This window comes from Emys orbicularis, chromosome 15 (genome assembly GCF_028017835.1).
Source record: "Emys orbicularis isolate rEmyOrb1 chromosome 15, rEmyOrb1.hap1, whole genome shotgun sequence".
Taxonomy (NCBI): domain Eukaryota; kingdom Metazoa; phylum Chordata; order Testudines; family Emydidae; genus Emys; species Emys orbicularis.
The window spans coordinates 3,186,119-3,255,284 of NC_088697.1; the positions used below are offsets into that span (position 1 = coordinate 3,186,119).

Genomic DNA, 69,166 nt, shown 5'->3' on the forward strand with positions numbered 1-69,166 from the left:
TAAGCATTCGGATTCAATTCACTCCTTCACTTATAGTGAAAAACATCTCGCCTGCATAACCAACGCCGACCGTCAGCAGCTCTCCTCACAGAACTGCAAAGGTTTTCATCTTGCACAATGCAAATCACCCAGTATGTTATTTTGGGTCTTGTTAAAACCTCTACTGGTTCCCGCCGCCCAGACAGCAGCGGGATTTGTACAAGGTGGGGATAACAGAATTCAGCCCAGGTCAAGCAGAGCCGGCGGGGGGTGTGTGTGGAATAGAGAGGGGTTGTGGTTTTTTTAAAATACCCTTCAGATCAGGGATAGGCAACCTATGGTACGCGTGCCAAAGGCGGCACGCGAGCTGATTTTCAGTGGCACTCACACTGCCCGGGTCCTGGCCACCGGTCCGGGGTCTCTGCATTTTAATTTAATTTTAAATGAAGCTTCTTAAACATTTTTAAAAACCTTATTTACTTTACATACAACAATAGTTTAGTTCTATATTATAGACTTATAGAAAGAGACCTTCTAAAAACTTTAAAATGTATTACTGGCACGCGAAACCTTAAATTAGGGTAAACAAATGAAGACTCGGCACACCACTTCTGAAAGGCTGCCGACTCCTGCTTCAGATTTTCCAAAAAATTTGCATCGACGACTCTACCAGAAAGGTTAAGTTCTCTCTGGCTTATTAGAATCACTGAAACGGATTGATGAAACAGCTGGAAACCCACAGGAATGGACTAGGTTTCTGCTTAACTCAATGACACCCAGTAATACCCTGCAGTGAACAACCCCCCTGCTCTTCCTCAAAGCCTGCTCCAACCTCGGGGGGAAGGAAAAACAGGGTCCCCGGCCTGGGGGGAAGGGGGTACCCGGCCCCTGGCATGGTGTGGAGAATGGAGATACTTATGGGGAGAGCTGCAGGGAGTCCCTGAAATAGGGGGGGGGGTGCAGGTAATGGAGGGACAGGAGCTTGGCTGACATGCTCTGAAGGGCGCCACCTTAGTTACAGGTATTACGACAGTGCTTGGAGATCCCAGCTAAGATCAGGGCCCCATTGTGCTGGCTATACAGGGCCTGCCCTGGGAAGTATCATCTGAACAGACAGAGGGCAAGAGAGGAAACTGAGGCACGGGAGTGTGGGGGGAAGAGTTGTCAAAGAGCCGGGAATAGATCCCCAGCATCCTGACCACCTCCTGCATAATCTCCTAGCCACTAGCCCATGCTGGCACGGCCCCAGGGCACTGCGCTCCCCTGCTGGCTTAGATACCACAGGGAGCAAAGAAGGGCTGGAAACCCGTCTGTCCAGTCCCCTGACTCCTGCCCCCCCAGAGCTCCCTGCCCCTGTCACAATCAGGGTCCAGACCCCCCAAGGCAAGAACAGGGTCTGGACCCCACGGAGTAAACAACTGAGCCACCTAGTACGTCAAGCAACATCCTAGCAAGAGCTGGGCATGGACGGGGGGGGGGGGGGCAGGAGCGGATGTATTTGGATCACTAGAAAGCTGAGTTCAATTTGTGCAGCCCACCCCCCAGCGGGGCCAAGGGGCTGCCCCCCAGCCGGACGAGGGGCACTCCAACCACCCCAGGAAAAGCCAAGCGATGGCCCCACGCCTGGGGGTCCTGTCCAGTTGCAAGTTGTCTCAGTGTTTCCCCATTAACAGCCCAGTCACTAGTTAGTTCACTTGCTTACTCTGTGGGGTACCACGGGGCTCAACTGTCACAGCCCCCAAGCCCACCCCTCATCACCCCCCAACTCCCAGAGAACCCCCCACCCCAACCCCAAGCACTCCCACTCAGCCCACCTGCACCCCACACATCCCACCCTAGCCAATAACCCCCATGCCAGGCTGCCTCAGAGCCCCCCAACCCCACGCTAACCCAACCCATCAGCCACCTGAGCCCAGCGCAGCGACCCAATACCCCAGCCCCCTCCCTGGGTCCCCCACTGCCCCCCAACCCTAGCACCAGAGCCCCCTGCTCCCGAACCCACCCACCCTCACCCCTAGGATCTGCTCCCTAGAACTCATCCCAGCCCCCCCTCCAAATCCCCAGCCCCAACTCACCCATCCCAGATCCCAGCCCTCCACGTACCAGTTAACCCTGAGCCGCCCATCCTACCCACACTCCACCTGGCTCAAAGACCCCCTCCCATGCCAAAGCCCCCCCCCAAACTCACATCCCTGCTCCTCCAGCCCCCCATAACCCCTGCTCCTCATCCCCATAACACCCCCCCCCCACTCCACAGTCCAAGGCAGTCTGCAGCATGGGACCAGCAGAGGGGGAGCCCAGGCCACGCTGCGGCGTGGGACCAGAGGACGGGGAGCCCGGGCCACGCTGAAGCATGGGACCGGCAGAGGGGGAGGCCAGGGCATCTGGGCCAGGACTCCCCAAGATGGACTTGGCTGAAAGTCATTGATTTCTGTGCTAACAAATTCTGTTCTCCGCTGTGTTCCTCACGACTAATAAACCTTCTGTTTTACCGGCGGGCTGGGAGTCACGTCTGACTGCGGAGTTGGGGTGCGCGGACTCGCTGTGGGAAGCGCACAGTGTGGAAGGGGAAGCTGGATGCTCCGAGGTCAGACCCAGGAAGGTGGAAGCTGTGGAAGCTTCTTGCCCTGGAGACAGTCTGCTCAGAGAGAGGCGGCTCCCCCAGAGTCCCGACTGGCTTCGTAGGGAGCAGTGCCAGAGCATCGCCCAGGGACTCCGTGACAGCCCCCCAATTCCCTCATAACCCACTGATCCTCCAGCCCCCATAATCCTGCCACTCCCCCACAATCCCACGCTCCCCCAGCCCCCATAAGCCCCTTCTCCCCTAACCCCCACATTCCATAACCCCATACACCCCCACAACCCCCCGCTCCTCCAGCCCCCCATCCCCATAACCCCCCAGCTCCTCCAGCCCCACACATCCCCATTACCCCCCAGCTCTGCATCTCCATAACCCCCCAGCTCCTCCAGCCCCCCCACATCCCCATAACCCCCCAGCTCCTCCAGCCCCCCACATCCCCATAACCCCCCAGCTCTGCATCTCCATAACCCCCAGCTCCTCCAGCCCCCCACATCCCCATAACCCCCAGCTCTGCAACTCCATAACCCCCCAGCTCCTCCAGCCCCCCCACATCCCAATAGCCCCCCAGCTCCTCCAGCCCCCCACATCCCCATAACCCCCAACTCTGCATCTCCATAACCCCCCAGCTCCTCATCCCCATAACCCCCCAGCTCCTCCAGCCCCCCACATCCCCATAACCCCCCAGCTCCTCATCTCCATAACTCCCCAGCTCCTCCAGCCCCCCACATCTCCATAACCCCCCAGCTCTGCATCTCCATAACCCCCAGCTTCTCCAGCCCCCCACATCCCCATAACCCCCCAGCTCCTCCAGCCCCCCCACATCCCCATAACCCCCCAGCTCTGCATCTCCATAACCCCCCAGCTCCTCCAGCCCCCCACATCCCCATAACCCCCAGCTCTGCATCTCCATAACGCCCAGCTCCTCCAGCCCCCCACGTCCCCATAACCCCCCAGCTCCTCCAGCACCCCACATCCCCATAACCCCCCAGCTCTGCATCTCCATAACCCCCCAGCTCCTCCAGCCCCCCACATCCCCATAACCCCCCAGCTCCTCCAGCCCCCCACATCCCCATAACCCCCCAGCTCTGCATCTCCATAACCCCCCAGCTCCTCCAGCCCCCCACATCCCCATAACCCCCAGCTCCTCCAGGCCCCCACATCCCCATAACCCCCCAGCTCTGCATCTCCATAACCCCCAGCTCCTCCAGCCCCCCACATCCCCATAACCCCCCAGCTCTACAACTCCATAACCCCCCAGCTCCTCCAGCCCCCCCACATCCCCATAGCCCCCCAGCTCCTCCAGCCCCCCACATCCCCATAACCCCCCAGCTCTGCATCTCCATAACCCCCCAGCTCCTCCAGCCCCCCCACATCCCCATAACTCCCCAGCTCCTCCAGCCCCCCCACATCCCCATAGCCCCCCAGCTCTGCATCTCCATAACCCCCAGCTCCTCCAGCCCCCCCACATCCCCATAACTCCCAGCTCTGCAACTCCATAACCCCCCAGCTCCTCCAGCCCCCCCACATCCCAATAGCCCCCCGGCTCCTCCAGCCCCCCACATCCCCATAACCCCCAACTCTGCATCTCCATAACCCCCCAGCTCCTCATCCCCATAACCCCCCAGCTCCTCCAGTCCTCCCACATCCCCATAACCCCCCAGCTCCTCCAGCCCCCCACATCCCCATAACCCCCCAGCTCCTCATCTCCATAACTCCCCAGCTCCTCCAGCCCCCCACATCTCCATAACCCCCCAGCTCTGCATCTCCATAACCCCCAGCTTCTCCAGCCCCCCACATCCCCATAACCCCCCAGCTCCTCCAGCCCCCCCACATCCCCATAAACCCCCAGCTCTGCATCTCCATAACCCCCCAGCTCCTCCAGCCCCCCACATCCCCATAACCCCCAGCTCTGCATCTCCATAACCCCCCAGCTCCTCCAGCCCCCCACATCCCCATAACCCCCAGCTCTGCATCTCCATAACGCCCAGCTCCTCCAGCCCCCCACGTCCCCATAACCCCCCAGCTCCTCCAGCACCCCACATCCCCATAACCCCCCAGCTCTGCATCTCCATAACCCCCCAGCTCCTCCAGCCCCCCACATCCCCATAACCCCCCAGCTCCTCCAGCCCCCCACATCCCCATAACCCCCCAGCTCTGCATCTCCATAACCCCCCAGCTCCTCCAGCCCCCCACATCCCCATAACCCCCAGCTCCTCCAGCCCCCCACATCCCCATAACCCCCCAGCTCTGCATCTCCATAACCCCCAGCTCCTCCAGCCCCCCACATCCCCATAACCCCCCAGCTCTACAACTCCATAACCCCCCAGCTCCTCCAGCCCCCCCACATCCCCATAGCCCCCCAGCTCCTCCAGCCCCCCACATCCCCATAACCCCCCAGCTCTGCATCTCCATAACCCCCCAGCTCCTCCAGCCCCCCCACATCCCCATAACTCCCCAGCTCCTCCAGCCCCCCCACATCCCCATAACTCCCCACCACCCCATAACCCCCCCAGCCCGTCACATCCCCATAACTCCCCACCCCCAGCTCCCCCGCACTCTCACACCCCCCTTAACCCCCTAGACCGCGACGGTACCTACCCGGGGCTCGCGCGCTCCGCTCGCTCTCCCGAGCCGGCCTCCCACGGGCGCTGACAGGCCGCGCGCTCTGAGGGCACCAGCCAATCGCGGAGACCGGCGGCGCCCATCCGGGTGCGGTCCGGCCAATCAGTGGCCCCGGCTCGCGGTTCAAAAACGCTCCCGGCAGCTCATTGGGCAGTCAGGCAAACGGAGGGCGGGGCTAGAGTCTACCGGTCACGCCTCTCCTGCTCAGCCATTGACCGCCGGATCCAGAAGACACCGCCCCCGCCCTACTATTGGCCACTGGTCCCGACAGACCCCCGCCCCCCAGCAGTAGCCTCTCCCTCTAGGTCCCCGCCCTCTGCCCTGCCATTGGATGCCGACCCAGCCGGCCCCTCCCCGTCAGACTTCCCATTGGCGACCGAGCCCGCTCCTCCAACCATCCCATTGGCCGCCGCGCCATTCTCCCCTCCCTACTGCGCCCTCTCATTGGTTGGCACTGCACGCCCTTCTCCTCCCGTTCGTTCGCTATTGACTGTCCGGGCTTGGCCGTCCCCTCATTGGCTCTGCCAGGCCCCGTGTCCTCTCCTCGGCGAACACTCCGCCTGGGTAGGCTCGCGCGACGGTGGGGGGGCGAGGTCGTGAGCCGGGGAGCCTCGCGCCGCTGCTGCGCTCGCGTCTGTTACAACGTCACTGGGGAGCGGGCGGGGCTCGTGCCGGCGCCGTTACGATTAAAAAAAGAAAAGCCGGAGACTCCTGTCAATCACTCCGGGCCGCGGCCAATCAGAGAAGGGAGGCGTGGCGCCCCCGCCATTTTGTAAGGGGTCCCGGCTTCTGCCCGGGAACAGAGGGTGGCGCCCAGCCAATCACGAGAGAAGAAGAGGCAGAGCCCAGCCAATCCCGGAAGGGGGGGAGGGCAGTCAGCTAGTGGAGGGGGCGCAGGGGAGGTGGCCAGCCAATCAGGGGTGATGAGATGCACCGCCCTCAGCCAATGAGAGGGAAGAGATGTCATCGTAGGGGAGCAAGAAAAAAAGGAAGGAGCCGGCCAATCACAGGGAAGAGCTGTTGTAGCACCCGGACAATCAGGGGGAAGGGGGAGAGAGGGCAAGGCCCAGCCAATCACAAGCAAGAGAACCGGCTGGTTCCAGCCAAGCCCAGGGAAGAGCTGTTGCAAACTCCCCGCCAATCAGAGCAGTGAGGATGGTGCTGGTCCCCCGCCCTGGAGCCCCTCACCCTGGCACCAGGGCGGAGGGGGGGGGGGGGGTTGGGCTCAGAGCCAGGGGGCCCAGGGACAACTGGAGCACGGGGCTGCGTCCCTGGCTGGCTTGGGTCATAGCCAGCAGCTGGACCTGTGGCTTCCAGCTTTCGCCCACATCCAGTGGCAAGGAGTTCCGCAGGTTAACCGTGTGCTTGGTTTTCAACCGCAGCGCTGCCGGGACAGCAGGTGACCCCTGGCTGCCCAGGGGTTGTGCGAAGGGGTGAAGAACACTTATCGATCTCCTACCCACTCCGTCCATCGTCTCTTTTCCAGGCCAAACAGTCCCCCCTTCTTTTTACCCCCCTCGTCTCCCTGGTGTGGTGGGACTGTAACGTTATAACGTTTGCACTGGGATAGACTGTGATTGTAATGTTAACGCAACGGGATAGGTCGTTACAGCGTTGTCCCCCCACTATTGGAAAGGAATCGATTGTGACTGTAACATTACAGCATTGTCCCCCGCTATTGGAAAGGAACAGATTGTGCCTGTAAGGTTACAACTACAGAAACACAGGCTATATGCGCAGCACTAGAGTAATAAACCCCACGAGCCGCTCGCAGGACCCCAGCAGGTCCCCATCCCAGCAACCCCCACCACGCTCCATAGCGGGGCACGCCAGTGAGGTTCAGATAGGAGCGAGCCGCGGTGTTGCAAACCGCGGCTGCGGAGACTCTTAATCACGTCTCATACGCTCTCCGATCATCATGTGCTGCACCCCAACGGGGGAACAGGTAAGGATGTACCTCACTGACGATGCAGAATACTCCCCGCCGCCGGAACCCAACGCCCGGCCACGGCTCTATAGGTCAGGGTGAGCGCCGCAATCCCACCCCCCCCCCCCCGGGAGACACCCCCCCGCTGGTCCTGCCCCCCCTCGCCCCGCGAGGCTTCGGTCGGGGCCCCGGATGGCAAAAGGCTGCGCATTACCGGCCCCGTTCTGTCCTCCCACAATGCCCCGCGGCGCATGTTTGCATATGCCGCAAGCCGGTAGCGACCGTATGTGTCAGGAAAGAGGGGCATGTGGCTTTTTGTAACAGCGGTGTCAGGGCTGTGACCGTGACTACCAAAAAGACAGGCAAGCGGATTTGCAGCTCTCTCTCTCTCTCTCTCTCTCTCTCTCTCTCTCTCTGTGTGTGTGTGTGTGTGTGTGTGTGTGTGTGTGTGTGTGTGTGTGTGTGTGTGTGTGTGTGTGTGTGTGTGTGTGTGTGTGTGTGTGTGAGAGAGAGAGAGAGAGAGAGAGAGAGAGAGAGAGAGAGAGAGAACTGACCCCCCCCCCAACTCTGGTCGTTCTGCACGGACGGGTTTGCAGCTCCCCACAATCTTCCATGGGGCTCTGGAGCAGTGGCAGAGCCCCCCTTCCCCCAGTCTCTGGCCTCATTGCTGGTGGGGGGCAGGTCTGAGCCCCATCACACTCATGTCACACCCGGGCACCGAGCTGCAGTAGCTGTGGCTCCAGGGAGCTACTCTTGTGACCCCCTGTGTGTGTGTGGGAGGGGGCAGTGTGAGCATTGGTCCTTTAACTGCAAGCGCAGGGGACTGTGTTTCTCCGCACAGCTCGCTGGGCATCAGAGTGATGGGCAGGGCCTCACACCGTCCCACTGCACATCACTGTTAGTTAATGTTGGCACGGGGCATTCATTCTACAGGGCGCTGCCCAGACCCCCCCGACCGAGACCGGGGCCACGTCGCGCGGGGCACCGCCCAGACCCCCCCCCCCAACTGAGACTGGGGCCCCGTGGCACCGGGCGCTGCCTGGACCCCTCCGACCGAGACCGGGGCCCCGTGGCGCTGGGTGCTGCCCCGACTCCCTTGGGGGGGTTTTGGGGGGTGGATGAATTGGGGGGATGCGTGGGAGGGACAAAGATGTGTGAGGATGGATGGATGGGCTGGGGGAGGGACAGGGACGTGGGGGGACGGATTGGGGGGGTGGCTGATGGGTCTGTGGTTTACCCGTATGGGGGCATACTGGGGAGCCCCCGCAGCTCCACCCACTGATCAGCTCCCCCGAGGTGGGGACAATCCCTGGGTCTGAGCAGCCCCTCCCCCGATCAGCCCATTCCTACCTCCTGACCCCCACCCCAGGAAGACCCCCACTCTGCTCCCCAGGGAATCTCACCACTATGCCCAGGTGGGGCAGTGGGGGTGGATGGACCCAACAGCGCCCGTGTGCGGGAGGGGTGGGGGGGCTTTATGATGTTAATGGCTGATCCATTCAACACAGTATTAAAGTTCCTGTTCTCAGCCCCAGATATTCAGTCAGCCCCCCCAGCCCTGTCAGTGCCCCTCACTCCCGAATCACAGCCCCTGCTAGCCCAGCCCTGCCAGTGCCCCTCAGTCCCGACTCACAGCCCCTGCTAGCCCAGCCCTGCCCCCCCCAGCCCTGCCAGTGCCCCTCAGTCCCGACTCACAGCCCCTGCTAGCCCAGCCCTGCCCCCCCCCAGCCCTGCCAGTGCCCCTCAGTCCCGACTCACAGCCCCTGCTAACCCAGCCCTGCCCCCCCCCCAGCTCTGCCGGTGCCCCTCACTCCTGACCCGCAGCCCCTGCTAGCCCAGCCCTGCCCCCCCCCAGCTCTGCCGGTGCCCCTCACTCCCGACCCGCAGTCCTCGCTAGCCCAGCCCTGGCCCCCCCCCCCAGCTCTGCCGGTGCCCCTCACTCCCGACCCGCAGCCCCTGCTAGCCCAGCCCTGCCCCCCCACAGCTCTGCCGGTGCCCCTCATTCCCAACCCGCAGCCCCTGCTAGCCCGGCCCTGGGCTCCCCCCAGCTCTGCCGGTGCCCCTCACTCCCGACCCGCAGCCCCTGCTAGCCCGGCCCTGCCCCCCCCAGCTCTGCCGGTGCCCCTCACTCCCGACCCGCAGCCCCTGCTAGCCCAAACCCCCCCAGCTCTGCCGGTGCCCCTCACTCCCGACCCGCAGCCCCTGCTAGCCCCGGCCCTGCCCCCCCCCCAGCTCTGCCGGTGCCCCTCACTCCCGACCCGCAGTCCCCGCTAGCCCAGCCCTGCCGGTGCCCCTCACTCCCGACCCGCAGTCCCCGCTAGCCCAGCCCTGCCGGTGCCCCTCACTCCCGACCCGCAGTCCCCGCTAGCCCAGCCCTGCGCCCCCCCAGCCCTGCCGGTGCCCCTCACTCCCCGACCCACAGCCCCTGCTAGCCCAGCCCTGCCCCCCCCACCAGCTCTGCCGGTGCCCCTCACTCCCGACCCGCAGTCCCCGCTAGCCCAGCCCTCCCCCCCCCAGCTCTGCCGGTGCCTGCACTGCATTTGTCCCTCAAGCTTGACGCACAGCCCCCTGGGGCCAGCAGTGACTGTGAGGGGAAAGCGCCCCCTGCCAAATCAGCCCCCTTCTCATGGGATCACCCCCAAAGCCCCTCACCGTGTGAGTTCTGCCCCCCAGCCCATGGGGAGGGGGGGAGCAGACTGGAACAGACCCCAGCTCCGGTTAGGAAAGCCAGTTTATTCACGAGGCAGGGCGGGCTCCAGGGCACAGCCCCAGCCCTGGGGTGGGGAGGGGGTCACGGCCAGAGGGGGGAGCAGCTGGTAGAAACAGAGGAATAATTCTTCTCCCTTGCCCGCGTCAGCCGCTCCTTAGGGGCTCCACCCCACTGATCCTATCACTGCTGTGCAATGGGGCTGACGCACTGCCAAGTGCAGTACTGCCTGCTGCCACTGGGGGGCGTTGCAAGGTCCCATGGGGCTGACGCAGGGTGCAGTATCTCCTGCTGCCACTGCGGTGTCCTGGGGGGCGCTGCAGGTTGCTATGGGACTGATGCAGGGTGCAGTACCGCCTGCTGCCACTGGGGTGTCCTGGTGCAGGCCACTGCAGGCTCCTATGGGGCTAACTCAGCCCTGCCCCTTAGAGGCAGAGCACCAGGTCCTGACTGCCCCATGCAGCCACCCCATCACCAGCTGCCCCCGTCCCAGCGCCAGGTCTGTAGGGCTGAGGAGCAGCGGCGAGCTCCCCGTCCGGCGTATCCACCACCCGGCTCAGAGCCTGTGGGGCCAGCGGTACAGACCTCCCGAGGGGCCCAGCTCCGGCTCACAGGGGCTTCCTCTTGAACCCGAAGACGGACACAAAGAGCAGGATCTCGAAGGCAGCGGGCAGGGCGCTGGGGGCACAAGGGCAGGCGGGATTAGTGCCAGGGGCTCTGCCATGGGCAGGACGTTCCCGAGGGGCCCACCCCGTCCCTCCCTCTCGGGGGCATCTACCTGCAGAAGGCCAGGATGTACCAGTAGGTGGCGCTCTCCCAGCGCTCCAAGACGAAGAAGGAGAGACAGATGGAGGCGCTGCAGTGAGCAGCCAGTGCTGGGGAGGAGCCGTCAGGAAAATAACCCGTCGTGGAGAGAACAGGCCCCGGGAGACAGGCCCTTTGCCCTCTAGGGGGTGCCGGCTTCCCTCCGGCCCCAGGGCGGGGACTGGCTGGGTCAGAGGGGCAGGGAATGGGGTCCGGGGCCTGTCCCCGCTAGGGGGGTGCTGGCTTCCCTCCGGCCCCAGGGGCGGGGACTGGCTGGGTCAGAGGGGCAGGGAATGGGGGTCCGGGGCCTGTCCCCGCTAGGGGGTGCTGGCTTCCCTCCGGCCCCAGGGCGGGGACTGGCTGGGTCAGAGGGGCAGGGAATGGGGTCCGGGGCCTGTCCCCGCTAGGGGGTGCTGGCTTCCCTCCGGCCCCAGGGCGGGGACTGGCTGGGTCAGAGGGGCAGGGAATGGGGGATGGGGCCTGTCCCCGCTAGGGGGTGCTGGCTTCCCTCCGGCCCCAGGGCGGGGGACTGGCTGGGTCAGAGGGGCAGGGAATGGGGTCCGGGGCCTGTCCCCGCTAGGGGGTGCCGGCTTCCCTCTGGCCCCAGGGCGGGGACTGGCTGGGTCAGAGGGGCAGGGAATGGGGTCCGGGGCCTGTCCCCGCTAGGGGGTGCTGGCTTCCCTCCGGCCCCAGGGCAGGGACTGGCTGGGTCAGAGGGGCAGGGAATGGGGTCCGGGGCCTGTCCCCGCTAGGGGGTGCTGGCTTCCCTCTGGCCCCAGGGCGGGGACTGGCTGGGTCAGAGGGGCAGGGAATGGGGTCCGGGGCCTGTCCCCGCTAGGGGGTGCTGGCTTCCCTCCGGCCCCAGGGCGGGGACTGGCTGGGTCAGAGGGGCAGGGAATGGGGTCCGGGGCCTGTCCCCGCTAGGGGGTGCTGGCTTCCCTCCGGCCTCAGGGCAGGGACTGGCTGGGTCAGAGGGGCAGGGAATGGGGTCCGGGGCCTGTCCCCGCTAGGGGGTGCTGGCTTCCCTCCGGCCCCAGGGCGGGGACTGGCTGGGTCAGAGGGGCAGGGAATGGGGGATGGGGCCTGTCCCCGCTAGGGGGTGCTGGCTTCCCTCCGGCCCCAGGGCGGGGACTGGCTGGGTCAGAGGGGCAGGGAATGGGGTCCGGGGCCTGTCCCCGCTAGGGGGTGCTGGCTTCCCTCCGGCCCCAGGGCGGGGACTGGCTGGGTCAGAGGGGCAGGGAATGGGGTCCGGGGCCTGTCCCCGCTAGGGGGGTGCTGGCTTCCCTCCGGCCCCAGGGCGGGGACTGGCTGGGTCAGAGGGGCAGGGAATGGGGTCCGGGGCCTGTCCCCCGCTAGGGGGTGCTGGCTTCCCTCCGGCCCCAGGGCGGGGACTGGCTGGGTCAGAGGGGCAGGGAATGGGGTCCGGGGCCTGTCCCCGCTAGGGGGTGCTGGCTTCCCTCTGGCCCCAGGGCGGGGACTGGCTGGGTCAGAGGGGCAGGGAATGGGGTCCGGGGCCTGTCCCCGCTAGGGGGTGCTGGCTTCCCTCTGGCCCCAGGGCGGGGACTGGCCCGGGGCCTGTCCCCGCTAGGGGGTGCTGGCTTCCCTCCGGCCCCAGGGCGGGGACTGGCTGGGTCAGAGGGGCAGGGAATGGGGGATCGGGGCCTGTCCCCGCTAGGGGGTGCTGGCTTCCCTCCGGCCCCAGGGCGGGGACTGGCTGGGTCAGAGGGGCAGGGAATGGGGGATGGGGCCTGTCCCCGCTAGGGAGGTGCTGGCTTCCCTCTGGCCCCCAGGGCGGGGACTGGCTGGGTCAGAGGGGCAGGGAATGGGGTCCGGGGCCCTGTCCCCGCTAGGGGGTGCTGGCTTCCCTCCGGCCCCAGGGCGGGGACTGGCTGGGTCAGAGGGGCAGGGAATGGGGTCCGGGGCCTGTCCCCGCTAGGGGGTGCTGGCTTTCCCTCCGGCCCCAGGGCGGGGACTGGCTGGGTCAGAGGGGCAGGGAATGGGGTCCGGGGCCTGTCCCCGCTAGGGGGTGCTGGCTTCCCTCCGGCCCCAGGGCGGGGACTGGCTGGGTCAGAGGGGCAGGGAATGGGGTCCGGGGCCTGTCCCCCGCTAGGGGGTGCTGGCTTCCCTCCGGCCCCAGGGCGGGGACTGGCTGGGTCAGAGGGGCAGGGAATGGGGTCCGGGGCCTGTCCCCGCTAGGGGGTGCTGGCTTCCCTCCGGCCCCAGGGCGGGGACTGGCTGGGTCAGAGGGGCAGGGAATGGGGTCCGGGGCCTGTCCCCGCTAGAGGGGTGCTGGCTTCCCTCCGGCCCCAGGGCGGGGACTGGCTGGGTCAGAGGGGCAGGGAATGGGGTCCGGGGCCTGTCCCCGCTAGGGGGGTGCTGGCTTCCCTCCGGCCCCAGGGCGGGGACTGGCTGGGTCAGAGGGGCAGGGAATGGGGTCCGGGGCCTGTCCCCGCTAGGGGGTGCTGGCTTCCCTCCGGCCCCAGGGCGGGGGACTGGCTGGGTCAGAGGGGCAGGGAATGGGGTCCGGGGCCTGTCCCCGCTAGGGGGGTGCTGGCTTCCCTCCGGCCCCAGGGCGGGGACTGGCTGGGTCAGAGGGGCAGGGAATGGGGTCCGGGGCCTGTCCCCGCTAGGGGGTGCTGGCTTCCCTCCGGCCCCAGGGCGGGGACTGGCTGGGTCAGAGGGGCAGGGAATGGGGTCCGGGGCCTGTCCCCGCTAGGGGGGTGCTGGCTTCCCTCCGGCCCCAGGGCGGGGACTGGCTGGGTCAGAGGGGCAGGGAATGGGGTCCGGGGCCTGTCCCCCGCTAGGGGGTGCTGGCTTCCCTCCGGCCCCAGGGCGGGGACTGGCTGGGTCAGAGGGGCAGGGAATGGGGGTCCGGGGCCTGTCCCCGCTAGGGGGTGCTGGCTTCCCTCCGGCCCCAGGGCGGGGACTGGCTGGGTCAGAGGGGCAGGGAATGGGGTCCGGGGCCTGTCCCCGCTAGGGGGTGCTGGCTTCCCTCCGGCCCCCAGGGCGGGGGACTGGCTGGGTCAGAGGGGCAGGGAATGGGGGTCCGGGGCCTGTCCCCGCTAGGGGGTGCTGGCTTCCCTCCGGCCCCAGGGCGCGGGGACTGGCTGGGTCAGAGGGGCAGGGAATGGGGTCCGGGGGCCTGTCCCCGCTAGGGGGGTGCTGGCTTCCCTCCGGCCCCAGGGCGGGGACTGGCTGGGTCAGAGGGGCAGGGAATGGGGGTCCGGGGCCTGTCCCCGCTAGGGGGGTGCTGGCTTCCCTCCGGCCCCAGGGCGGGGACTGGCTGGGTCAGAGGGGCAGGGAATGGGGTCCGGGGGCCTGTCCCCGCTAGGGGGTGCTGGCTTCCCTCCGGCCCCAGGGCGGGGACTGGCTGGGTCAGAGGGGCAGGGAATGGGGTCCGGGGCCTGTCCCCGCTAGGGGGTGCTGGCTTCCCTCCGGCCCCCAGGGCGGGGACTGGCTGGGTCAGAGGGGCAGGGAATGGGGTCCGGGGCCTGTCCCCGCTAGGGGGTGCTGGCTTCCCTCCGGCCCCAGGGCGGGGACTGGCTGGGTCAGAGGGGCAGGGAATGGGGTCCGGGGCCTGTCCCCGCTAGGGGGTGCTGGCTTCCCTCCGGCCCCAGGGCGGGGACTGGCTGGGTCAGAGGGGCAGGGAATGGGGTCCGGGGCCTGTCCCCGCTAGGGGGTGCTGGCTTCCCTCCGGCCCCAGGGCGGGGACTGGCTGGGTCAGAGGGGCAGGGAATGGGGGTCCGGGGCCTGTCCCCGCTAGGGGGTGCTGGCTTCCCTCCGGCCCCAGGGCGGGGACTGGCTGGGTCAGAGGGGGCAGGGAATGGGGTCCGGGGCCTGTCCCCGCTAGGGGGGTGCCTGGCTTCCCTCCTGGCCCCAGGGCGGGGACTGGCTGGGTCAGAGGGGCAGGGAATGGGGTCCGGGGCCTGTCCCCGCTAGGGGGTGCTGGCTTCCCTCCGGCCCCAGGGCAGGGGACTGGCTGGGTCAGAGGGGCAGGGAATGGGGTCCGGGGCCTGTCCCCGCTAGGGGGTGCTGGCTTCCCTCCTGGCCCCAGGGCGGGGACTGGCTGGGTCAGAGGGGCAGGGAATGGGGTCCGGGGCCTGTCCCCGCTAGGGGGGTGCTGGCTTCCCTCCGGCCCCAGGGCGGGGACTGGCTGGGTCAGAGGGGCAGGGAATGGGGGTCCGGGGCCTGTCCCCGCTAGGGGGTGCTGGCTTCCCTCCGGCCCTCAGGGCAGGGACTGGCTGGGTCAGAGGGGCAGGGAATGGGGTCCGGGGCCTGTCCCCGCTAGGGGGTGCTGGCTTCCCTCCGGCCCCAGGGCGGGGACTGGCTGGGTCAGAGGGGCAGGGAATGGGGGATCGGGGCCTGTCCCCGCTAGGGGGTGCTGGCTTCCCTCCGGCCCCAGGGCGGGGACTGGCTGGGGTCAGAGGGGCAGGGAATGGGGGTCCGGGGCCTGTCCCCGCTAGGGGGTGCTGGCTTCCCTCCGGCCCCAGGGCGGGGACTGGCTGGGTCAGAGGGGCAGGGAATGGGGTCCGGGGCCTGTCCCCCGCTAGGGGGTGCTGGCTTCCCTCCGGCCCCAGGGCGGGGACTGGCTGGGTCAGAGGGGCAGGGAATGGGGTCCGGGGCCTGTCCCCGCTAGGGGGGTGCTGGCTTCCCTCCGGCCCCAGGGCGGGGACTGGCTGGGTCAGAGGGGCAGGGAATGGGGTCCGGGGCCTGTCCCCGCTAGGGGGTGCTGGCTTCCCTCCTGGCCCCAGGGCGGGGACTGGCTGGGTCAGAGGGGCAGGGAATGGGGTCCGGGGCCTGTCCCCGCTAGGGGGTGCTGGCTTCCCTCTGGCCCCAGGGCGGGGACTGGCTGGGTCAGAGGGGCAGGGAATGGGGTCCGGGGCCTGTCCCCGCTAGGGGGTGCTGGCTTCCCTCCGGCCCCAGGGCGGGGACTGGCTGGGTCAGAGGGGCAGGGAATGGGGGTCCGGGGCCTGTCCCCGCTAGGGGGGTGCTGGCTTCCCTCCGGCCCCAGGGCGGGGACTGGCTGGGTCAGAGGGGCAGGGAATGGGGGATGGGGCCTGTCCCCCGCTAGGGGGTGCTGGCTTCCCTCTGGCCCCAGGGCGGGGACTGGCTGGGTCAGAGGGGCAGGGAATGGGGTCCGGGGCCTGTCCCCGCTAGGGGGTGCTGGCTTCCCTCCGGCCCCAGGGCGGGGACTGGCTGGGTCAGAGGGGCAGGGAATGGGGTCCGGGGCCTGTCCCCGCTAGGGGGTGCTGGCTTCCCTCCGGCCCCAGGGCGGGGACTGGCTGGGTCAGAGGGGCAGGGAATGGGGTCCGGGGGCCTGTCCCCGCTAGGGGGTGCTGGCTTCCCTCCGGCCCCAGGGCGGGGACTGGCTGGGTCAGAGGGGCAGGGAATGGGGTCCGGGGCCTGTCCCCGCTAGGGGGTGCTGGCTTCCCTCCGGCCCCAGGGCGGGGACTGGCTGGGTCAGAGGGGCAGGGAATGGGGTCCGGGGCCTGTCCCCGCTAGGGGGTGCTGGCTTCCCTCCGGCCCCAGGGCGGGGACTGGCTGGGTCAGAGGGGCAGGGAATGGGGTCCGGGGCCTGTCCCCGCTAGGGGGTGCTGGCTTCCCTCCGGCCCCAGGGCGGGGACTGGCTGGGTCAGAGGGGCAGGGAATGGGGTCCGGGGCCTGTCCCCGCTAGGGGGTGCTGGCTTCCCTCCGGCCCCAGGGCGGGGACTGGCTGGGTCAGAGGGGCAGGGAATGGGGGTCCGGGGCCTGTCCCCGCTAGGGGGTGCTGGCTTCCCTCCGGCCCCAGGGCGGGGACTGGCTGGGTCAGAGGGGCAGGGAATGGGGTCCGGGGCCTGTCCCCGCTAGGGGGTGCTGGCTTCCCTCCGGCCCCAGGGCGGGGACTGGCTGGGTCAGAGGGGCAGGGAATGGGGTCCCGGGGGCCTGTCCCCGCTAGGGGGTGCTGGCTTCCCTCCGGCCCCCAGGGCGGGGACTGGCTGGGTCAGAGGGGCAGGGAATGGGGTCCGGGGCCTGTCCCCGCTAGGGGGTGCTGGCTTCCCTCCGGCCCCAGGGCGGGGACTGGCTGGGTCAGAGGGGCAGGGAATGGGGTCCGGGGCCTGTCCCCGCTAGGGGGTGCTGGCTTCCCTCCGGCCCCAGGGCGGGGACTGGCTGGGTCAGAGGGGCAGGGAATGGGGTCCGGGGCCTGTCCCCGCTAGGGGGTGCTGGCTTCCCTCCGGCCCCAGGGCGGGGGACTGGCTGGGTCAGAGGGGCAGGGAATGGGGTCCGGGGCCTGTCCCCGCTAGGGGGTGCTGGCTTCCCTCCGGCCCCAGGGCGGGGACTGGCTGGGTCAGAGGGGCAGGGAATGGGGTCCGGGGCCTGTCCCCGCTAGGGGGTGCTGGCTTCCCTCCGGCCCCAGGGCGGGGACTGGCTGGGTCAGAGGGGCAGGGAATGGGGTCCGGGGCCTGTCCCCGCTAGGGGGTGCTGGCTTCCCTCCGGCCCCAGGGCGGGGACTGGCTGGGTCAGAGGGGCAGGGAATGGGGTCCGGGGCCTGTCCCCGCTAGGGGGTGCTGGCTTCCCTCCGGCCCCAGGGTGGGGACTGGCTGGGTCAGAGGGGCAGGGAATGGGGTCCGGGGCCTGTCCCCGCTAGGGGGTGCTGGCTTCCCTCCGGCCCCAGGGCGGGGACTGGCTGGGTCAGAGGGGCAGGGAATGGGGTCCGGGGCCTGTCCCCGCTAGGGGGTGCTGGCTTCCCTCCGGCCCCAGGGCGGGGACTGGCTGGGTCAGAGGGGCAGGGAATGGGGTCCGGGGCCTGTCCCCGCTAGGGGGTGCTGGCTTCCCTCCGGCCCCAGGGCGGGGACTGGCTGGGTCAGAGGGGCAGGGAATGGGGTCCGGGGCCTGTCCCCGCTAGGGGGTGCTGGCTTCCCTCCGGCCCCAGGGCGGGGACTGGCTGCGGTCAGAGGGGCAGGGAATGGGGTCCGGGGCCTGTCCCCGCTAGGGGGTGCTGGCTTCCCTCCGGCCCCAGGGCGGGGACTGGCTGGGTCAGAGGGGCAGGGAATGGGGGATGGGGCCTGTCCCCGCTAGGGGGTGCTGGCTTCCCTCCGGCCCCAGGGCGGGGACTGGCTGGGTCAGAGGGGCAGGGAATGGGGGATGGGGCCTGTCCCCGCTAGGGGGTGCTGGCTTCCCTCCGGCCCCAGGGCGGGGACTGGCTGGGTCAGAGGGGCAGGGAATGGGGGATGGGGCCTGTCCCCGCTAGGGGGTGCTGGCTTCCCTCCGGCCCCAGGGCGGGGACTGGCTGGGTCAGAGGGGCAGGGAATGGGGGATGGGGCCTGTCCCCGCTAGGGGGTGCTGGCTTCCCTCCGGCCCCAGGACGGGGACTGGCTGGGTCAGAGGGGCAGGGAATGGGGGATGGGGCCTGTCCCCGCTAGGAGGCGTTGGTTCCTGGGGTGCGGTGCAGAGGGAAGGGGTTGCGGCTCCTGCAGGGGGTGCCACTGACCTGCAGAAGGCAAAGATCCGCCAGTAGAGGCTGCTGTCCCACTGGTCGAAGAGGAAGAAGAGGAGGGCCACGGCGGCGGCAGTGTGGGCCCCGATGGCTGGGGTGGGAGCAGTCAGGGACCAACAACGGGGACCGATGTGGGGGGGCAGATGCAGCTGGGGCGGGGGCGGGGCAGGGGGCTGCCCCAGTCCCCCCTCTCCCAGACCCATCCAGGCCCTGGTCTCTCCACTGTGGATGCCAACAGTGCTAACCAGGGTGATCTTTTGGGGTTAGCTGAGTGACACCCTCTCCTTCCCATTCCCCACCTTCCTGAGCCAGGCAGTCCCCGCCCTGGGGCCGAAGGGGAACCAGCGCCCCCTAGAGGGGACAGGCCCAGTGTCCCATTCCCCCTCCGCCCCCCGAGACAGCAAGTGCAGACTAGAGGTGGCGCCCCCTGGGGACGACAGTCATTGTGCTGTGGGGGGAGAGCAGGTAGGTGCCCAGGGGGTGCTGTAACACCAGTCGGGGGGGGTTGCAGAGTTCGTCCCCCCCCCAGCAGGGCGGAAGGATACAGAGCAGACTCTGCGTGTGGTTGAACATGGACACCCCGGACAGGAAGCCGGCCAGCTCCACGGCGAACAAGCCCAGCGTCACCGACAGGGCCACCACCAGCCTGGGGTCAGCGTCGACGCCCGGACCGGAGACACAGGGATACGTGGGCCCAGGCCGGGGCGGGCACAACCCCGTACGCCATCCCTCACTCCCAGGCCACTTCTGCCTGCCCCGGTCTCCCCACAGGCCCAGCCCCCTGCAATCTCACGCCTCCCCCCTCTCTGAGCCCACTTCGGCCCCCTCTGCAGTCCCAGCATCCTCCCCCCGTGCCCTGCTGGGCCCATCCTCCTCCCACCTGTCATCCCAGGTGTCCCCGGTCCCCTGCACACCCTGGTCTCCCCCCAGTCCCTGGCTGACTCACTCCACGTCCTGGCGCTGGTACTGCTGCTGGCTGTACTGCAGGGGCAGCGAGGCGAGGACGTTGTTGTCCTGGAAGACAGGGGGCAGCAAGATCAGCCCTGCAGGCTGCAGTGTCCTGGGCGCGCCACTCAGTGGAGGGTGGGCTGGGGCAGAGTCGGGGGGCAGAGCAGAGGCAGGGGAAAGGATGCCATCCTAGCTCCCAGCCCCCCCTGCTTTAACCCACCAGCCCCCACTCCCTTCCCAGAGCCGGGGAAAGAACCCAGAAGTCCTGGCTCCCAGCCCCCCTGCTCTAACCCACCAGTCCCCACTCCTCTCCCAGAGCTGGGATAGAACCCAGGAGTCCTGGTCCACATTGTTGCTACCCACCTCCCTGCAGCCACAACCCCTCCCGGATTCCTGCAGCCAGTGCTCCCCACACCCCTCCTCTCACCTCTGGAAAGTAACCGTGTGTGTGTGCGGTGAGTGTGCAGCGGGTGCACATGCTGGGGGATGGGAGGGGCGCGATGTGTGGGTGAGATGGAAGCCCTGTTGCGTGAGGGGTGTGTGTTGGATGATCGTCTACACCAGTGGTCTCCAAACTTTTTTGATCGCGCACCCCTATCAGTAAAAAATTTTTGAGCACGCACCCCCTGCCGCGCCGAAGCAAAAAAAAAAAAAAAAGCGCTCCTTCTGCCGCGCACCCCCCAGGATCCTCTTGAGCGCACCCCACTTTGGAGACCACTGATCTACACCGTGTTAGGTGGTGAGTGTATTGGGAGATCTGTATGTGTGTCGCAGGGCTGTGCATGGGGTAGTGGCAGGCGGGTGTTGCCGGGGCAGCTGTGCACATTGTACGGGTGGTGTGTCATATGGATGGATGTTGTACAGGTGTGCGTCGTGGGGGCAGGTGGCCATCGTCGGGATGGGCATATGGTCTGGGGATGTATTGTAGGCGCGGGTGTGTTATGGTGGTGTGTGTTGTAAGCATGGTCGTCGTATGGGCGAGGCGTGCGTTGTGGGGGTGGGTGTGCATCACAGGCATCATCAGGGTCGGCATGTTGTATGGGTGTACATCACAGGCCGCGGGTATCATAAAGGTATGTGTCATCGGGGCAGACATGTTGTACAGGTGTACGTCATATGGGTGTACATCCTTGGGGTGGGCAGGCAGGCATGCTGTATGGGTGTACCTCACAAGGTATGTACCTCATACAGGTGTGTGTTGTCAGGGCGGGCGGGCGTTTCCGGATGGGAGTGCTGTATGGGTGGGCATCGTCAGGGTATGCGGGCAGGTGTGCTGTATAGGTGTACCTTGTGGGTGCCATACAGGTGTGCGTCATTGTGGTGGATGGATGGGCATGCTGTACGGGTGAGCAGGTGTGCTGTATGGGTATATGTTGTGGGCGTCACACGGGTGTGCGTTGTCAGGGTGGATGGGCGGGCATGCTGTCTGGGTGTAGATCCTGGGTGTCATACAGCGTGGGCGTCGTCGGGGTGGATGGGCGGGCATGCTGTCTGGGTGTAGATCCTGGGTGTCATACAGCGTGGGCGTTGTCGGGGTGGATGGGCGGGCATGCTGTCTGGGTGTAAGATCGTAGGTGTCATACAGGGTGGGCGTCGTCGGGGTCTCTTACCCGGGACCAGAAGATGGTGATGACGATGACGAGATGGGCCGTGAGGGTCAGGAAACGGGCGGGCATCAATCCGCTGACCAGCGTCATCTCCAGGCGCCCCCCACGCAGGCAGGGTCCTTTGGGCAGGGCCTGGCCGGGGGAGAGCAAAGGCGTCAGGTTGGGCTGACCAAAGGCAGCACCAGGCCCCCCTGCCCCCTCCCTGGGGAGTCTCCCCCATTGCCCCCGTGGAGCCCCCATCTCCCGTCGTCCCCACCGCAGCCCCCCATGGAATGCCCCAATCCCCATTGTCCCCCATTCCCCCCCACATCTCTGCCACCCCCGTGCAGACCCCCTCCCCCAGCCCCATGCCCCCCTCATGGAACCCCCGCGCCCCATCCCTGAACCCCCCATAGAGACTCCCCCTCCCCATCCCCCCCTGGTGGAACCCCCCCGTCCCCTTCCCCCAGCCCCGCACCCCCCCTCGTGGAACCTCCCCCATAGAGACTCCCCCTCCCCACGCCCCCCCTCGTGGAACCCCCCCGCCCCATCCCCGAGCCCCCCCAAACTCCCCCTCGTGGAACCCCCCCGCCCCAGACTCCCCCTCGTGGAACACCTCCGTCACTGCCCCCGCATAGAGACTCCCCCGCACCCCCCGCCCCGCGCGCCCACCCCCGGCCGCGCTCTGTCTCCGTCTCCGTCTCTGTCTCTCGCTCAGGCCCGAGGCCCCGTCGTTGCCCCTGGCAACCGACCAGCGACCCAGCTGCGCCCGGCCCCGCCCTTCGCCGCGCCCCGCGCGCGGACGAGAGAGAGCGCGAGAGAGCGCCCGTGCGCTGGGAGGAGATCTCGCGAGATCGGCCGGCGGCGGCGACGGGCCGGCATCTTGACCGAGGGCAGAGAGAAGGGCAACGGCCCCTTCCCCCTGCGCTGAGCCGTCCCCCAGGGCCATATGGAACAAATAGGGACCCCACCTCCCCAGGGCAATAAGGGACCCCTCCCCCAGGGCCATATGGGACAAATAGGGACCCCACCTCCCCAGGGCAATAAGGGACCCCTCCCCCAGGGCCATATAGGACAAATAGGGACCCCACTTCCCCAGGGCAATAAGGGACCCCTCCCCCAGGGCCATATAGGTCCCCCTCTCCTCCTAGGGCCATACGGGATCCATGAGGTTTAAAGGCTTCCAGTCTGCTGAGGGCAAATCCCGCCCCCATGGCATCAAGGAACCTCCCCCGCCCTCCATCAGTCCCCTCTCCAAATTTATGTCCAGCCCCTCTTAACTCCAGGCCCGTGTCCACTCCTGACCTCACCCTTGGGCCAAACGCCCCAGGTGGGGGAATGGATTTGGGGAGCTGGGCTGAGAACCAGGCATAGAAAGGAGTTCTCACAGGGGTAGGCCATAGTTCTGTGTGGGGGATGTAGCTCAGTGGTAGAGTGCATGCTTTACCTCTATGAGGCCCTGGGTTTGATCCCTGACATTTCTAAGGGTTTTGTTATTGCAGGGCTGCATCTGGAGCTGGAGCTGTTTCCGTCTGAGGCTCTAGATCCAGGTAGCTCACCAGGGACTGAAAAAATGAAGGTTTCAGTAAAGGCAAGATCCAGCAGCAATGGGCAAAATGATTTATACACGGGTATCAGCCAATCAGCAACCGGTAAAGTGATTTATACCCAGGTATCTGCCAATCAGCAATGAACACATTTATTTATATCCGGGTATCCTCCAATCAGCAAGAGGCAAAATGATTTATACCCAGGCATCTGCCAATCAGCAAGGAGCAAAATAATTTATATGCAGGTATCCTTCCATCATCACTGGACAAAACAATTTACACTCAGCTACGCTTCACTCAGCAAGGGGCAAAATGATTTACACCTGGCTACGCTCCAATCAATGTACGAAGCAACATGATCAGCGAGTGCTCCTCACTGACTGCGTTTGAAGAATGGTTGAGTCTTGAAACTATGGGCAGAGGGGGGGAATCTGGAAAAAAGGTATTTCTCGTCTAGTTTTGCTTTCGTAAAGTAAAGGTTAAGGAACAGAATCTATCTACCCACACCCTAGCTGTCTATGCACCCCTCTGCTCACACACCCCTCTATTTACCTACCTACCTACCCCAAAATGTACCTGCTTAGAAAGCCAGAGCTCTGAGCCATAACATGCCCATTGCACCCATAAAGAAAAGACTCTCTGCAGCAGGAAGGAGAGGCATTGGTATTACCCAGCTGTGATGGCCGAGTGGTTAAGGCGTTGGACTTGAAATCCAATGGGGTTTCCCTGCGCAGGTTCAAATCCTGCTCACAGCGATTAGCTACTTTTGCTCGGAGAGGCGATGCCCAGAGATCTCGCTGGCTCGGGGCATTTTTGGGGGTGAAATGCCAGGCAGGGACCTGTGGGTTGGCCAGGTGGGTGGCACTGCTGGGTCCAGGAAAAGCACGTTCTGTGGCCAAGGGGCCAAAAATGACCCCCACATTTCTCAGAGGGGCTGGCTAGAGGATCCCCCAATGCTCGGAGAGACAGGCCCTGAGTGGTCAGCATTCAGGACTCGCGCTCTGACTCATGGCTCCTTCCACCCAACAAACCCGTTATCGACTCTCCAGCCAAAACCCAGCCACTTGGGGTGGCCCCGGCTCAATCCAACCCCGGGGCCGATCTGTGGACGTGAGCCCGGTGCCAGAGCCCTGATCCCCGCAGAATGGCCTCCCCAGCCAGACACCGGCAGGGACGCGTCCGCCGACAGGCCAGGGCAGAGGTACCGTGGAGATGCAAGACTGGGTCTGCAGCTGCGGGCTGGAACTGGCCCCTGCGGGACCGAGCCGCTGGCGTCCAACCCAGAGCGAAACCCCCCACGGCACAGAGAGCCAGAGGGGTTCTGATCCCCACGCCACCTGCCCCCTGCCAGAGCCTTGGGGGCTGATCCCCCCTGTGTAAATCAGGAGTCACTTCAGTGGCATCAGAGGCGCCGATTCCCCTCTCGCTCACCCCAGTCTTTGGGCCAGCAGGTGGGATGGAGGGCGGGGCATCAGCCCAAAAGCTGCCTTCAAACGGGCATCCCTGATGACCCTCTTCCAAGCCCCTCCCACCAAATAAGCTCCACCCACTTGAGCCACCAGCTTTGTCTACATAGGGAAATTGACTGGCGCGGTGTCAGGAATTAGGGCTTGCAGCAGAAGTCCTTCCCTTAGCCAGATGGCCCGACTGGCTGGAGGAACCCATGGACCCGCGCTAAAATCCAGCAGCGGCGGTCGATAACCACTCTGAGTCCCTCTCATGGCGAAGAACAGAATTGTCTGCATTGCCCTCGGTATGATCGCCATGTTTGCTACGCGGCGTTCAGCCCACGACTCCAACCCACTCTCATGCTTCAGGGCTGCAGCCAGTCGCATGCAGGGGGTCAGGAAGGATGGGCTCTCCCCATCCATCTGTCTCGGCCCTTCCTGTTCTCTGCCAGTTTCGTCTCCTGAGAGCTAAGATGCTTTGGTCTAACTAATGTCAGTCTAGGGGTAGCTGCGTGAAATTGAGGTCAGAGTAAATGCTCCGATGGGCTCTTAAAACGTGATGGAACAATACTAACTAATCTTAATAAGATGCGGCTTTTCGGTGACACCTCAAGGTGTCGCCCTTTCCCTTCCATGGCGCCGTCTGTCCTACCGATACAACCCACAGTTGCTAATTAACATTAGACTGCCGGCCTTATGAGATTTGCCTTTAGCTATTTCAGAGACATTGCACCCTGCAGGGACCTGCAGGTGTGTTTGCAATCAGAGTGGGGTGTCCTTAGCCTCGGTTTGCCAGCAGCTGGGAATGGGCGACGGGATGGATCATTCAGTAATTGCCCTGTTCTGTTCATTCCCTCTGAAGCACCTGGCATTGGCTACTGTCAGAAGACAGGATACTGGGCTAGATGGACCTTGGGTCTGACCCAGTCTGGCCGTTCTTATGTTCTTACATCCTGCGTTGCTTTTTCCTCTGCTTTTTTTCCAGGGAGCAGCATTGAGCATAGGTAGCCAGCTTCCAGCTCCCCACCCGCCCTCCCTCAACCCCCAGGTCCTGGGGTGTCTTTCTCCAGCAACCTTCCCTCTGAATTCACAGTCACAAGCATAGTCTCGGCCCTGCAAACAAGCTAGGGGTGGCTGTCCCCACCACGCTTCCATGGCAGAGCCCAATTGTTCCAAGCATTCACACACCCCATTTCATATGGGGGTGCGTAGGCCAGGGTGGTATTTTCCTGGAAAGTTTGGGAAGGAAACAGGGCCGGATTTAGAGGCCCTAAGCACTGAAAAGATTATGGTGCCCCCCCCCATGTAATTCAAAATAAAAGCAATACTATACTGTAAAATAAAATTTTATTTTTCGAAATGACACAAAACTTACATGTACGCTGAAATTAAAATAGCTTCTTTCTAGATTTTCTGATTGCAAAATTCTGGATAAGTTTATCGAAGCTGACTCGACGAAGCATGTCTGCTTCCATACACAATAGGGAAAGTGAATCAAGTCTGTCCTGACACATTGTTGTTCTCTGAGGGTTTTTTATTCTTTTCAGCTGAGAAAAAGAGCGTTCTGCAGAGCAGTTGGTAATCATCAATGTTAGAAAAATACGTAGTGCGATCTCTACATTTGGAAATACACATTGTATTCCATCTTTCAATATTGTGTCATGAAGATCAATGTGACTGAATTTCATTTTTCCTGTTTCATTAAACTTTGCGCGCATATAACAGTGGCACTGCCGTACTTCTCCACAGAGATTCATGTTTAAGTCAACAGGCTATGAGTCAACTAGCTTTTGGGAACCTTGTGAATATTGTTCATCAGATAAGTCCATATCATTTAGAAAAGAAAATCTACTTGATACTTCTTTGTACACTTCACCTCTCCTCTTCATATAAGCTTCAAGTGTGTCAATTATAGCGTATTAAGTAGATACGTGAAATTTGTCTCTAGGATTCAGTGCTGTTTCTGTTCCACTGCTATCATTTGCTTGTTTTTTCCTGATTCGCTTGCAGGACTGGGCTTCTTTGTAGTTAGTATCAGGCAAAATATCTTTTGATATGTCTTCAAATCTTTCGAAATCATTCCTCAAAGTGTGTAAGTGGTCTGCTAATGATTGACAGAGGTTTGCACATGTTTTCAAATCCAATTCTTTTTCTTGGAGAGCTTGACTTGTGTGGTAAAAGTGTTGTAAAATTTCATTCCACATGGTCAACATGAATACAAACTCTAGTTCTTGCATCTTGTTTGCAATGTTTTCTGCCTCTCGTATAGTTTCTCCCTTTTGTGATTGGTCTTCAGCTATACTTTCTAATGCATCCACAATCTTTGAGTAGGACTCCAGAATTGCACTTGTTACCACTGCATGTGCCTCCCAGCGAGTATTAGAGACTTCAACACACGATCATTGCCCAAATATGTTTTAAGAACTGCCCATCGATGTGTTGAGGCAGAGAAAAATGTATAAAGTAACTGGACTCTAACATCCTGCCCCTTATCTGAGTTATCTGAACTTAAAAAAATAAATAAATTACACAACGTGCACTATTTTTATAAAAAGCGACGAAGAGTCCTGTGGCACCTTATAGACTAACAGAAGTATTGGAGCATAAGCTTTCGTGAGTGAATACCCACTTCGTCAGACGCATGTATTTTTATGTGTATATATATATATATATATATATATATAAGAAAGAAAAAAAAACAAATCAAGTACGTATAACTCAGAAGAATATATCAATAATAAAACATAAATTTATTGCAATACATGATAGGATCTGATTTCCTCGCATTATTTCGATTGACATTAGTAGGACGCCCCCCTGGTTTAGGTGGGGATAAGTAATAAAAAGATAACAGAAAAACGGGGGAAGAGTGTGGAGTGGAGTGTAAGGAAGTCTAACAACGTTCTGATTTTTCCCATGATGACTACTTCGATGCTTTTTTTGAAATATCAAATATCAAATTTAAAAAAAAAAATCTAGTTTTTTTTGGTGCCCCCTGCTTTGCTGGTGCCCTAAGCACATGCTTAGTCTGCGTATTGGGTAATCCAGCCCTGGGAGGAAACCTGTTTGCTGGAGTTCTGATTTCAGAGTTTGTTAGATCTGATTTCCTGGCTAGTCAGTTTCACCCCGCTATCCCTGTATTAAGCCAGAGATTTTAGCTAGGTAAAAGTATTTAACTTCTTGGGAGACTAAACTGGCAGCGAACAAGGCCCGTGGGATGCCGGGAAAGTTTGGTCCCTGGCAATTCTGCAAAATAATAACAAAATAATCCCAGGCCAAACCACAAACCAATTTTTGTTTTGGAAATTTACAGCCAAACAAAACAAATGGACCCCTAACCCTAACCCACCCGCATTGCTGGGAAACAGAGACAGCTGCAGGTACTTGGGGTCACCACGAGGCTCCCAGGGTGGCCAACCCAAGACCTCAGTCTACATACTTCCAGGTGAATTCAGGGTTTCGGGAAGCAAATGTGCTGAAGATGGCAGGGTGTCACATACTGGGTGCTCCACAGAATCAGAATCAGAGAATATCAGGGTTGGAAGAGACCTCAGGAGGTTTCTAGTCCAACCCACTTCTCAAAGCAGGACCAATCCCCAACTAAATCATCCCAGCCAGGGCTTTGTCAAGCCGGGCCTTAAAAACCTTTAAGGATGGAGATTCCACCACCTCCCTAGGGAACCCATTCCAGTGCTTCACCACCCTCCAAGTGAAATAGTGTTTCCTAATATCCAACCTAGACCTCTTCCACTGCAACTTGAGACCATTGCTTCTTGTTCTGTCATCTGCCACCACTGAGAACAGCACTTCCGTAGGTAACCCATTCCAGTGCTTCATCACCCTCCTAGGGAAATAGTGTTTCCTAATATCCAAACTAGACCTCCCCCACTGCAACTTGAGACCCTTGTTCTGTCATCTGCCACCACTGAGAACAGCCGAGCTCCATCCTCTTTGGAACCCCCCTTCAGGTAGTTGAAGGCTGCTATCAAATCCCCCCTCACTCTTCTCTTCTGCAGACTAAATAACCCCAGTTCCCTCACCTCTCCTTGTAAATAATCTGCCCCAGCCTTCTGATTATTTTCATTGCCCTCTGCTGGACTCTTTCCAATTTGTCCACATCCCTTCTGTAGTGGGGGGACCAAAACCGGACACAATACTCCAGGTGTGGCCTCACCAGTGCCGAATAGAGGGGAATAATCACTTCCCTCTATCTGCTGGCAATGCTCCTACTAATGCAGCCCACTATGCCGTTAGCCTTCTTGGCAACGAGGGCACACGGCTGACTCATATCCAGCTTCTCGTCCACTGCAACCCCCAGGTCCTTTTCTGCAGAACTGCTGCTTAGCGAGTCAGTCCCCAGCCTGTAGCAGTGCCTGGGATTCTTCAGTCCTAAGTGCAGGACTCTGCATTTGTCCTTTTATACACCTTTTAATTAGAATATCCAATTCCATCAGGTTCCCTCTTCGATGACGGTATCCAGGAGATCGCATCACATCCGTCTTTGATGTTCATTTCATGGGCTTTTGAATTCACGTACACAGGGCCGGCTTTAGCAGGTGCGGGGCCCCATGCCGGGACGCAAATTGTCTCGCCGCCCCCCCCCCCCCGCCCCAACTCCGCCCCGGCCCCGCCCCCTCCCTGCCCCATTGGATCCCTCCCCAAATCACCACCCTGGCCCCGCCCCCTCACTGCCCCATTGGATCCCTCCCCAAATCCCCGCCCTGGCCCCGTGTCTTCCCCAAGCACACCGCATTCCTCCTCCTTACCCCTCCCTCCCAGGCTTGCGCTGATCAGCTGTATGGCGGCGCAAGCGGTGGAGGGAGGGGGGAGAAGCAGGACGCAGCTTTTTTTTTTTTTTTCCGCTCCACTGGCAGCCCCGGACATTGCGGGGCCCTCTTAGGCGCGGGGCCCTATTCCGGGGAATCGGCCGAATTGGCTTAAAGCCAGCCCTGCACATACATGTTCGCAGCCAAGGAAAAAGCAGAAATCTCTCAAGCTGCACTAAAAGACAGCAGCGGCTTTGAGGTAGATGGAAGAAATCTAGTAGTTAGACCAGAGTGGTGGGGGCTTTATTCTCCTAGCCCTCTGTTCTGGCTTTCTCAAAGGCCTTGGGGCCGGGGCAGTTCTTCAATCGTAATAGCTCATAATTCCTGGGCCTTAATTGCTGATCAGGGTTAATTAAAGCCACAGCTGTCCTTTAACCCCTTCCTGTCCACTGCAGGGTTTGGACACACAGGTATTTTGCTACCCATAGACAAATGGCTTGATGTTGGTTGGATGATTACACTTGAGCCTCGTGCCTCCCTGCTCTAACCCACGAGACCCCGCTCCTCTCCCAGAGCTGGGGAGAGAACCCAGGAGTCCTTGCTCCCAGGCCCCTGCTCTAACCACTAGACCCCCCTGTTCTAACCACCAGCCCCCTCACCCCTCCCAGACCTGGGGAAAGAACCCAGGAGTCCTGGCTCCCAGACCCCCCTGCTCTAACCACCAGCCCCCACTCTCCTCCCAGAGCCAGGGAGAGAACCCAGGAGTCCTGGCTCCCAGCCCCCCCTGCTCTAAACCACCAGCCCCCTCACCCAGGGCCGCCCAGAGGATTCAGGGGGCCTGGGGTCTTCGGCGGCGGGGGACACCCCCCCCGCCAAATTGCTGCCAAAGACCCAGTGCTTCGGAGGCGGGTCCCAGGGCGGAAGGACCCCCTGCTGCCGAATTGCCGCCGGAGACCTGGAGCGGAAGAAGCTCCGGGGGCCCGGGCCCCACGAGAGTTTTCCGGGCCCCCCGGAGCGAGTGAAGGGCCCCGCTCCAGGGCCCCCAAAAAACTCTCGTGGGGGCCCCTGTAGGGCCCAGGGCCGGGGGCAAATTGCCCCACTTGCCCCCCCCCGGGCGGCCCTACCCTCACCCCTCCCAGACCTGGGGAGAGAACTCAGGAGTCCTGGCTCCCAGCCCCCTGTGCTCTAACCCACCAGCCCCCACTCCCCTCCCAGAGCTAGGGAGAGAACCCAGGAGTCCTGGCTCCCAGCCCCCCGTGCTCTAACCCACCAGCCCCCACTCCCCTCCCAGAGCTAGGGAGAGAACCCAGGAGTCCTGGCTCCCAGCCCCCCATGCTGTACCCCACTAGACAGAATCAGCCATTCCGAGTAGAGCCAGGCTGTGGTTTATTGCTCCCGGGACAGGATCTCGGGGACAGAGTTGCCAGCGGCCGCAGGGGGCCCGTCCCTGGGGCTTGCCGGTCGGGCTCAGATGGACGTGCTGTTCTCAATTTGGTGGGGATCCAGGTAGCGGTAGGGGATGGGCAGGGATTTGTTCCTCTCTTGGATCTCCTGGGAGATCTGGGCCAGGCGCCCCTGGAAGGCTGCCATCAGCCGCTTGGGCTCCTCCTCCGTAAAGTGCTCATCGGGATACGTGCCCAGGGATCTCTGCAAGGGAATGGGAGAGCGGTGAGGGACAGCACGGAAGGGCTCCCTCGCCCAGCGCTGAGATGCTGCCACCTCTGGGGTGGGGCGGCTGGTTACACAGGGATCCCTCGCCTTGCGCTGAGATGCAGCCACCTCTGGGGCAGGGCGGCTGGTTATACAAGGATCCCTCACCCGATGCTGAGATGCGCCCACCTCTGGGGCAGGGCGGCTGGTTATACAAGGATCCCTCACCCGATGCTGAGATGCGCCCACCTCTGGGGCAGGGCAGCTGGTTACACAAGGATCCCTCATGTGCCCTAGAGTGCAGGGCAGCTGTTTAACAGCTCTGTTGCAAAACTGGGAGGAGTTCAGGCCAGGGAGGGAAGGAGAATCCTGCAGCCGGTTGAAACAACACAGTGGAATTTATGGGTGTTTGAATAGAATCCCCCAAAGTGCAGCTGGGCTGGGACACCTGGGTTCATGCCCCGGCTCAGGTGAAATGTCAGCGGGTCCTTTATTTCCTTTATTGTTACCACGGGGGGGGGGGGGGGAAGAACTCAGCTGAATGGCTCATTAAAGAGACACCCCCAGCCGCAGCACAGCGCCCCCTAGCGCCACTCTGGGGCCAGCCCTGCCAGCCAGGGGAGAGTGCCCCCTGCTGCCCCCGCCCCGCCCCGCCCCGCTCCCTGCCCCACAGCACCCCCTAGTGCCACCCTGGGCCCAGCCCTGCCTGCCAGGGGAGATCACCCCCTGCTGCCCCCGCCCCGCTCCCTGCCCCACAGTGCCCCATAGCTCCCGTGTCCTCACCGAGTCCCCCGGCTCGCAGCAGATGATCCAGAGGGTGAAGAGAATGGTGCTGGTGCTGTTGACTTCCGGGATGGTGTCCAGGTAGCTCTCCAGGGAGATGGTGCCCTTGGCCTGGGGCGGGGGGTTCCTCATGGTGGCCGGGAAGTTGGGCATCCAAGCTCCAAGCTCGTACTGCGGCCCAGAGAGACCCCCGCAGTCAGAGCAGCAGGGGACACCCCCCGAGCCCAGCCCAGCTGGGGATCCCCTCCTCACCCCACCCAGGGGGCACAAGCACAGGGAAGGTCTGGCTCAGCAAAGAGACCTGGGCACCCAGGGCTTGGTCAGAGTCTCACCCATGGGCAATGATTAGGAAAGTCAAGGCGGGGGTTGGGGGTGCTGAGTGTGGCAGTATGGGAGGGTCTTAGGGGGCTGGAGCAGGGTCCTACAGTGTCTGGGGTCTCACTGGGGTTGGGTGCTGGGTGGGGGATTGGCTGCTAGGGCAGGGTCCTGGGGATTGAGGTGTCAGTGGGGTGGGGGGCAGGGTGGGGGTGTCGGTGCCTGGACCCCAGGGCCCATGTGGGGGGAGCAGGGTGGGGGTGTCAGTGGCTGGACCCCAGGCTGCTGTGCAGGGCAGGGTGGGGGTGTCGGTGGTGGGACCCCAGGGCCCTGTGGGGGGCAGGGAATGGGGCCTCGAGCGCCCAGGCTGGCCTCTCCCTACCTGCCCGTTGTTGAGGGCGGCGTGCCGGGCCGAGCAGCAGTAGATCCACATGGTCAGGTACTTGATGAGCTCGGGGATGCTCTGAAGGGACGAGGGGAAGCCTGCGGGATGGAGAACAGGCGTCACTGACCCAGCCCGGCCCTGCCCTGCTCCATGGCCTTGGGCTGGGACCCCACAGCGCCAGGTTTGATGCTTCCCTCTGCCAGAGCCTCCCCCGGTGAGTTGCTGCCCTGCTCCGGGCCTCAGCTCCACCCCGCACCAGCTCCCCGCCCTGCCCGTTCCCACGGCGGGTCCGTTCCCAGTCACCCCATGGCCCCGTCCCACCACTGTGACCCAGGCCACCCTGTCCCTGCGGGGTCAGACACCTTGCTCCCCATCCGGGGGTCGTGATCCCTGCCTGCAGGGCCACTTGATATGAGCTGGGGTCTGCCCCGATTGACTCCAATGGAGAGACGCCCATTGACACCAGCTGGGATCTTGCCCCATTGACTCCAATGGCGAGACGCCCATGGACACCAGCTGGGATCTGGCCCCATTGACTCCAATGGCGAGACGCCCATGGACACCAGCTGGGATCTGGCCCCATTGACTCCAATGGAGAGACGCCCATTGACATCAGCTGGGGTCTGGCCCCATTGACTCCAATGGCGAGACGCCCACGGACACCAGCTGGGATCTGGCTGACAGACACGCAGTCCAGAGACGCCCCCCAGCCAGCCCCGCATGGAGCCCGGTGACCAGTGGCTGCAGAGCTCTGGGTTTACATGGCCCCTACCGGACTCCTCGTTCCCCAGGAAGCCTTCATGGAAGATCTCGTCTGCCCAGGCCTGCAGCTCGCAGTCGGCCAGGACGTGGGCGTCGCTGCGGTAATAGTGCCTGACGATGCCGGAGACGAAGCTGGAAAGAGCAGAGATGTGTCAGCCTGGATGGGTCGATGCAGGCCTCATCGCTCCCCAGTGCACCAGCGTCACTCAGCCAGCATCTGCAAACAGCCCAATGCTACCATGCACCCTTGCCGGTACCTAGTGTCCCCTCCACTTTGCCCTTTCCTAGCTGTGGGAGCATGGCCTGGTGGCTAAGCCGCTGGCCTGAACTCCAGGTGATCCTGGATCTCGTCTACAGCAGAGTTGAAGTTTTCATTTCAAATTGGACTTGCTCTTGTGGAAGTTAATACATTAAATAAGCGTCGCCACTGACACAAAATGTCTTGGCTTGACTGAAACCAAGTGTTTCCATTCACCCCCAACGAGACTTTTTCCCGGAATTTGGTTTTGGGCAAAATTCCCAAAAGTTTGACTTTTCCTCTCCATTTTTCTGTATTTACAAGTTTTCATTCATTTTTCCAAAGCCAACGAATCTACCACACAAAGTAAGTAACGGGGGTTCGGATAAAGGCAGGGAAGGGGATGACACATATCTATCTTCAGGGTCTACATTGATCATAGATCTCTAATAAATCAGCCCAAATTGCTTTGAATTTTTCGGGCATTCCCTTTCTCCGGAATGCCAGCCATTCGTTAGCTGTGTGATCAGCCAGATCACCAAGCCAGGCATCAATGTTTAATGAGGGTTGACTTTTCCATTGTGGTAGGATTAACTTTTTAGTGCCCAAAGCTGCCTGTTGGCACCACGCTACCTTGTTACCAGGGAACCTCCAGGTATCAGGAATAGAATCTGTGACACACTGTACCTCAAAATAGCTCCCTGTAAAACCCATATGCATCATTCATATATAGTTGTGATATTTCATACAAAGCATGCCATGTACGATATCATATGAAAGGTCATGATCTGCTGAAAGCCCTTGTTCTTTCCAAATATGGGTATCATTAGTGTGTATGAAGTTATGAGATTTTGCTGGGTGGTTGTTACTGAAATATGCTGTAAATTTGCTAGTGACATATAAAGAACTTCCACCCACCCCACCCAGGAGGGTGTTCACAGACCATTAATAAGCAGGGAAGTTGTAATCAAGGGATTTACAATTCAATGAGGGCTGCCCAAGCACCACACAATGGGGACTGCTCCCCTCTCTGACCCATTTGCACAAGACCCACCAGGGGGATTGCTCAACCCAGTGACTCAGCAAAGCCCATCAGGGCATGTCCGGGCAAGTGTCTTATAGGTACATGGACTGAGGGTATAAAATAAGGGACAGTGGCACCATTCCTTGGCCTCTCTCCTCCCTGACCTACGCTGGAAGCAACAAGAAAGCTGGGAAGACGAAAACTTTAACTGAGGAGACTGGTCCCAGGCTTCAGGGAGAAGCCTGTGTATGAAGAACTGTAAAATCCAGTGGGATGAGAAAATTGTTTGATCTAAATGCTGCCTAGGTAATAAGGTTTAAGATTCAGACAGTGCGCTTACCTTTTATTTTCTTTGGTAACTATCTCTAACCTCTTATGCCTACCACATATAATAACTAAAAAAACTATCTATCTTTCTGTAGCTAATAAACCTGTTTTATATTTTACCTAAAACAATTTGGTTTGGTTGAAGTGCTCAGGAAATCTCAGCTCAGGTACAAAGACTGGTGCATGTCCTCTCCACATTGAGGGAGGGACGGACTGGGTAATAAACTGAAACTGACCAGGCTTCTGACCAGGGCAAGATGGTATAGTTCTGGTGTGCAAGGCTGGCGAGAATTGGCTGGTGCCCTTCTCTGTGTGATTCACGAGTGGCTCAAGGAGCATTCATGCAATCTAGCGGGGGGGGGGGGTGTCTTTGAAAAAGTGCCTTTTGGGAATTACCATTTTTTTAAAACTAGAATTCTTTACGTGGCAGGAAAGCTGTGTTTCTAAGCAACTCTGAGCTGGTGGGAATTTTCCACATGCCATCTGCTTCCTCGCCACCCTCTGCCCCGGCTCCTGCTCCTTACCTCTCAATGGCCGACCAGATCTTCAACCCATCATCCCTGTAGTAGTAATTGCGAATGCAGTCAACCCCACGCTCTTGGATGTCATCAGGGAAGCAGAGGGAGGAATAGGTCAGGGAGGACATGCCCTTGGCCATCAGCACCTTGGTCCCCTCAAGCCCTGAGCCCATGGCCTGGGAAGGGACCAGAGACAGAGCCTTCAACCGCTGAGTCACCGGGCCAGGGGGTGGGTTAGAATGAAATACCGCCACAATCTATTTCAGCGCAACCCGATGACCGACAATACACCCCGTGACAAATGTGCCTCCCCGATGTTTCGCTTTGCGTTGTACCCCCAAAATGACCAATCACTCGCAACCCCAGATGTTTGTCCAACCAGTTCTTAGAAACCTCCAATGACGGAGATTCCAAAACCTTCTATGCTTGCTCCAGAGTTAACTATCTTTAGAGAGAGAAAGCTTTTCCAAATATCTAACCTAAATCTCCCTTGTTGCAGATTAAGCCCATTACTTCTTGTCCTGCCTTCAGCAGGACCAGAGAACATTTGATCATCATCCTCTTTGTAACATATTTGAAGACTATCAGGTCCCCCCCTCGGTCTTCTTCTCTCAGGACTAAATGTGCCCAGTTTTTTTTTTTAACCTGGCTTCATAGATCAGGGTTTCTAAGCCTATCATGTTTGTTGCTCTTTTCCGGACTCTCTCCAATTTGGTCACATCTTTCCTAAAGTGTGACGCACCCTCCCCCCCACCCCTGTTCCCCAGCTGAGGTCTCACCAGGGCCAGACAATTACCTCCCTGGTTTTACACATGACACTCCCGTTAATACAGCCTAGAATGATATTAGCCTTTTTCCCAACTGCGTCGCATTGTTGTCTTATATTCCATTTGGGACCCCACCACAACTCCCATATCCTTTTGAGCAGTACGACCCCCTGGCAGCCAGTTATGTCCCATTGTGCAGGTGGGCATTGGAGTTTTCCTTCCTCAGTGGCGCACTTTGCATTTGTCTCCTTTGAATTTCAGCTTGTTGATTTCAGCCCAATTTTCCGAGCTGTCGCAGTCGCTTTGAGTTCTAATCCTGCCTATTGAAGTGCTTGCAACCCATCCTGGCTTGGTGTCAGCCTCAGATTTTATCAGCAATCTCTCCACTCCGTTATCCGAGTCATTCATGACAATATTGAATAGTGCCGAACCAGGCCTGTCCTCTTGTGGGACCCCACTAGATTCCCTGTTTGACAGTGGACAATTGAGAACCCACTCTTGGCGTCTGGTCTTTCAACCACCCATAGTAATTCCATCCAGCCCAAATTTCCCTCGTTTGCACGTGGGATGTGTCAAAAGACTAAAATCAAGATATATCACATCTACTGCTTCTCCCCAGCCACTAGGCCAGCAACGCTGTCCAAGAAGGAAATTAGGTTGGTTTGGCATGATTTGTTCTTGACAAATCCATGCAGGCCATTCCTTCTAACCCTATGATCCTCTGGGTACATATTGATTGTTTAATAATTTGTTCCAGTATCTTCCAGTTAGACCGACTGGTTTGTAATTCCCTGGGTCCTCTTTGTTCTTCTTTTCAAAGACAGATGCCGTGTTTGCCCTTCTCCAGCCCGCTGGGACCTCACCCGTCCTCCAGGAGTTCTCGAAGTTAATTGCTAACAGTAATTGTTAGCTGCAAGCAGAGGCTGCGTCCGCAGAGCCATACGGTGCAAACACCGGGACTAACTGAGATGGAGGCTGGCCCGAAGGACCTGCTCTCCGGGAGGTTCCCGATGCAGTTTTCATGGCGAGACAATACGGGAAGAGAGCTTCGGGGTTCCAGGTGACCTCGGGCGACAGGTGCATTTTACTCCCAAGTACGTGGCTCTGGGATGGGAGTGGGGGCTGATGGGTTAGAGCAGGGGGGGCAGGGAGCCAGGACTCCAGGGTTCTCTCCCGGCTCTGGGAGGGGAGTGGGGGCTGGTGGGTTAGAGCTGGGGGAGCAGGGAGCCAGGACTCCTGGGTTCTCTCCCCAGCTCTGGGAGGAGAGTGGGGTCCAATGCCCCTGACCATGGCATCCTCTCACCCTTTCAATGATCCCTCCGCGTCTGAGTAGCAGGGTCCTGCCCACAACGTTGATGTGCAGCGTGTAGCGGGTGTGGGGCAGCAGCAGCTGGGGGGGAAGAGACACAGGAGTGGGTGAGGGCAAGCAACCACCCCCACCCCTGCATGTATCCGGGGGGGGGGCAAGGACCCGGCCCCTCTGATAAGCCAGCAACGGCTCCTTCTTCCCCATCATTCAGGAGGTGGGGGACGTGCTGGACCGCGATGGGTAGAACGCAGCCAGCGTGGGGGAAGCCCAGCCTGGCACACCGGGCACACACACCCTGCTGGGCAGATGCAGGCGGGGAGGGATAGCTCAGTGGTTTGAGCATTGGCCTGCTAAACCCAGGGTTGTGAGTTCAATCCTTGAGGAGGCCACTTAGGGATCGGGGGTAAAATCAGTACTTGGTCCTGCTAGTGAAGGCAGGGGGCTGGACTCGATGACCTTTCGAGGTCCCTTCCAGTTCTAGGAGATAGGATAGGTGCGGCTGGGCACAGGTGGGTGCCGGCAGCAGGGCCCGTCTGGCACGCTTCCCCTGCTGGGCTCTTCTCTCCCGCACATCTGAGCACAGCTGGCTCGGGGGGGTGGCCCGGCCCCTCTCTCACCTTGAAGAGCGGGTGGCACATGGGCAGCTGGCGCAGGGTGGCCAGGGCGAAGGCCTCGTCGATCAGGTGGGTGAGCAGCAGGTGGCTGACGGCCTCGTGCACCAGGAACTCGGCGTAGCGCACCCAGGTCTTGGCCAGGATCCAGTCCCACTCGGAGTCGCTGGGCAGGAAGATGGGGCTGGCGGGGCCTGGGCACTGGCTGAGCTGTGGGGGGAGAGACACAGGAGGGCTGGGGGGGGCGGGTTTGCACAGGCCGGGGTGGGGGGGGTGAATCCTGCTGCTTCCCCTGGGGAGCCGAGGGGCTGGGACCTGGCTGCCAGGATGAGGGGACATGACGGTGCAGCAAATCGAGTGGTAGAAAGAGGAGACACACACAGCTTGGGTGTGTGTATGCACACAGCTGGGCACACAGAGCTGGAGTGTGCATATACACACACAACTGGGGTGTGCATACCCTACCTCTAGCTCCTTACTCCTAACCTAACCCTTATCCCTAACCCGAATCTTTACCCTCACCCTAACCTTACCTGGCCCCGCTGTGGAAGGGACAGACAGTGCAGGCGCCTGCATCGGGATTCAGCTCCGGGGACAAAGGGCTGGAGTTCAGAGCCAGGTGCCAGTGAGTCTGCAGAGACCCACTCGCTGCCAGCGGAGATGGGGGTGGCCCAGAATAGTGTCTGTCAGGGGTGCTGGGAGCCAGGACTCCTGGGTTCTCTCCCTGGGCCAGTCCTTTAGACAGCAATGCCCAGCCCTGGGACTGTGTAGGGGTGGGGGCTGCATGGGGGTCCTGCTGGGAAGTGTGTGGGGGCGCCGGGGGCTGTTACCTGGATGGCCACGGGGATGAGCTCCCCGGAGGGCTGCAGGTGCAGCAGGCAGAGGGGCGCGGCGATGTACTGCTGGTAGCCGTTGATCGTGTTGGCCGGGACGCCCTCCAGGATTTTATAGTCAGCGAGGAAGATGTTCCCCTTCTGCAAGACACAGGGAGAGCAGAGCAGAGTGTGGGGGCTGGTGGGGGCCAGCGCATCCGGGGGTGCAAAGAGGGGACCCCAGGGCATGGGGGAACGCTGGAATGCCAGTGCTGTGAGCTTCCCCGCAGCAGTGCCCTCTCCCAGCGCCGTGAGCTTCCCCGCAGCAGTGCCCTGGGACTAGCCCCTGGAGTCGAGTGGCCAGTGTGAGCGTGGGCACTGGCTCTGGAGTTGGGCCAGCTGGACACCTCTGACCCGTGGCTGCTTGTGCCCGGAGCAACACTGGGGAGGAAGCCGGAGTGCAGCCAAGTACCCCCAGGGGTGTCCCTGGTGCCCCACTTACCTCCAGCTCGTCCTGCAGGCTGGTGCTCTCCCCCAGGGAGGAGGCCACCATGGCCGGTGTGACAGGGAAGTTGCAGGGGAGCTCCGTGCAGCGCCGGATCACCACCGGGTGGACCCCGTTCAGGAACTGGTACCCAAAGAACGTGTCCTCTCGCCAGTGCGCCCGCACGTACTCTGGGGGGACACGGGCAGGGCAGCCGCGGGGTTAATGTGCCCTGTCGGGACTCAGGGGAGCCGGGTTCAAGTCCTACCCTGGGTGCCTGGGGCAGCTTTCGGCAACTCTCGGGGCCACGGCCTCCCCCTGCTGGAGAACAGGGCTAACGGTCCAGCATGAGGGGGCCTGATCTCAGTGGGGGTCTGGGCAGCACCTGGCACAAGGCTGGGGGGGGTCCCTGATCGCAGTCGGGGGGGTGGTCTGGGCAGGTGTCATAACTATAAAGGGAAGGGTAACAGCTCTCCTGTGTACAGTACTATAAAATCCCTCCTGGCCAGAGACTCCAAAATCCTTTTACCTGTAAAGGGTTAAGAAGCTCGGTTAACCTGGCTGACACCTGACCCAAAGGACCAATAAGGGGACAAGATACTTTCAAATCTTGGGGGGGGGGGGGGAAAGGCTTTTGTTTTGTGCTCTTTGTTTAAGTTGTTGTTCACTCTTGGGACTGAGAGGGACCAGACATCAATCCAGGTTCTCCCCATCTTTCTAAACAAGTCTCTCATATTTCAAACTTGTAAGTAAAAAAGCCAGGCAAGGCGTCTTAGTTTTACTTTGTTTTCTCAACTTGTAAATGTACCTTTTACTAGAGTGTTTATCTTTGTTTGCTGTACTTTGAACCTGAGACTAGAGGGGGGTCCTCTGAGCTCTTTAAGTTTGATTACCCTGTAAAGTTATTTTCCATACGGATTTTACAGAGATGATTTTTACCTTTTTCTGTAATTAAAAGCCTTCTTTTTAAGAACCTGATTGATTTTTCCTTGTTTTTAGATCCAAGGGAGTTGGATCTGTATTCACCAGGAGTTGGTGAAAGGAAGGAGGGGGGAAGGGTCAATTTCTCTTTGTTTTAAGATCCAAGGGGTTTGGATCTGTATTCACCAGGGAATTGGTGAAAGGTTTCTCAAAGCTTCCCAGGGAAGGGAATGGTGGCAGCGGACCAGAACTAAGCTGGTAGTTAAGCTTAGAAGTCCTCATGCAGGCCCCCACACTTGTACCCTAAAGTTCAAAGTGGGGATACAGCCTTGACAGCAGGGCCTGGCACAAGCAGTGCTGGGGTCTCTAGCGGCTTGCGTCACACTTCCCAATCACCCTGCTCTGTGCGTGGGGGCTCTGGTGGGCCCAGGCGAGCTGGGCTCAGGGTGGGGGTGGGGGGGTGGGGGGGTCACCTACCTGTGATCGGGGTCTTGTTGAAACAGAAAACCTTATTGATGTCATCCAGCTTCGCCCAGGAGTTGGTGCAGCTCAGGAAACCCTTCAGCCGCAGCTCCACCTGCCTGGGGGGAGGGAGGGGCAGGGTGAGCGTGAGAGAGCCCCGAGGGGGGGCTTGGGAAGGGGATAGCCTTTCCTCCCCCCGAGAACCAGGCATAACAAATAGGGTTCCCCTTTTCTCCCCCCCAGAGACGCACTGGTGGCAAAGTGGAGCCACGCAAGGGGCAGCTGCCCCCTGTCGGAGTGATGAGCTCAGGCTCTCGGCAGACTCAGGCAGCAAGGCTGCGTTGGTTACACCTGGGTTTTCAAGCTCTTCTCCCCTACTACAAGGACTAGAGTGAGTAGTATGGGATGAGGGGGTGTATGGGGATGGATAGAAAGCCAGGTAGATTGATGGGTGGGGATGGAGAGAATGAGAGAGAGAGAGAGAGAGAGAGAATGGATGTGTATGGGAATAGATAGAGTTAGGTTAGAGAGTAGGGCTAGGGATAAGGGTTAGGTTTTAGAGCAGGGTTAGGGGTTAGTCCCTGGGGCTGGGCCTTGGGGGCTGGGCTGCACACACACATCCCTCCTGCACCGCAGGAAGGTGGATGACTTGGGGAAGGGTCAGAGTTAAGGTTACGGAAAGATGTCAGGCTACACGGTCGGGTTAGGGCTAGAGAAGGACTATAGGGCATAGGCAGAATGAGAGAAAGGGTATAGGATATGGGTTAGGGTAGGATTAGGGAAAGGAGAGAGTACAGGGTTAGGGTTAGGGCTAGGGTTTGGGTTTAGTCTCTGGGAATGACCTGGGCTGTGGGGGCCGGCAGTCACACATTGACCCCGTGCTCAAGGAAGGGGGAGGTCTTGATGAAGGGTTAGGGTTACTGTGTAGGGTTAGTGTATAGAGTTAGGGTTAGTGTATAGGGTTGTGTATAGGGTTATGATTAATGTATAGGCTTAGGGTTACTATATAGGGTTGTGTATAGGGGTAGGGTTACAGTGTAGGGCTGTGTATAGGTTATGGTTAGTGTACAGGGTTAGGGTTACAGTATAAGGTTGTGTATAGGGTTAGTGTATAGGGTTAGGGTTAGTGTATAGGGTTGTGTATAGGGCTAGGGTTAGTGTACAGTATTAGGGTTAGTGTATGTACAGGGTTGTGTACAGGGTTAGGGTTAGTGTACAGGGTTAGGGGTAGTTTCTAGGGGCAGGCGCTGGGAACAGGTCTGGCTGTGGGGAAGCACCACTCACGCGCTCGCCCCACGCAGCAGGAAGTTGGTGCTCTTGGTGAAGGAGTACATGCTGTTACAGTCCAGCTCAATGACGTTGTCCACTGCCAGACACCGGGGCAGTCCGGCGGCGTACTCCTTCCACCTGGGCAGGGAGAGATCGCAGGGGACGTTAGCCCTGGCCTGCCCCTGTGTCACGTTATTGACGTGAACTGTGACCGTATAGACCATTGTTGCAACCAAGATCCTTTAGTGGCCCCAAATGTTGTACAAAGGAGGTCAAATAAGGTGTCTATAAGGAGGTTATGGTTTACTGTGTGGCAAAGTACCTTCTTCTCCTCAGCAGGCTCAGTCCTTTTTAGCCTTGGAGACACAGGCTTGGGCAAGGCAAATCCTTGCAGGTAGCACAGGGTTTGGCTATTCCTTTTCTCAGTCAGCCCCTTGTGCTTGGTTAGCTTTCCTTCTGGGGACAGAGTGCGGCCTTCCTTGCGGGAAGGGTTCAGAACCTTGCTGCTCCTAGCTTACTGGCAGCTTCCCTGGTTCTCTCCCTCTCTCTCCTCCCCCTTCCACGCCGGGGAGGGTTTAAAAAGGTCCCAAGCAGTTGGAGCCAGCTGAACCTAATTAGTTCCCTGGTAACCCCTTGTCCAGCTGAACCTTATTTCCCCATGGTTCTCTCTCCTCAGTGGCTTGGGAGAGGCCTTTTTAACCCCCTGGGACTGATTACTACCCCCCCCCTTTGTAGCTTTTTGTCCTGGGTTTGCTACATATCCCCCCCCCCCCCCCCGCTCAACACTACGGGGTTGGGCTACTTGGGTCGGAAAGCAGTGCACTCTCGACAGGCCATCCGCATTGCTATGTTGGGTCCCAGACCTATGTCGTACTGTGAAGTGGAAGGGTTGAAGCGACAGGAACCATCTTGTTATTCTCGCATTTTTGTCCTTGTTTTGGTGCATCCACTGCACAGGGGCATGGTCCGTGACAAGGGTAAACCTCCGTCCAAGTAAATAGTAGCGGAGGTTCTCTATGGCCCATTTCACCGCCAGGCATTCCTTCTCCACCACGGCGTATTTCCGTTCCCTAGGTAGGAGCTTCCTACTAAGGAAGAGGACGGGGTGTTCATCATCTCCGACCATTTGGGAAAGCACCACTCCCAGCCCTACTTCAGAGGCGTCGGTTTGTAGGATAAACTCCTTCCCCCAGTCTGGGGCTACTAGTACGGGGTCTGTGCAGAGGGCCGTCCTCAGATCCACAAAAGCGCCCTCGGCTGCAGCAGACCATTTTACTATGTCAGGGCCCCGAGCTTTTGTTAGGTCCGTTAATGGGCATGCCCTGGTGGCGAAGTGGGGAATGAACCGCCTATAGTACCCCACTAGTCCCAGGAATGCTCTGACCTGTTTCTTCCGGAGTGGTCGGGGCCACTTCTGTATAGCTTCTAACTTGTTGAGCTGGGGCTTCACCACGCCCCTCCCCACTATATACCCAAGGTATTTGGCCTCAGCTAACCCGATTGAACATTTGGAGGGATTGGCAGTCAGCCCTGCCTTCCTCAGGGTGTCCAGGACCGCTTCCACCTTCTCCACGTGGGTCTCCCAGTCGGGGCTATATATGATGACATCATCGAGATAGGCTGCCGCGTACTTTCCATGGGGTCGCAACAGTTTGTCCATTAGCCATTGGAAAGTAGCGGGGGCCCCATGCAACCCAAAGGGGAGAACAGTGTACTGATATAGACCTTCTGGAGTTGCAAAGGCTGTCTTCTCCTTGTCGGCCTTGGCCAGGGGGATCTGCCAATAGCCCTTGGTAAGGTCAAGGGTAGACATAAACCGTGCCTTTCCCAATCTGTCAATCAGCTCATCTATCCTGGGTATAGGGTAGGCATCAAATTGGGACACCTCATTGAGTTTGCGGAAGTCATTGCAGAACCTCATACTGCCGTCCGGCTTAGGCACTAAAACCACGGGACTGGACCATTGGCTATGAGATTCTTCAATGACTCCTAAGGCCAGCATTTTCCTGACCTCCGTCCTAATCTCTTCTCTCTTGGCCTCTGGGATCTGGTATGGCTTAACGCTCACCTTCACTCCAGGCTCCATGAGGATGTGATGGTGAACCTCCGTAGTCCTGCCCGGCTTTTCGGAGAACACATCCTGGTTGCGTTTGATCAGGCTGATCACTTCTGATCATTGTTCCGGAGTCAACTCCGGGGATATCCCCACCAGGTCGGGCTGGTTGCTTTTAGGGGATGGCGCCCCCAGCGCAGCCACCGGAGCTTCTCTATCCTGCCAAGGTTTCAGCAGATTTATATGGTAGATCTGCTCCAGCTTCCGGCGGCCCGGCCGTCGGACCTTATAGTCGACTTCTCCTATCGCTTCTATTACCTCGTACGGCCCCTGCCACCTGGCCAGGAGCTTGCTCTCGGCCGTGGGTATGAGCTCCATCACCCGGTCCCCCACCTGGAACTTCTGGGTCGTTGCTCGGCGATCGTAGTTTGTCCGTTGTGCCCCTTGGGCCTTCTCCATGTGTTCGCGCACAAGGGGGGCGACTTGGGCTATTCTGTCTTTCATCTGCAACACATGTTCAACAACGTTTCTCCCAGGGTTCGGCTGTTCTTCCCAGTCTTCTTTAGCCAGGTCCAGTATGTCCCTGGGGTGGCGACCGTATAACAGCTCGAAGGGGGAGAATCCAGTGGAAGCCTGAGGAACCTCCCGTACGGCAAACAGCAAGTAAGGCAGCAGGGCGTCCCAGTCTTTCCCGTCACGACTAATCACTTTCAGTAACAGGTTCTTCAATGTCCTATTAAAGCGTTCGACCAGGCCATCGGTCCGGGGATGGTAGACCGATGTTCTAAGGGTCTGTATGTGGAGCATTGTACACAGGTCCTTCATCAGCTTAGACACAAAGGGGGTCCCTTGGTCCGTCAGGATCTCCTTAGGTATTCCTACTCTGGAAAAAATCTGAACTAGTTCTTTGGCTATGGTCTTGGACGTGGTATTCCGTAGGGGTATGGCCTCGGGGTACCGGGTGGCATAATCTAGTACTACCAGAATGTATTGATGGCCCCGGGCTGACTTTTCCAATGGCCCTACTATGTCCATAGCTATACGCTCAAATGGGACCTCAATAATTGGCAGAGGTACCAGAGGGGCCCTTAAGTGTGGTCGGGGCCCATGTATCTGGCATTCCGGACAGGATGTGCAATATCGTCGGACCGCTGCATAAACGCCAGGCCAAAAAAACCTCTGTAGAATTCGATCCAGGGTCTTATCTATCCCTAGATGGCCCCCAAACAGATGGCTGTGGGCCAGCTCCATTACGGCTCTTTGATGCTTCCGTGGGACCAAGAGTTGTAGTATGATTTGCTCTTGGACCCGGACTACTCTGTATAGCAGGTCATTCTTAATCATATAATATGGCCCCGCACCCTTAACTCTCCCCTCCACGGGTACCCCATTTACCTCGACTACTTCTTCGAGAATATTGTGGTATATGGGATCATTGGCCTGATCCTGACCAAAATTCCCGCGTGCGGTCCCCATTTGTCTAAACTCGGGGGGGGGTCTACCTCCGTCTCCCCCTCGGAGAAAGCCCCTGGGGAACCAGGTCCGGCGGTAGGGTTGTTGATCGCCGACCCAGTCCCACTGTCAGTCGAGCCCCTTCTTTCCCCTACAAGGGTAGACTTCTGGCACTGGGTCAGGACCCCCGTCCCCCTCCTTTTCTCCGCCCTCCGTTCCCTCCTAGTCTTCCTGGACTTCCCCGGCGGGGAGAACAAATCCTGGCTAAATTCATGGAAGGCCGGGGGAGGGTTAACGATCTGTACCACACCCTGGGTCCCAGGGTCATTATTTTCTTCCACCTCCTCCCCGGGGAGTAGGCTATCAAACCCCGGGAAGTCTCGTCCGATAAGGACAGGGTAGGGGAGTTTTGGAACTACTCCCACCGTCAACCTAGTGGGGTTTCCGAGAACTTCTATTTTTACGGGGATAGTTGGATAATAGTTGACATCCCCATGCACACAGGATATCCCCGAGCGTTTGGCCCGGGATAGTTGGTCTTGCCCGACCAGCTTCCCCGAGACTAACATGATTGCACTTCCCGAGTCTACTAAGGCTGTGGTCTTTATACCATTCATCTTAACTGGCCTAGTGTATCTATGAGGGACCATCGCAACCCCGACTAGACTTATTAGATCACATGGTCCCCCTATATCTCCCAGTTCGCATTGCATAGGCTCTCCTAGATTCGGGCATTGGGCAGCGATATGCCCCATTTCTCCACAGACATAACATCGGTACCCCGCTCGGGGCAGCCCCCTATTTTTCGGGCTGCTGGGCTTTATCTCTCGAGTCTTTCTCCCCCAGTCCTCAAGTCTCTCCGGGACCGCTGGCTGCTCTTCTGCCTCCTTCCTCCCCTCCATTGTCCGGCCTGGCGCTAGGGCAAACCGGGGCCTCGGTGCAGAGACTGGTCTCCGATTCTGGCGCCTTCCGTCCCCGGGGGTCCAAGAAAGTTCTTGGGCTGCTAAGTGTCTCTCTATGAGGGCAACTAGTTCATCATACGAGGAGGGATCATTTTGATGGACCCACCCTCGTACGCCTGGCGGCAACCCCCTCATGTACCTGTCCAACACCAGGATTTCCACCACCTTCTCCGGCCCATGGGTCTCAGGGCGGAGCCACTTCCGGGCGAGGTGGATCAAGTCAAATAGCTGGGACCTCGGCGCTTTGTCATCCTGGTACTTCCACTCGTGGAAGCGCTGGGCCCTTATGGCCGGCATCACCCCTGACCTCGCCAGGATTTCCGCCTTCAGCTGGGGGTAATCCATAGCTGCTTCTATGGTCATATCGAAATAGGCCTTCTGAGCCTCCCCACACAGAAATGGAGCCAGGAGGCCTGCCCACTGATCTTGGGGCCAAGCCTCCCGCAGTGCCGTCCTCTCGAATGCAAGGAGATATGCCTCTATATCGTCATCCGTTGTCATCTTCTGTAAATAGTTGCTTGCGCGTAGCGGCCGGGTCCCCTGGGGCCCGTGCGTCAGCGTGGTCAGGGCTTTCAACTGGTTCACTACTTCATTCAGGTGGCTCGATCTTGGACCGCCTGGTTCACCAGCAATTGGTTTGTCTCCTGTTGGACACGCACTGACTCTTGCTGGGCTGTCATCTGTACTCTGGTAGCCTCTTGTTGGGCCGCAGTGGCCTGAATCAACGCCTTCACTACGTCCTCCATATTTTTATTTATTTATTTATTTATTTTTTTGTGATTTACCTTGCCCTGAGATGGCTTGCCACAGCGCCTCACTATTATCCCACCCCTGACACCACGTGTGGCAAAGTACCTTCTCCTCAGCAGGCTCAGTCCTTTTTAGCCTTGGAGACACAGGCTTGGGCAAGGCAAAACCTTGCAGGTAGCACAGGGTTTGGCTATTCCTTCCCTCAGTCAGCCCCTTGTGCTTGGTTAGCTTTCCTTCTAGGGACAGAGTGCAGCCTTCCTTGCGGGAAGGGTTCAGAGCCTTGCTGCTCCTAGCTTACTGGCAGCTTCCCTGGTTCTCTCCCTCTCTCCCCCCCCCCCTTCCACGCCGGGGAGGGTTTAAAAAGGTCCCAAGCAGTTGGAGCCAGCTGAACCTAATTAGTTCCCTGGTAACCCCTTGTCCAGCTGAACCTTATTTCCCCATGGTTCTCTCTCCTCAGTGGCTTGGGAGAGGCCTTTTTAACCCCCTGGGACTGATTACTACCCCCCCCCCCTTTGTAGCTGTTTGTCCTGGGTTTGCTACAACTGGTTATGATTATGCTATCTGTATGCAAGTATCATTTGTGTATTTAAAGTTATAAGTATTGGCTCTATACTGTCTGTAGTTCAAACTTGTGCTGTGCTTCTGGGTGACACCCCAGACAACTTGGCATCAGCACTGCCTAACCTGCTTGATGGCCCATTAAGGACCATCAGCTGTACAACTGACCCATTGAGAGAAGGCAGATACGCCTTGTGACTCTGCAAGGCATGCAGGGACCTGCCTACGGAGAGAACTCGGAGGTTATTCCAAGCCATGTGCTGGGCAGCTTGTGTTTGGAACAACGAAAGCAGAGGCCACATGGCAAGAGAGACTATAACAGGCTGCTGCATCTCCTTCATCTTGTCTTCAATCCTGCTTCTTACTTCTGGAGGAACCTTGCTACCAACTGAAGCTCTGAACAAAGGACTGAATGACCCATCCCAGCTGTGGATGGACTCCAGAGACTTGATTTGAACCTGCAGCTTATTTCATCACTGCTACAAGCCTGAACCAAGAACTCTGCCATTAGTGTATGTAATTGATTCCATTTAACCACTTCTAGCTCTCATCTCTATTTCTTTTATGAATAAACCTTTGGATTTTAGATTCTAAAGGATTGGCAACACCATGATTTGTGGGTAAGATTTTACTTGTATATTGAGCTGGGTCTGGGGCTTGGTCCTTTGGGATCAGGAGAACCTTTTTTCTTTTACTGGGGTCTTGGTTTTCATAACCATTTGTCCCCATAACGAGTAGCACTGGTGGGGATACTGGGAAACTGGAGTGTCTAAGGGAATTGCTTGTGTGACTTGTGGTTAGCCAGTGGGGTGAGACCGAAGTCTTCTCAGTTTGGTTGGTTTGGTTTGCCTTGGTGTGCAAAGGAACCCCAGCCTTGGGCTGTGACTGCCCTGCTCTAAGCAATTTGTGCTGAATTGATACTCTCAATTGTGTCCCGCCAGAGGCAGCATCGATACACCCTGCCCCGGCAAACCCAGCCACCCTCAGCCACAGTCCTGGGCCTACCTGTCCTGCAGTTCCTATCGCCCCCTCCATCCCCAGGACCCCGCGCAGGCCTGAGCCCCGGGGAGCTCCCCCAACCCCCACAGGGTCTCACTCACCCATAGCACTCGCGTCGGTGCGTCAGCTCAGCCTGCCGCTGCTCCAGCAGCAACGGGGAATCGGCATCGTCACAAACCGTCTGGCCTGGGGGAGAGGAGAGAACGTGAGAGACAGAGAGAGAGAGAGGGGTGTGTATGGGATAGATAGATAGATAGATAGATTAGATAGCGGGTGTGTATGGGGATGGATAGACAGACAGGGGTGTAGACGGGGATGGGTGGATGGGGACTGATAGAGGGGTGTGTACGGGGATGGATAGACAGAGGGGGGTGGATGGGGACAATTAGACAGGGGTGTATATGGGGATGGACAGACAGAGGGGGGTGTACGGGGATGGACAGACAGAGGGGGGTGTACGGGGATGGACAGACAGAGGGGGGTGTACGGGGACAGCTAGCTCGCTATGACCCCAAGCAGCACCAGGCCAACTCCCATGTCCTGCTCGCAGCCCCCTACCTTTGCCCTCCCGCAGCTCCAGGGTGCGGTAGCCCTCAATCCACTGGTAGCAGGGGAAGCGGTAGTGCTGGCCGTGGGGGGAGACGACGTCCACGAAGCTGCAGTACCAGTTGTCGGTGGGGTAGAAGGAGTAGGGCTCCTTGTGGAGCCGCACCAGGACGATGTCCCCCAGCCAGCGCCGGCTGCACAGCTGGAACTCCTCCACCTGCAATGGGGGGGGGACCGGAGTGTGAGGGTGTGACTCAGGGATTAATCCAGCAACTCAGGGGTGAACCGTCAGCATCTGTCTCCCCCCCCAAATAAAATACCTGTTGGCCTCCTGTGCCCCCATTGTGTGGAAGTCTCCAAGGAAACACAGATCGGCCAAGTCACTGTTGCAACTACTGTTCTACTCAGCACCCGCCTTTCATTACCCTGGAGGTAGAGGCCAAGGTTTACCGGTTTGGCTACATCTTGAGGTACCTCAGCATAGCCGAGCAGTGTATAGGAGAAGGGCACAATCTCTTTAAAGCCTTTGTGAGCCCTCTAGCGGTGCCCACCATGTTTTAGGTGCTGCCAGAAATGGGTCAGAGCAGCCGTGTGCATCTAAGCTTGGCCTCAGTTAAAGCGCAGGCTGAGGTCCTGCCCCTCACCCATCCAGCCCTCTACCGTGGGCTCAGTCCGCCCCATCCATGCCTTGTGGTTTAATGAGAGGGGCACCCTGTGTGACGTTGCGCTCCATACGTTTTATAAAAATATGCTTATAAGTGTGGATATGATGTAACTGGAATATGCTTTATGCAAAAGGTCTCTTGTAGGGTATCATTACAAAGCTTATAATCTACTGTGTGGTCATCCTATTTGTATGAATGTATCACTCTTGTATCTGAAACTAGGAATATGAAATATAACTCTGAGGTCCTATTGTAATTATGCAAAGTGTGGGCCATTATCGGTGGTTTGGAATCTTGATGGCTCCCGTTAATCAGGACAATTGGTTGTAAATGGCTCTGTTTACTTGTAAGCTTCCTGTATACGTGTATGCCAGCAAGTGGGTAATGAAGTCTGACAGTGACATGTGATCATGTCACCTGAACTGGAATCCATATTAAACCTGGTGCTTTTCCATTTAGAAGGAGGGGTGGAGACCCAGAGAGACAAAGGATTCCTGCCTTGGGCCAAAGCTATAAAAGGGGGTGGAAGAGAACAAAGGAGGCTGCCAGTCATGAGAAATCCTCCAGTTACCACCTGAGCTGTAACTAACAAGGGCTGTACCAGGGGAAAAGATTGTACCAGGGGAAAGGATTGGGCCCAGACTAGGAAGGAGTCTAGTCTGTGAAAGAAGCTTATTGGAACATCTCCGAGGGTGAGATTTACCTGTATTCAGTTTCTTGATGTATTAGGCTTAGACTTGTTTTTTTGTTTTATTTTGCTTGGTAACTTACTTTGTTCTGTCTGTTATTACTTGGAACCACTTAAATCCTCCTTCTTATACTTAATAAAATCACTTTTGTTTATTAACTAACCCAGAGTAAGTAAGTAATACCTGGGGGAGCAAACAGCTGTGCATATCTCTCTATCAGTGTTACAGAGGGCGGACAATTTATGAGTTTACCCTGCATAAGCTTTATACAGAGTAAAACGGATTTATTTGGGATTTGGACCCCATTGGGAGCTGGGTGTCTGGGTGCTGGAGACAGGAGCACTTGCTGAGTTGTTTTCAGTTAAGTCTGCAGCTTTGGGGGACGTGGTTCAGACCTGGGTCTGTGTTTGCCCCAGGCTAGCGTGTCTGGCTCAACAAGGCAGGGTTCTGGAGTCCCAAGCTGGCAGGGAAAACAGGCTCAGAGGTAGTTTCAGCACGTCAGGTGACAGTCCCAAGGGGGTCTCTGTGACTGAACCCGTCACACCCCACTCCCCAGGGCCCCGCCAGGGCCCCAGTATTGAACCCCGGCCTGCCAGGCCCCCGATGGGCTGGGCTGGCCACGCTCTCTGTGGGTATCCGGACTATATAAAGACCCCAAGAGCCAGAGGAAGCTGGCTGAGCAACAGACCGATGCCTGTTGCCTCGCTCAGCCCTGCCCCATGGCTTTGCCCGGCCCTGTCCCACTGCCTCACCTGATCTCCAACCAACCCGCTGACCCGGCCCCATGCACCAGATCTTCCGGCCCTCCATGAAAACTCCAAGCATTGCCCCAGATATCTCCGATACTGATCGACCTCCCGGCTATCCAATCCCTTGAGTCTTGCTCTAGGCCCCCCCCCTTAGCCTGCCCTGTCCCCCAGGCATTACGGTCTCTGCGAACTGTTCCCTTGTGATCTCCAGCCCGTGATGCTGGCTACTCACCAAAACACCAGGCCTGCCATCCCAAAGGAGCAGCAGCTCGGGGCTGGCATGGCACTTAACGCTGCTGCAGTGAGCTCTAGTGCTAGCGTAAGGGAGACAGAGTTCGTTTTCTGAGTAGATGCAGAACGTGAGTCCGGGTGTTGGCCTCTAGGGCCTACCGTGAAACATATCAATGGCAGTTTGGTAGCTTCTCTTCTGTCTCTTTAGAGACCAGGCTGTGACTCCACAAAGGAATACAGCAACTTCTGCACTTGGATGGGTCCAATGGGCCCATCCAGCCCAATATACCGTCTCCCACTGCGTTGCAAAAAGCCGCTCAGTTTGAGTAAGACAACCCACAGAAACATTTTGCAATAACCTTCCCATGAGTAAGGCGTCTCCCTCTCTTAAGGCACTTGGGAACTGGCTGGGGACCAGGAACCGCAGGGCAGACAACCCTTGTTTATTGCAGCAGATGGAAATCTGGATGATATTACAATGATTTAATCCCTCTGCTCAGCCCTGCTAAGGTCTTCCAATTAGTAGCAGTGAATCCTGGGGTGAATGTAAAGCCCTTTAATCCGATTACATGTTTGCTGCTTTTGCTGAATGTCCTGTTATTTATTTTTCAATTATTATTATTATTATTATTAATATAAAAAGGTCACATTTTCCAGATTTTTTCTGCCCCGCAAACAGAAAAAATTCAGTTAAAAAAAACAACAACCAAAAACCCTAGAGTCTCACAGATTCACATGACTCCAGGTGCTTGGGGCTTTAAGATATATCCCAAAGATCACATGATGTGCAAAAAAGTCAGGCGAGTTAGCAATGCTGTAGAAATGCCAGCACTGTTAACTATTTCAGTGCCATGTGCAAGTATTCACACACCATCAGTGTATAGGCTTGTTTGTCAGCCTGAGATTGAATTTGGGGTGTGACTTTTTCATATGCTTAGATCTTATACTAATATGTGTAAACAAAAGACAAAGACTAGGGGCATGCACAGCAGGTATATTTGGGCCTGCTAAGGAGGAGGAAGGGGGAATAGGGAAGGGGGACACAGGCCGGGCTCTGCAGCGTCAGAGCAGGGTACGGGGGACAGTGGGGAACAGACACTGCTGGCGTGTAGAGCGATGGATATGCCTACTTGGAACTAACCTTGATAAACATCGCCTGCACTTCGGACGGCTGGCCGCCTGCTTTCTGTCCACATGACGAGAATCCTCTACATGCTCCCATCGGGACTAGGGTGCATGACTGGATCTGTGGAACTCATTGCTGTGTGCAATCGAACCAGTGCACACTACCCGGTTCCATACCAAGTGCTCAAGCCAGTGTGGACAATACCCCATTTGCCTGTGACTATCCAGTGGACTCATAAACATGGACAACAGCACGCGAAACCTGCAGGAGCAGCTCGCTGCCACTGCCAACAACGGGACAGATTTAAAATATACACTCCAGAATGGTGTTAAAAGACCTTGACCCTGTCAAAGGAGGAGAAGCAATTCTGGTGGTGGCCCAGATGTTGGACTATATTACAATGATCAGGGCTCCAGATGTTACTGTGGATTATTATGGCTATTGGCCTGTTGTTAAGTATGCTAATTTTGCAATGTCTACTGTGGTGTTTAAGGGGGGCACAGACCCACAAGGTACAACCACTAAATGTCATGGAAGAGCCCTACACCACAGTGTGACAGATAACCCGGACCCAACCTCTCAGGCACACCATTATGGGGCGTCTGGCACACTCATTGGAATATGGATATCCATACGAGGGAAGGTGCAGCGCATAGGGGAAAGTGGGGCAAATAGAGCATCAAGACATTCCACCTTGATGCCTGGCCCTATCAGGAAATGTGTCGCCATATAGCATAGCGGAATTCGACGTATCTGATCCGACTTACCCAGCTGTGAGGACGGCGGCAAATCGACCGCCACGGCTCCCCCATCGACGGCGCTTACTCCTACCTGGGCTGGTGTAGTACGCGCGTCGATTCAGGATCGATTATTGCATCCCGACGAGACGCGATATATCGATCCCCGAGAGTTCGATTTCTACCCGCCGATCCGGGCGGGTAGTGAAAGCCAGCCCTAAGACTCCAATCCCTCGTTCCTCCCAGCCTGACTCACAGGAAGGCCTGCAAGCAAACAGAGCCATCTTCAGACAATTGTCCTGGTTGATGGGAGCCATCAAGATTCCAAACCACCATTAATTGCCCACACTTTGCATAATTACAATAGGCCCTCAGAGTTATTTTTCATATTTCTAGTTTCAGATACAAGAGTGATACATTTATACAAATAGGATGATCACACTCAGTAGATTATAAGCTTTGTATTGATACCTTACAAGAGACCTTTTTCATGAAGCATATTCCAGTTACATTATATTCACTCATTAGCATATATTTATAAAATCATATAGAGTACAACATCACACCCGCCCCTCCCCCTCCCCCTCCCTGCCACCGAACAGCTGATCACCTGTGCCAGGGAGAGGGGGGGGAGAGGAGGGAGCTGCAGCACGCTGGCCTTGGGGGAAGGAGGCGGAGAAGAGGTGGGGGCAGGGCCTTGGGGGAAGGGGGTGAAATCAGGGCATACCCCCTCCAGCCCTCTGCCATGAGCCGCTCAGGGCAGGGGGCTGGGAGCATCCCCACGACCCCAGCTCACATCCCCAGCCCTCTGCCCTGACCCCTGAACCTCCCCATGCCCTGACTCCTGTACCCCTCCACATCCCCACCCTGAGCACCAAACAGGAGCTCCTGCACCCCCTCCCCACATTCCCACCTGCACCCCTCACACCAAATGGGAGCTGCCCCGGGTAAGCGCTCCACACCCCTACCTCCTGCCCCAACCCTGAGCCCCCTCCCTCACCCTAGCTCCTGGTCAGACCCTGCACCCCAACCCTCAGCCTGCTCCTGCACCCTAACTCCCTCCCAGCCCCTGCACCCCCAGCCCCGTGCTCAGTGCACCCCCAACCTCAGCTCGGTGCAGAGAGAGACAAAGAGAATGGGCCAGAACCAGGGAGAAGGTAGGTACCCACACTATGTGGGCAGGGGGGAGCCTGTTTATCCCCTCCCCAGCCCTGCTTTGTGGTTGAGGGGAGAGGCATATGACACACTAAAAGCCAGAGAAGAGGCTAGCCTTGCCCAAGACACAACCTCACTCCTTACACCTCTGTAGTGGTGCAGATAGCCTACTCCAGCCGGGGGTGGGACAGAAGCAGCCAGAGAGGCTGTGGAAACATTCAGCTAATTAGGGTGAGACTTGTTAGGAGCCAGATGGGAGACAGCTGCTGGGACAGAGCAGATATAAGGAGCGGCCCAGCAGAGCCAAGGGGAGTCTCTCCTCGACAAGCCAGGGAGGAGGACTGGCTCCCAGGGATAGCACCGGAGATAGAGCAGTGCTGGGCAGGCTCAGGGGAGCGGAGGGGGAGCTCTGGCCTGTTACCTGCTAGGCTGGGCAGGGAGGCTGTTGCTAGAGGGTCCCTGGGTCAGGACCCAGAGTAGCAGGCGGGTCTGGCCCCCCCCCTCCCCTGCACTGCACCTGGCCACGGAGGAGCAGGGCCAATACAGATGGCAACTTGCCCCTGCAGTAAGGGGCCAGACTTTGGGTTGTGGTTGGCCCCTGCTGTGGGTGCAAGCCACAGGACTGCCGTGACCCCCGGAAGGGGGGTGAGGAAGAAGTAGTGGGCACTGCCGGAAGGCAGCGTCCTGAAGAGAATCCCACCGAGCGGGGGAGCAACGTGGGTCTGAAATAGCAGAGTAGGGTAGACAACGGGCAGGGCACCCCCTGCAGAGGGCGTGCCGGAGCTGGACTGAGCTAATCCTTGGAGCAACCAGCAGGAGGCACCACGGTGGTGAGTTGTGCTCCATTACACCCTCCCGTAGGGTACAAAAGTGGTGGGACGAAGACCCCAGACCCACGCCCCTCCAAAACGGAACATGACCATAAGCTGTAAGGGGTGGGACCAGGGGTGTGCACAGCTGGTATATTTGGGGCTGCTAAGGGGGGGGGATGGGAAACAGGGACACAGGCTGGGCTCTGTAGCATCAGAGCTGGGAACAGAGCCCTGGGAAATAGACTCTGCTGGCGTGTAGAGCGATGGATGTTTGTTTGGAACTAACCCCAATAAACATCACGTTGCCTGCACTTTGGACTTCTGGACCTCTGCTTTCTGTCCGTGTGGCAAGAACCAGGGGAGGGGGTGAAGGGAAAGCCCCCTAACACACACCATCCCTCAGCGTCCCTCCGAAACCATTATGAGTTTGGTTTACAAATCTTGAGATTAAAGCAGTAACCCACGCACTTTGTGTTTTTGAGGCATTTCTACAGCTAGTCTATTTTAGGTACTTATCTGGCACCCACCACTGCTGTCTTGAGGCACCTTGAATCTTTAACACATTTACCCTCACTTCACTTTTGTGAAGTAGTACAGTGCTGTTATCCCCATTATATAAAGGGGAAACTGAGTCACAGGCTTTCACACAGTGAGACTGCAGTAGCACAGGGAATAGAACCAGGATCTATCATAGCCCTGGCAATGACTCTAACCACTGGACCATCCTCCCCACGTAATATAATGAGGACATAGAATGGATTTTTCAGTTCTGGCAATTCCAACAAAGTGGGGGGGGGGGGGAATTCACTTCTGGTCAAACCGAAAAAATGAAATTTTTGGCGAATCAGAAAGTCAGGGGACATCATTTCGGTTTGAACAAAATATTTCATTCGACCTGAAACAAAATGTTTTGTTTTGATCTCAAGCAATTTTTTAACGTTTTAAACAAAATGAAACATAAAAGAAATGCTCTTTGCCTAGAAAAATTGAACACTTTCATTTTGAAAATGAGAAGACTGAAACTTTCTGATTTTTTTGTGTTTTGGAACTCAAACAGTTCAGTGGAATCAGTGCAAAATTGTGAAAGTTAGTGCCAAATAGCCATTTTTCACCATTTAAAAAAAAAATTACAAGTTGAAAATTTGCACCCCTTTCTCCTCCTCTGGCATAAGCAATAAACATTTTCACAATAAAATCTGCCAATCTTCTGTCATAATCACGTGACTCTAGGCACTGGAGATTTAAGAAAAACACACCAACTATTTGGAGATCTTTTAAGCTGCACTTAGTTCAGATTTTCTAAGCAACCACAAGGACTAGACACTTCAATATTTTTTTTCAAATGAACGCAGTCGCCCAATGTAACCCCATGACTCCAGAAGCTGGGGATTGAAGATCAAAAAGCCCCAAGTCACGAGTGTTGGCAACCCTCCCCCCCCCCACTTTCTACTGGGAGGTTCTGTCCACAGAGCCTGGCCCCGTTCTACTAGCACTCACTGCCCCAGGGTTGAAGTCCTTCCCGCAGTTGTCAAAGGGCTTCTTGTCGCTCTCCTCGTGGGTCCCCACCAGGGTGATGGAGATAGAGCTGAATGTCCCGGCTAACAGGAAGTTCCCGGTGGCGACACGGACTTTGTAGGTGCCCATCGTAGTTGATGAGGCAGGGAGGAGTGTATCTGGCGGGATCCCTTCTCTGGCTGGCTGTCCTTGCCGGAGATCGGGTGTTATCACCCAGTCCTGCCCCGCTGCTGGTTTTTATATTGCCCTCATTAAGCAACTGGTGATGTGAGGGGTGAGTTCTTCCATGGATCAGCACTGGGGGTTGGACACAGGCAAAGGGCGGTGAGGTTGACTTGGCTAATTTTCATTTCCAGTGAATGCTTAAGGAGGCCTCCACCCGCTGCCCACACATAAAACAAAGTAGTGACAGCCCAGGGACTCTCAGGGGGCCCCTAAAGTGGAGAAATCCCATGACACAATTTTGGGGGGCACATTATGGGTTCTTCTTGCTGCTTCACAAAATTCAGCAGGTGATCGCGGGGCTTTTTATAGGAGAGCTGGTAGCAGGGGATGATTTTCAGGCAGTCGACCTGTAGTCCATAGAGAGATACCAGCAGAAGGCTCTGGAGTAGGGAGAAGGAAGAACTCAAAAAAGATATATTGGAATTGAAAAAAGTACAGAAAAGGGCAACCAAAATGATGAGGGGTATGGAACGGCTTCCGTATGAGGAGACATTAATGAGACTGGGACTTTTCAGCTTGGAAAAGAGACGACTAAGGGGGGATATGATAGAGGTGTATAAAATCATGGCTGGTGTGAAGAAAGTAAATAAGGAAGTGTTACTTACTCCTTCTCACAACACAAGAACTAGGGGTCACCAAATGAAATGAATAGGCAACCGGTTTAAAACAAACAAAAGGAAGTATTTCTTCACACAATGCACAGTCAACCTGTCAAATTCCTTGCCAGATGTTGTGAAGGACAATAGCGAGGAAGATTTATTTTAGATATTCAGAAAAGCTTTCTAACACTAACAATTAAGCTCTGGAATATCTGGTTGGTCCTGCTTTGAGCAGGGGGTTGGACTAGATCAGGGGTTGGCAACCTCTGAGAAGTGGTGTGCCAAGTCTTCATTAATTTAAGGTTTCGCGTGCCAGTAAAAGGTTTCGCTTGCCAGACCGGCAGCACGGGCAGCAGACAGAACCCTGTCTGGAAGCAGCGTGCCACTAAAAATCAGCCCATGTGCCACCTTTGGCAAGCATGCTGCAGGTTGCCAACCCCTGGACTAGATGATCTCCTGAGGTCTCTTCTAACCCTAATCTTCTATGATTCTAGGTGGCCAAGAAATGTTGTGGAATCCGCGTCACTGGAGGGTTTTAAGAAGAGGTTGGACAAATACTGGTCAGGGAAGGTCCAGGTTTACTTGGTCCTGCCACTCTACCATTTCTATGATTTTGATGCTTGCGTTTGATGCCAAATGTCATGGGTTCAAATCCCCTACGCGGCCGTGAAAGGGGCAGCAAAAATGGCTATTCCTTCCCGTGAAATCCCATGCCCTGCGATAGGAGGGCAGACTAGATTATCACCGAAGTCCCTTTCGGCCTGGGAACTCTCTGAATGGCGCTCCCCCCCCCCCCATTTTTACAGATGCGTGGGGAAGCTAAACCTCTGTCCCATAGCATTGTAGGGTGGCCCAAGGACCCAACAGACAGCTGACCTGCTTTCTATTCCCAGCTCTTGCCTGCCGGCTGATCGCAGGTGACTTCCTTCCGCCTTTGTGTGACTCAGTTTCCCCATGGTTAATTGCTGTCACCACTAATTCCAGTCTCAGTTTGCCTAGTTTCTGGATCACGTTATACTTTGTCAGCTGGACTGAGGAGCCCACGATCCAGTATTTGTTCCCCGTGACAGTATCTATAGACTGGGATCAAGTCCTACCTTAACCTCCCCTTTGTTAAGCTGAATAGATCTAAATAGTCTCTCACTCCAAGGCCCGTTTTCTAACCCTTTCATCATTCCCGTGGTTCTTCTCTGAATTCCCCTGCACTCTTATTTGTAGCCACGCCTCCCTCGCAGCCTCCTACCCAGCTCCCCAGACCAGTTCCCCACCTGACGCACTGTCCCATGGTGTCTTGCCTGCAAGCTATTCCAGCCAGGAAGTGCTTGCCCGAATCACATTGCAAAAGGTCCCAGTCTCGTCAGAATGCTCATTAACTTGTGACTTATAGCCGGGATGAATGCTGCTGCTAGATCACACTGATTCCACGACAAGGAATCCGCCGGAGTGGAGGGTCCTTTTGTTGCCAGGATATGACTCATGGGCTTGCACGAAGGTGCAGTTAAAGCTAATTTGGGTTCTTTGGAAGGTGACATATGACGAGGGGAAAAAATTCAACCAGAGCGCTGAGGCTACATGAGCTTTTGGACTTTAATTATTTCCTGCAGCAGGGAGTTCCACAAGTGAGTTACCCATCACTGGAAATGTATTTCCTTTTCTATTGGACATCCGTTCATTGCGCTATTGATATCGCTCCCGTAGTGCCTAGAGGTCCCAGATGAGACCACGGCCCCCGGGTGCTGCACAGCCCCTGATCCAGATCAGGGCCCCTCCCCCATTGTGCCATGCCACCTTGGTCTCATGTTATGGAAAAGGGATAAATAGCAACATACTAGCCCTAATCACATCTCTAACCCTAAGCCCCTACTCAACCCTAAACTTCACTCCAAGTATTAAAATTAACCCCTACCCATAACTGTAACCCTATACCCCATCCCTAAATCTAACTAACCCCTACCCTATACCCCATCCCTAACCCTAAAACTAACCCCTACCCAAAACTGCAACCCTATACCCCATCCCTAACCCTAAAACTAACCCCTACCCAAAACTGCAACCCTATACCCCATCCCTAACCCTAAAACTAACCACTACCCAAAACTGCAACCCTATACCCCATCCCTAACCCTAAAACTACCCACTACTGTTAGGGGGCTTATTTTTTTACCCTTTCACTTTCCTGGTCCTTCTCGCATGAACAGAGAGCAACAATACCCGATGTCCAAAGGTGCAAACAATTTGATGTTTATTGGGGTGAACTTTCAGAAAGAAACTTCCAGTTTCCTTCCTCAGTGTCCCCCTTCCCAGCTCTGACACCACAGAGCCTTGCCTCTGTCCCTGTTCCCATTCCCTGTTCCCGTTCCCCCCCTTAGCGAAACATGATTCCAATTCCCCCACCCCATCCCCGTTTCCATTCCTCCCTTACTTCCTGATTGACTGCAGACTATATAGTAAAACTTGAGTTCTGCTTAGCTATACCTTAACCAATCATTTTACTGAAATTTAATTAACCAATCCTAACATATTGTAACATGGTTATTTAACCAATTATATCCCACCACCTTAATTGGTTTACACCCAACAAAATTAATTATACAGCAGACAGAAACAATCACAGAACCAGACAGATTATACAGACAAACAATAGGGAAGAGGAGATTACAGTGACAGAACAACACAGAAATGAGGATTTCACATCCCAGCTGTTGAGAAGTGAGTTCTTGCCAGACAGGATGCTGTCAGACTAAGTTTCCTTTTACATCCTCTAGGCTCTTCCCTTTCTCTGGAGGTGATGGGACTATCAGGAGAGGATTGTATTCCTAACAGCCCAATAGCACCTTGTTTCCATGTGACCAGTTGGAATGTGAGGACGTGACCCTTCGCTTCCCAGCTTATGGCTGCTCCCACTGCTTAGCCAAAGGCCTTAGCTTAAGAACAGGGCCTCAGACTGTCACAGTGAGAGAAGGCCCTTACACTGACAGACAGTGATTTTGATTCTTTCTTTTATACCTCTAACTAGCTTAGTGATCAGAATACACCTAAATTTTTAAAGTATAGGCCTTTGCAGACAGGCCTAGATATCTATATCCTAACCCCTACCCAAAACTGTAACCGTATAATGACAGGTTTCAGAGTAGCAGCCGTGTTAGTCTGTATCCTCAAAAATAACAGGAGTACTTGTGGCACCTTAGAGACTAACAAATTTATTAGAGCATAAGCTTTCGTGGGCTACAACCCACTTCTTCGGATGCATATAGAGTGAAACATATATTGAGGAGATATATATACACACATACAGAGAGCATCATGCTCTCTGTATGTGTGTATATATATCTCCTCAATATATGTTTCACTCTATATGCATCCGAAGAAGTGGGTTGTAGCCCATGAAAGCTTATGCTCTAATAAATTTGTTAGTCTCTAAGGTGCCACAAGTACTCCTGTTATTTTTGTAACCGTATACTCCATCCCTAACTCTAAAACTAACCCCTACCCATAACTGTAACCCTATACCCCATCTCTAATCCACCAAAAGTGATTTGAGGGCTGCAGAAATTGCCTGACAGGGAGACATGGTTTAGCTTATGAAAGAGAGGATTGTCATGTTGTGTAAATCCCGGGATCTAAAGGGCTTTGAAGCCTCGTGGCAAAAGTCAGAACAGGAACCAATGGCCGGAAGCTTAAACTAAACAAATTCCAATTGGAAATAAGACACGTTAGAAATTAGCTAAATTCCTGGAGGATAGGTCTGTCCATGGTCGTTAGCCGAGATTGTCTGGGACGCAACCCCATTATGCTCTGGGTTCCACCAGCCTCTGTTTGCCAGACACTGGGACTAGACGACAGGGGATGGATCACCCAATAATTGCCCTGTTCTGTTCATTCCCTCTGGGGCACCTGGCTGTGACATTCTATACCTTGGGGGAGCGTAGTACTCTAACCCCCATATTCCTCTTTTTCATATGATCATGATCTTACCTTACAAGGCATGCTTTATATGTATCGGGGGAAAGGTTATGAAGTGGCCAGCAACGGGTCCATTTTCTAGGCAGAGGGGCCACGAGGCTCCGCGCGCTGCTCCTGCCCCGAGCACCGGCTCCGCACTGGAGGGGGAGCGGTGCCTGCAGGCGAGAGTCCTCCGCCTAGGAGCCGGACCTGCTGCTGGCAACTTCCGGGATGCAGCACGGTCCGCGGTGCCAGGACAGGCGAGAAGCCTGCCTTAGCACCCCCGCTGCGCCGCTGACTGGGAGCCGCCGGAGGTAACCCCGTGCTAAATCCTGCGCCCTAATCCCCTGTCCCAGCCCCCCAAACCCAGAACCCTTTCCTGCACCCAAAACCCCTCATCCTCGGCCCCACCCCAGAGCCTGCACCCCCAGCCCAGAGCCCTGACCCCCTCCCACACTCCAACCCCCTTCCCCAATGCTGAGCCCCCCAAACCTGAAACCCCTTACTGCAACCCAAACCCCTCATCCCCAGCCCCACCCCAGACCCTGCACTCCCCAGCCCATAGCCCTGACTCCCTCCCACACCCCAACCCCCTGCCCCAGTGCTGAGCCCCCCCAAACCTGGAACCCCTTCCTGCAACCCAAACCCCTCATCCCCAGCCCCACCCCAGAGCCTGCACCCCACCAGCCCTGATGCCCTCCCGCACCCCAACCCCCTGCCCCAGTTTTAGCTCTTATCTATACTTTTTTTTTTTTCCCTTTTAGATTTTGGATTCTAAAGGATTGGCAACAGTGTGATTTGTGGGTAAGATCTTACTTGTATATTGACCTGGGTCTGGGGCTCGGTCCTTTGGGATTGAGGGAACCTTTTTTCTTTTACTGGGATATTGGTTTTCATAACCATTTGTCCCCATAACGAGTGGCACCGGTGGTGATACAGGGAAACTGGAGTGTCTAAGGGAATTGCTTGTGTGGCTTATGGTTAGCCAGTGGGGTAAAACCAAAGTCTTCTCTATTTGGCTGCTTTGGTTTGCCTTGGTGTGCAAAGGAACCCCAGTCTTGGGCTATAACTGCCCTGCTCTAAACAATTTGCCCTGAATTGGTACTCTCAGTTGGGTCCCGCCAAAGCCAGCATAGTCACAAGCACCAAGAAAATCAGGAGAGTAATTACAACAATAACTTCAAGCTCTTATTTAGTGCTGGCTGACCGTAGGGAAGTCACAGCCCCTCCCAATGCCTGTTTCTCCAGTCATAAAATGCGGATTATGATGCTGACCTCTGTTGCAAAGCGCTGTGAGATGTGCTGACGAAAAGCACTCGAGAAGCGCTCGAAATTATTATTATTGTTCTGCTGATTTTCTTGGTGCTCTCCTTGGAGGAGCTAAGAAAGTGGATTTTCACCAAGAGGTTCTGAATGTTTTTAGAGGCAATCTGCAAAGGGTGTGTGTGTGTGTGTGTGTGTGTGTGTTTGCCCCTTTTGCTTCTTTACCATGGAGACAGACTTTTTCGATGTATTTTTAAGTTCTTTTGTGGGAAGGTTTTGTAGAAATATCAAGGATATAAAATCTGCTTTCCTCTGGTGTTTGGGTTTTCAAACTGTGGGACGCTTCCCCCTGGGACGGGGGGGCATGCAACAAGGTCCTTTTCCGGGGAGCAGGAGCTGGCAGAGATGTCATGCCTCCGGGGGCGGGAGCGGTAGCATCAGGCGGTATGTGCTGGAGAAGATCCGGGGGAAGGGAGCCCCTTGCTCTGTATCAGTGACCTGTCCTCTTTCTTATTTACCACTCCCCAAATTTTTGGTGTTCTCTGCATGCCGGATCGGGGCTGGTTTTATGCTTCCTTCCAGCTCATGGATTAAAAACATTAAATAGCAGAACTGAGCCCTGCGGGACCCGCCCAGCAGTGCCCTCACTCGATGATGGTTCCCCATTGACAATTTTGAATCCATCAAACATGCCCCATCTTACTTTCTAGTTTGTTCATCGGGATGTTGGGCGGTACCACGCCAAATGGTGCGCAGAAGTCCAGGTTGTTTACATCAACTCCAGGACCTTTATCAAAAGAACATAAGAACGTCCAGACTGGGTCAGATCAAAGGTCCATCTAGCCCAATGTCCTGTCTTCCGATGCCAGGTGCCCCAGAGGGAATGAACAGAACAGGTGATCACCAAGTGATCTATTCCCTGTTGCTCATTCCCAGCTTCTGGCAAACAGAATTTGTAATCTCATTATAAAATAAAAAGGTATCAAGTTAGTTTGATGGGATCTAGTTTCCATAAACCTTCGTTAATTGGCATTACAGATATTACCTATGTCAGCTGCTCCATTATCTTGCCTGAGAGCAGCGTCAGGCGGATGGGTCTATAATTACCCGACTTGTGGTTTTTGTACGGTTTGCCGCACCTTCACTCAGACTCATACACATCGCGATCTTCTAGTCTGATATCTTGCATGTTGCCGGCTGCAGAACCGCGCCCACTCATTCTCCGCTGTTCACTATAGCTTCAACCTGCAACTGACGCCTGCTCCATGCTGCAGAGGAAGGCAAAAACCCCACCCCTGCGTCTCTACCAATCTGACCCAGGGGAAAATTCCTTCCCGATCCCTAATCTGGTGATCAGTTAGACTCTGAGTGTGTGGGCAAGACCCACCAGGCGGACACCTGGGAAAGAATTCTCTGTAGTAACTAAGAGCCCTCCCCATCTAGTATCCCATCTCCAGCCGTTGGAGATATTTGCTGCTAGTCAACCTGTGATCAACTAATACACCCAGACCATTCTCCTCCTCTGTCATTTCCAACTGATACGTCCCCAGCTTACAGCAAAAATTCTTATTAGTCTCTAAATGCATGACTTTGCACTATTAAATCTCATCCCATTTCTATGACTCCACTTTACAAGGTCACCCAGATCTTCTTGTATGATATTCTGGTCCTCCTCCGTACTGGCAATACCTCCCAGCCTGAGACTTCAGCCTAATTCCTCCAGCCTGACGCTTCACCTTTCAGCATGACCCATTGTAGAATCATAGAAGATTAGGGTTGGAAGGGACCTCAGGAGGTATCTAGTCCAACCCCCTGCTCAAAGCACGATCAACTTCTCATGGAGTCACTGGGCGATGCTCTGGAACTGCTCCCTACGAAGCCAGTCAGGACTCTGAGGGAGCCTCCTCTCTCTGAGCAGACTGTCTCCAGGGCAAGAAGCTTACATACAGGGCCAGCTTTAGCAAGTGCGGGGCCCGATTCCTGGGGCTTGTACTCACCGGGCGGCGCTCCCAGTCTTCGGCAGCACTTCAGATTGCCAGGTGGGGGAGGGGGATCGTGGGGCTTGCCGGGGTTGTGGGGCCACAGGGCTGCCGCACTCCGGCCGGAGATCCAGCCGGGAGAGCGGGGCAGCCGTGGTCCGGCCGGGATCGCGGGGCCGTGGGGCAGCCGTGGTCCAGCCGGGATCGCGGGGCCGTGAGGCAGCCATGGTCTGGCCAGGGTCGCGGGGCCATGGGGCAGCTGTGCTCCGGCCAGGGTTGCGGGGCCGTGGGGCAGCTGTGCTCCGGCCAGGGTTGCGGGGCCGTGGGGCAGCTGTGCTCCGGCCAGGGTCGCGGGGCCGTGGGGCAGCCGGGGTCCGGCCGGGGTCGCGGGGCAACGGGGCTGCCGTGCTCCGGCTGGCGCTCTGGCCAGGGGAGCGGGGCCGCCAAAGATTTAAGTTTAAAAAAAAAATTAAATTTAAAAAAAATTAAAAAGGCGCCTAAGGCACGGGGCCCTCTTAGGCGCGGGGCCCAATTCTGGGGAATCGGGCAAATCGGCCTAAAGCCGGCCCTGCTTACATGGCTTCCACCTTCTTCGGTCTGACCTTGGAGCATTCAGCCTCCCCTTCCACACTGTGCACTTCCCGCAGTGAGTCCGCACAGGCGGGGCTCCTGGGGAAGCCAGGGGGCCCTGCACCCCAACTCCGCAGTCAGACGTGACTCTCAGCCAGCCAGTAAAACAGAAGGTTTATTAGACAGCAGGAACATGGTGTAAAACAGAGCTTGTAGGTACTGAGAACAGGACCCCTCAGTCAGGTCCATCTTGGGGGATAGGGAGCCCAGACCCTGGTGCTGGGCCTCCCTCCATTTCCCCAGCCAGCTCTAAACGGAAACTCTCCAGCCCCTCTGGCCTTTGTCTCTTTCCCGGGCCAGGAGGCCACCTGATCTCTTTGTTCTCCAACACCTTCAGTTGGCACCTTTGCAGGGGAGGGGCCCAGGCCATCAATTGCCAGGAGACAGAGTGTCGGCCATTCTCTGTGCGACAGCATCACACCTGCCCTCTAGGGCTCTGCAACAATCACACACTCTTATCCCACTACCTAGATACTTAAGAAAGGCATAGGGGAAACTGAGGCATCCACACAGTATTCAGAGAAAACATTAAGAACATTTCCACTTCGTCACACAACCCCAACTAAATTATCCCATTGTCAAGCCGGGCCTTACACCACCACCTCCCTAGGGAACCCATTCCAGTGCTTCACCACCCTCCTAGTGAAATAGTTTTTCCTAATATCCAACCTAGACCTCCCCCACTGCAACTTGAGACCATTGCTCCTTGTTCTGTCATCTGCCACCACTGAGAACAGCCGAGCTCCATCCTCTTTGGAACCCCCCTTGAGGTAGTTGAAGGTTGCTATCAAATCCCCCCTCACTCTTCTCTTCCGCAGACTAAATAACCCCAGTTCCTTCAGCCTCTCCGCGTAAGTCATGTGCCCCAGCCCCCTAATCATTTTTGTTGCCCTCCGCTGGACTCTCTCCAATTTCTCCACATCCTTTCTGTAGTGGGGTGCCCAAAACTGGACACAATACTCAAGATGTGGCCTCACCATTGCCAAATAGAGGGGAATAATCACGTCCCTCATCTGCTGGCAACCATAGGCGCCGACTTCCCCCCTTTTCCCTGGGTGCTCGACCCCCACGTCTGCCCCCTGCCCCACTCCACCCCTTCCCCAAATCCCCGCCCCAGCCCCGTTTCCTCCCCTGAGTGAGCCATGTTCCTGCTCCTCCCCCCCCCGAGTATGTTTGGCGGCGGCTGGGTGGGAAGCGCTGGGAGGTAGGCAGAGGTGCGGGGACGTGGCGCACTCAGTGCGGGAGGAGGAGGTGGAGCGGGGGGGAGGGGAGCTTGGCTGCCGGTGGGTGCAGAGCACCCACTAATTTTTCCCCATGGGTGCTCCAGCCCCGGAGCACCCACGAAGTTGGTGCCTATGCTGGCAACGCTCCTACTAATACAGCCCAATATGCTGTTGGCCTTCTTGGCAACACGAGCACACTGCAGACTCATAACCTGCTTCTCGTCCACTGTAATCCCCATGTCCTTTTCTGCAAAACTACCGCTTAGCCAATCAGTCCCCAGCCTGTAGCGGTGCATGAGATTCTTCCGTCCTAAGTGCAGGATTCTGCACTTATCCTTATTGAACCTCATCAGATATCTTTTTGGCCCAATCCTCCAATTTGTCTAGGTCACTCTGGACCCTATTCCTACCTTCCAGCGTATCTACCTCTCCCCCCAGCTTAGTGTCAACCCCGAACTTGCTGAGGGTGCAATCCATCCCATCATCCAGATCATTAATGAAGATGCTGAAAAAAACTGGCCCCAGGACCAACCCCTGGGGTACTCCGCTTGATACTGGCTGCCAACAAGACATGGAGCCATTGATCACTACCCATTGAGCCCGATGATCTAGCCAGCTTTCTATCCACCTTACAGTCCATTCATTCAGCCCATACTTCTTTAACTTGCTGGCAAGAATACTGTGGGAGACTGTATCAAAAGCTTTGCTAAAGTCAAGGTATATCACGTCCACAGCTTTTCCCATATCCACAGAGCCAGTTATCTCATCATAGAAGGCAGTCGGGTTGGTCAGGCATGACTTACCCTTTGTGAATCCATGTTGACTGTTCCTGATCATCTTCCTCTCCTCGAAGTGCTTCAAAATGGATTCCCTGAGGACCTGCTCCATGATTTTTCCAGGGATTGAGGTGAGACTGACCTGTCCATAGTCCCCTGGATTCTCCTTCTTCCCTTTTTAAAACATGAGCACTATATTTGCCCTTTTCCAGTCGTCCGGGACCTCCCCCGATCGCCACAAGTTTTCAAAGATAATGGCCAATGGCTCTGCAATCACATCAGCCAACTCCCTCAGCACCCTCGGGTGCAGTGCATCCGGCCCCATGGACTTGTGCATGTCCAGCTTTTCTAAATAATCCTTAACCTATTCTTTCACCATTGAGGGCTGCTCACATCCTCCCCATACTGTGCTGCCCAGTGCAGCAGTCTGGGAGCTGCCCTTGTCTGTGAAAACCGAGGCAAAGAAAGCATTGAGTACTTCAGCTTTTTCAACATCCAGGGCCGTCCTTAGGCATATGCAGCTGCATAGGGCACCATGACATTTGGGCCACCAAATTGCCCCAAATATCATGGTGCCCTAGGCAGCTGCATGCTGCATACGTGGTAGCACCAGCCCCGGCGACCAGCCCTATCCCCCAGCCGGATGTGCCCATTGCAAGGGGCAGGGCCGTCCCTGGGGGTGGCCCAGACAACTCCCTCCACCCCACCTCTTACCCTACCCCCCTGCTCTCCCCCGGCCCACCCCCATTCCACCTCTTTTCCCCCAGCGACCCCGCACTCACCGGCAGCAGCGGGAAGTGGAGCAACCCGGCCCCAGACTGCTCTACTCCGCCAGCTCCCAGCCTCGTCGCTCAGCTTGCTGCCGCCGGTGAGTGCGGGGAGGTTGGGGAAAGGACGCCCCCCCCCGCACTCAGTGGTGGAGGGTAGAGGAGCACTGCAGCTGGGAGCTGGTGGAGTAGAGCAGGCTGGGGCTGGGCTGCTCCACTTCTCACCGCGGCGGTGAGTGCAGGGGTGGGGGGATCCCTTCCCCCAAGCCCCCTCCCACGAGCGACACGGCTGGGGCCAGGGCGAGGGAAGCGGCTCCCCGCTAATCCCCCGGGCCCCTCTGGGCCTGTGGGGCCCCCAAAAGTGTCCCCCCCACAGCTCCTGCCTCCCAGACCCTGGGTGGGGGGGAGGTCTGGGGCCCCACACAGCCCCCCTGTGGGGGGGGGCCTGCATAGGGTAGCCAAATGGCTAGGGATGGCCCTGTCCACATCATCTGTCACTAGGTTGCCTCCCCCATTCAGTAAGGGTCCCACGCTTTCCCTGACCACCTTTGTCATAAACATACAGCTATGGGTAGCATAAAATCCCTCCTTCACCTGTAAGGGGTTAAGAAGCTCAAATAACCTGGTTGGCACTTGACCAAAAGGACCAATAAGGGAAGAAGATACTTTCAAATCTATGGGGGAAGGTTTCATTTGTGCTCTTTGTTGCTCTCTCTCGGACAGAGAGGGATCAGGGCAGGAAAAAAATCTCCTAAAACCCTACTTGAAATTAGCATCTAAGATTACAAAAATTGTAAGTAATAGCAAGGAAATGTGTTAGATTATCTTTTGTTTTAGCTTGTGAATTTTCCATATGCTAAGAGCTAATTTTATTCCTGTTTTGTAACAGGGAAGCAGAATCAGAGGGGAATCCTCTGGGTTTTAAATCTTTTTATTACCCTGTAACGTTATCTTCCATCCTGGTTTTTCAGGTGTGATTCTTTTACTTTCTTTTTAATAAAATTATTCTTTTAAGAGCCTGATTGATTTTCAGTGTCCTAAAAACCAGGGATTTGGTCTGTGCTCACTTTGTTAACCTAACGGTTGGTATATTATTCTCAAGCCCCCCCAGGAAAGGGGGTGAAGGGGCTTGGGGGGATATTTGGGGGGCGGGGATAGGGCTGCAAATGGCCCCATCCCTGAATGTTTGTTTAAATCACTTGGTGGTGGCAGCAATACCGTCCAAGGACAAGGAAAGGAATCTGTGTCTTGGGGAAGTTTTAACCTAAGCTGGTGGAATATAAACTTAAGGGGTCTTTCAGGCGGGTCCCCACATCTGTACCCCAGAGTTCAGAGTGGGCAGGGAACCCTGACAACCTTCTTGTTGCTAACATACCTGTCAAAGTCCTTCTTGTTACCTTTCCCATCCCTTGCTAACTGCAACTCCAGTTGTCATAGAATAGAATATCAGGGTTGGAAGGGAGGTCATCTAGTCCAACCCTCTGTTCAAGCAGGACCAATCCCCAACTAAATCATCCCAGCCAGGGCTTTGTCAAGCCTGACCTTAAAAACCTCTAAGGAAGGAGATTCCACCACCCTCCTAGTGAAAAAGTTTTGGCCTTCCTGATTACACCCCTGCATACTCAAGCAATATTTTTATACTCCTCCCTAGTCATCCGTCCAAGTTTCCACTTCTTGTAAGCTTCCTTTTTGTGTTTAAGCTCAGCAAAGATTTCTCTGTTAAGTGCACCTCTG

General features: G+C 57.4%; 2 protein-coding genes and 2 non-coding genes across 4 annotated transcripts; 1 reads left to right on the top strand and 3 right to left on the bottom strand.

Annotated features, from left to right (window-relative positions):
- Nucleotides 1–7,020: 7,020 nt before the first annotated feature.
- LOC135889703 (U8 small nucleolar RNA) lies at nucleotides 7,021–7,150 on the bottom strand. The gene has a single exon (XR_010562035.1). It is a non-coding gene; the product is annotated as a U8 small nucleolar RNA (small nucleolar RNA).
- Nucleotides 7,151–10,424: 3,274 nt separating this feature from the next.
- LOC135889521 (transmembrane protein 107-like) lies at nucleotides 10,425–20,739 on the bottom strand. Its single transcript, XM_065417386.1, has 5 exons — nucleotides 20,653–20,739; nucleotides 19,041–19,108; nucleotides 18,640–18,740; nucleotides 18,089–18,185; nucleotides 10,425–10,494 (listed from the first exon to the last, which is right to left on the bottom strand). Exons 1-5 carry the CDS (start codon nucleotides 20,737–20,739, stop codon nucleotides 10,425–10,427), a joined length of 423 nt encoding a protein of 140 aa, XP_065273458.1.
- Nucleotides 20,740–22,851: 2,112 nt separating this feature from the next.
- TRNAS-UGA (transfer RNA serine (anticodon UGA)) lies at nucleotides 22,852–22,933 on the top strand. The gene has a single exon. It is a non-coding gene; the product is annotated as a tRNA-Ser (tRNA).
- A 6,926-nt stretch (nucleotides 22,934–29,859) lies between these two features.
- Nucleotides 29,860–56,157, bottom strand: LOC135889191 (arachidonate 12-lipoxygenase, 12R-type-like). The gene is made up of 14 exons (XM_065417018.1): nucleotides 56,011–56,157; nucleotides 48,362–48,566; nucleotides 47,905–47,989; nucleotides 41,045–41,167; nucleotides 39,776–39,879; nucleotides 38,396–38,568; nucleotides 37,912–38,055; nucleotides 37,088–37,291; nucleotides 36,465–36,551; nucleotides 34,401–34,570; nucleotides 32,298–32,419; nucleotides 31,523–31,623; nucleotides 30,826–30,996; nucleotides 29,860–30,039 (listed from the first exon to the last, which is right to left on the bottom strand). The coding sequence occupies exons 1-14, from the start codon at nucleotides 56,155–56,157 to the stop codon at nucleotides 29,860–29,862; spliced, it is 2,016 nt and encodes a 671-aa protein (XP_065273090.1).
- Between the last annotated feature and the right edge of the window lie 13,009 nt (nucleotides 56,158–69,166).

Excerpts from the sequence above, each read along its gene's own strand:
- LOC135889521 (XM_065417386.1), bottom strand. The coding sequence starts at position 20,739 with ATGACGCTGGTCAGCGGATTGATGCCCGCCCGTTTCCTGACCCTCACG. Across the intron at positions 19,109-20,652 it reads TCACCATCTTCTGGTCCCGG|GACAACAACGTCCTCGCCTC; the intron begins GTAAGAGACCCC and ends CCTGTCTTCCAG. Across the intron at positions 18,741-19,040 it reads TACCAGCGCCAGGACGTGGA|GCTGGTGGTGGCCCTGTCGG; the intron begins GTGAGTCAGCCA and ends CGCTGACCCCAG.
- LOC135889191 (XM_065417018.1), bottom strand. The coding sequence starts at position 56,157 with ATGGGCACCTACAAAGTCCGTGTCGCCACCGGGAACTTCCTGTTAGCC. Across the intron at positions 38,569-39,775 it reads CAACAAGACCCCGATCACAG|AGTACGTGCGGGCGCACTGG; the intron begins GTAGGTGACCCC and ends GTGTCCCCCCAG. Across the intron at positions 30,997-31,522 it reads CCGCCCTCAACAACGGGCAG|TACGAGCTTGGAGCTTGGAT; the intron begins GTAGGGAGAGGC and ends TCTGGGCCGCAG.